At 36.2% G+C, this 65400-nt stretch overlaps 3 protein-coding genes and 1 long non-coding RNA gene across 5 annotated transcripts; 1 reads left to right on the top strand and 3 right to left on the bottom strand.

Annotated features, from left to right (window-relative positions):
- Positions 1-9749: 9749 nt before the first annotated feature.
- Positions 9750-14736, bottom strand: LOC125235707. 2 transcript variants are annotated; one of them, XM_048142272.1, is made up of 2 exons: positions 14511-14736; positions 9750-12849 (listed from the first exon to the last, which is right to left on the bottom strand). In XM_048142272.1, exon 2 carries the CDS (start codon positions 12689-12691, stop codon positions 10178-10180), a length of 2514 nt encoding a protein of 837 aa, XP_047998229.1. In that variant the 5' UTR covers positions 12692-12849; positions 14511-14736; the 3' UTR covers positions 9750-10177. The 2 variants fall into 2 exon arrangements, with proteins under 2 accessions (XP_047998229.1, XP_047998230.1); XM_048142273.1 differs by lacking the exon at positions 14511-14736 and adding an exon at positions 13379-13468.
- A 5923-nt stretch (positions 14737-20659) lies between these two features.
- LOC125235706 lies at positions 20660-41435 on the bottom strand. The gene is made up of 3 exons (XM_048142271.1): positions 41225-41435; positions 34871-35268; positions 20660-23255 (listed from the first exon to the last, which is right to left on the bottom strand). Exons 2-3 carry the CDS (start codon positions 35067-35069, stop codon positions 20794-20796), a joined length of 2661 nt encoding a protein of 886 aa, XP_047998228.1. The 5' UTR covers positions 35070-35268; positions 41225-41435; the 3' UTR covers positions 20660-20793.
- Positions 26576-30542, bottom strand: LOC125235708. Its single transcript, XR_007178121.1, has 4 exons — positions 29312-30542; positions 28987-29057; positions 28420-28515; positions 26576-26723 (listed from the first exon to the last, which is right to left on the bottom strand). It is a non-coding gene; the product is annotated as an uncharacterized LOC125235708 (long non-coding RNA).
- A 4698-nt stretch (positions 41436-46133) lies between the features above and the next one.
- LOC125235992 lies at positions 46134-46803 on the top strand. Its single transcript, XM_048142669.1, has one exon. It carries the CDS (start codon positions 46171-46173, stop codon positions 46744-46746), a length of 576 nt encoding a protein of 191 aa, XP_047998626.1. The 5' UTR covers positions 46134-46170; the 3' UTR covers positions 46747-46803.
- The last annotated feature ends 18597 nt before the right edge of the window (positions 46804-65400 follow it).

The following is a 65400-nucleotide window of genomic DNA, read 5'->3' as shown; positions in this document are numbered from 1 at the left end:
TATGTCTATCTTTTACGGATAACTTACAATCTCCATTTTTAGGGTTCCGTGGTCAACTAGGAACCCTTATAGTTTCGCCATGTCTGTCTGTCCGTCCGTCCGCGGATAATCTCAGTAACCGCCCCCCTCTAACTTTTGAACCATTATGTTTAAAAAATATGAAAAAAATCACAGAAGTAGAACTTTATAAATACTTTAGAAAATTTTAGGAAAATTGTTTTGAACTTGATAGGTTCAGTAGTTTTTGAGAAAAATACGGAAAACTACGGAACCCTACACTGAACGTGGCCCGACACGCTCTTGACCGGTTTTTTATGATTTAATCTCCGTCCGGAGCCGGGGTGGGCCGCTGGTACCTACTACCTACACAATAAAGTTAAGCTCTTAGTTATGGGGTGGTAGAAACTTATAGCATTTAAGACCGTCGCGAACGATGGGGGGCGTAGGGGTAAAGGTCTCCCCCTTATTAATTTTAATGAAGCATCCATAGTTCAACGTTCGTGGCATTATCGCCGAGAGCTGGTATATGAACTAAATTGGTCGATGGAAGTTAGCTAAATTGTGTATGGCTTAGCATTTATGTTTTATAAGGTCTTGAACTTAAGAAAAATGAACTTATATTTGTAATTCTAATAAATATGATCAGTTCAGTGACACTTCTTCGAAGAAAGACATTTTTGACACTAATATATCCGATCCATATCGTAATCAGAGCTAATATTTGACGTAGGTATAATCTTAAAGTGAATTGGGTCGAGACGCGAACGAGTCATTCTCTGTATCTCTAAGTCCGTTTTCACATTGTCAAATACAAAGAGTGTCTTAATGGCAACTTACATGAAAATTTTCTTATGAAAACTTCCAGTAGGTTAGTTACGGAAATTTTGAGAATGTTCTTGTATAATACAAACCTAAGCGAGTTGTTATTCCGTGTGAAGCCCTTGACAATGGTCTTTTCTCTGCATGTGCGAAAAGGGCGTGTTTTCCATTGTGTGGTCATTGAGAGCGCGTGAGTTATGGGAGCGGACCGCTGCACCTTGTATGACAATCGGTGTGAGACGAATGTAACAATGCCAGTTATATATTTACCTAATGTAGCGCAATGCGATTGGGTCAAAATATTCCGTATTTTATGTTTGTTACAAGGCCACTGGGATTACACTTTAGGCAAAATACTGAAACTAGTACCTACAAATCTACAACTTATAATTCTAGTTTCAGTCCTGGATTTTCGTTTAATTATAGATAATTTCGTGGAATTATGTTGATGATGACGATGATTATTGATTGTATGATATTTTTTTTACAATCATCCATGACATACAAAAATGCAAAAAATACACACATTCCTCTGTTCACTGTGGTCTTTCTTACATACCTAATAGGTAAACATAATATTCTTAACTTCAAGAAATGTTTGCTCGATGTTTTTCCGAATTTTCAGAGAACCAACACGAATATTCAGAATTATATTATCTTTCCTCGGGCCTGTAACTCAACTCTCTCATGTGTGAAGAGGTAATAATATTACTAAGTAGAAATAAATATCAATTATATATATTAGATTACCTATCCAATTGCTAAAAATGTTGCATCTAGGTCTTAGCCAGGCTGAAAGCTAAAAAGTTGCAAGATCAAGTGTCTGACCCCATCAACCCACAGCCAGCGAGCCTCCGAGACTTCAGTGAATGCAAAATAACGATCTCGGGCTCGCACCTCCATCGCGAGGTTATATATACGAGCCCGAGGACACCTCTCCTCAGTCCGACCGACCCTGCCCGCCGGAACGCACGCCCCGCGCTGCTCGTCGCCGGTAACCAAAACATCCAAGGCAAACAACGATTGTTATGTGAACTTGTGTCTCGTGGAACTCTAAACAGTGAAATGCCGACCGATATTATGTCAGTCTCGTGTCGCGCCGAGCGCTTCGGCCAAAGTTACATCAAGAAATCCTGCGACGCGGAGGTCAAGTCCGGCTTCGTGGTCCTATCAGGACTGGGAAGGATACGACAGGACGTCCGAGTGGTGGTGTACAGAACGTCTTTGGAGCACTTCGCAGTGATTTATCCTAGGAAACGATTGTCGAAGCCTATCGGTGTTGTGAACCTGAGGAATACGTCAGTCGAGCGCGCGGAGTCCGAGATGGGCTTAGTCGTGCGGCAAAAGGGTTACGACAATGCGATATCGGCGAAGTTTCTGTGTGCTGAAAGAGATGTGGACTCCTGGATAACGGCGCTCAGCGCACGAGTGTCGCCGTCGTGCCAGCAGCAGACTAGCCTGCCGGTGCTCGTGGAGGAGGATTCCTACGACAATTGAACATAACACTAAACTGTGTCGGTAATTTCATACCGCCGCGCCGGCGGACCGAATCGCGCCGTTGCATCATGACATCGATTATCCGGATATTTCGGATAATGTTTAGCACTACGCGAGAAACGAGGCTATGTTTGTTTTGCAAGATCGAAAGTGAAAGCTCGTTTTTTTGCGGGCGCAATGAAAGTGTTCTTAATCATCGCGCACTCGTGTCGCATGACTCACGGGTTGCATTGTGTCGATAAACAATCTCCGACGTTGTGAAACATGCTTAATGTGAGAATTCTCAGACTCTGGGAATATTCGTAACCTAAAAAAGTAACAAGTAACTAAAAGTGACTCAGAAGACCTCAACATCAGCAACATGGCATTCCTTGAAGTGCAATTTCCACTTAATTTAAAAAATTGTTATGCTGCTACATATCTGTAATAGTTATTCTTGTAAATTGTAGCATATTTATGAGTAAACGAAGTAATTGTATTCGTAGGTAGACTCTAAAACATAGTTTTCATTATAAAGAGCTTAAATGTTAAGGTAAATCTTTCAAACCAATGTAGTTTTGACTGGATGCCTGACTTCTTTTTTTATTAACGTTGTTAGGGTAATCATTATTGTTATAATTACTTGCCAAAGCTCATAAATATAGTCATTGTCATTAATTACCATTAAGGCATACGAATTACTTACCTACCTGTACTTTAATGCTTTGTATAATTTTCAAACCATTTGTTCATTTCTGAAATTGATACCTAAAGATAGTTAAGTGCATGGCCAACTTGTGAATGTACTTAACCGCAAATAAAAAAAACACAACACAATTGCCAAATAAAAATAAATACTGTCAATTCACAATTTGTAAGCCCTACTTGCAAGGGACCAATAGAAATAGACAAAATGAATATGTGAGCCTATTTAACTTTTAACATTAACTCCCTCTATCTCAAAGAACGGCTAGAAATAGACACAAGAAGCCTTTCAGTTTTTCTTAGTCTTAGTAGCCTTACAACCGTCAGGACAATGTCTGAAGGTACTTAATAAGCGTCAAACTAAGATACAATATTTTTGAACAGAATCATAATTGTGTCGTCATGATGTTTCTGAGTTGTACAATCGAGTTCATTCATGTGTACATTTTTTCACCTTCTTGCGACGAGTTAAACTGAAAAAATGTACACATGTTTATGAACTCGACTGTTCTACTCAGATTTTAATACAAAGTCATCAAAACCTCAATACTATCTGTGCGAAACCAATGATTTGAATAATTTTGTCACTAAACGATGACGAAATTGTCGTTTAACCGCGAAAATTAAAGTTCGTAAACTGCAGGCAAATTTCTCTGTCAATTTCGCAAAATTTTATGTTTGCGGTAGACCATTACGAGTACAGCCTGGCAAGAGGAGTAGAAATAAAACAATTGCAACATCGTAGTGCCATCCCTGCGAAATCAAATGTGAGAAATGTGAGAAAAAAGGATGACGACGAATTTTTAATTTCTTCTCTTTTTTGCCAGGAGGGCGATTTTTGAATCTCGCATACGGGATTTTGTCACTAAAATACCGGTTGAAAACGGTGACTTGCTTATTATTTTCAGTGACAATTTTCTGAATTCGAACGCGTGAGACTCAAAAATCGGCCCGCAGACTGCAAATATACTTACCTAAACTCGATCTCTAGGTACTAAAACTTTGGGCTGTGGTTCCCAATTTAATTGGTGTGAATAAACCTGTGAAGAAACCCATAAGGTTTGTGTTCCTAAAGGCCTTGAGCCCGTGAACCTGAAAGTGGCTTTAACCTTTGACCTCCGTCGGTCGCTGAAAGTCGTAAAATTAGTGACAAAGAGTCTCATTATGTTGTTCCAATTGGCGCTTTTAAACCGGACAAATGTGCGACACCAGTTGGGGATGAAATTAGTTTGAAGGTTTTATCCTTAAAATTTTCTTTGGCAATCTTAGCTCTAAGGTACTTACATTATTTCACGCTCTTAATTTTATAGCTTTATAGAGCATTATTTCCTTTATCAAAATAAGCGACGCTCGAACTTTAAGTTTTGCATGTAAAAAGTCTAAAAAAAAGTAAAAAAAATAATTAAGAATAGTGCTTGGAATTGGAATCAGCTTGAAATCAAATTTCTTTCATTAAAACACTTTCGTTGAATTTTCGTAACTCATTGGAAAAAGTACACGTCGAAATTGAGGAAAAGTTGTACAATATTCGCTGAATTTTATCATAATCTTAGAAAAACGACAACAAACAACAAATAAAAAAATACTCTACATTCTTATTTATCAGAAAATAATTTATTAAAAAAATCGTCTTCATAAATAATGAAAATTAAAAATAATATTGTCAGTATGTAATACAGACTCTTGGTGTTCTTAACTGGACAGACTAGCCAAAATAAAATACTCACTTTCTATGACACAATTATGACATGTAAAACTGTAAATATTCATTTATACCATAATTTAGTCATGTGTTCTTAAAGTCGAATTTATGTCTATATAATATAATAAGTGTTTATTTATTTAACTATGTTCCTGTAGCTAATGTCAATTCCTTCGGCCAAAACGGGTCATATACTCATGTGTTACGATTGTTACATAGGTATGTAGTTAGATATTGTCATTTGTTTTTCTATTTTTAAATAGAGAACATTAATGTGATACACAAATGTGTGATTGTTTTATACATATAGTATTATATATATAGTAGTATTTTAATAAATAATTAAATTTAGACATGTGTTTGATTTATTTTAATTAATTACCATACCCAGATAAGTATAAGTTGCAACCGTTAATCACCCTTGAATATATCAAAGGAACGAAGGTGATGGATCAAATTAATAATACAAAAATAATTGTAGGTATTTATTGGTAGCAAAGTAGATACATTATAAAATCGTATAAAATATATTTAATATGTGCACCAATCATGAGAGGATTAAAATAAAAGAATGGGACGAGTATGTCTAAGCTTATGGCTAATGAATAAGTACCAATCTATGTAGGTACAATAGGTGCCACTTACCGATAAAAATTAACTGTTTTATGAAAGATATACCTATACCTTACATACCTTTTTAATAGTATGTACATTAAGATACAAGTGCGTACAAATTTCCTTTTCGCGCGTGTATCCTACGACGTTTTTCAGTACTGACGGCCCTCGGAAGTTACGACCTGACAAGAAATGAACACTTCTCGCAGTAGTGCGTACAAAAAGCACCATCTGTACTGAAAAGGTATATCGCCACTCGTTTCGAACATACTTTTTTACGCATTTGTATCGTAATGTAGTGATATTTAGAACAAACTGACATAACAATAATATTATGAATTCCACTTATGTTGTATACAATGAACGGATACTAAAAAATATTACAAATAAACCTAGGAGCATGCAGGGTGTCCCAGAACTCCCAGAAGTACCACGCCAGTGACACCGGAGGTGCGGCAGCTCAAGACAACATAAATGACCTTAGTAGTTACTAAACCGTTTTGTATATGTATATAAAAAAAAAATTTTTTTTAATCCTCTTTCTTTTTATTGAAATCCTTAATCTCATTTATTTATTTATTCGTATGGCTTAATTGTTCAGTCATTTATAAAGGTATTCTAAGGTTCTGGATCCATTGGATTACGTCATTATCAATCAATCTCATTAATCCCATAGTTAAATTAAAAGTCAGATGTCTTATTTTATCAGTAAATGACTCATAATAAAATGTTACCCGCCCGTGAATGAACCATTTGCGCACTAGTGCGGGCAAAAAACATTGAGATTTTTTGGTTAGTAGCGAACACAACATTTTTGTGTTTGCTACACCGCGGGATAGAGAAACTATTAAGAAAACAATTTTTTTTTATTGCCAGCAGTCAATATGGCGAAATGCGGAAAAATTGAAGTAACAGAACACCCGATAGGAAAAACAAAGTATCAAGGCAGGTATGTCGATTTAAAACCCTCCGTTCGGTCGTGTTTTAATTGGCATACGCTCTGTGGCCCAATAATGGAGAAGATACTTATTACATATTGTTACTTTAAAATTTAAAAGAAAAGTTTGTTGAATATTATAAAAGCGATTTGGAAATTGCACCCACAAAGGCTAGGCTTTGAGAATAGTTTTTAAAGAAGTAACTTGGAAAGGGTGTTTTTTCATTTCATTCAGTAATGTACTACTTTACAATAGAAATTAGTTCAAAAAGTTTTACTTGAAATTGAAAAATAAATAAGAAACTATTACCCCTTTACCAGGCAACGGTCTCAATGGCCTCAATGAACGACTTTGCGCACTAGTGCGGACAAAAAACATTGAGGTTTTTTGGTTAGTAGCGAACACAATATGTTTGTGTTTGCTACACCGCGGGCTAGAGAAACTATTAAGAAAACGACTCAAGTATTTAGGAGATGGTACTTTTAAGGTAACTCCTCTACCGTTTTACCAACTCTATACGCTTCACACAGACCTGAGAAAATTTGACGACGAATTCAAGTAACGACAATAGGAACTTGACTGTAGTTAAAATAAAATATTTTATACCGTGCACGAAATAAAGCATCAGACAATTATAAGAAAAACATGGACAGAAGTTATTTTTAGATACAATTTCTCAATAAGTCAGGTAGAAATATATAAAGTAACTGAGTTGAGCGCAACGTCACTCAATTCGATTTCATATAAATTCCATATTAGCAAGTCGTTCAAATTCGTTTTGATAGTTCTTAAAAAGAAGCTGATTTGACTAGGAGGCAAAAGTAGCCTAAGTATGATTTGTTGCCGAATAAATTAGAAGATACGTACATGTTGTTATTTTCAATGTTAAAAGAAAGCTTCCACTCAATTTTAAATTTTATAAAAGCGATTTTGAAATTGCACCCACAGATGCTTTGAAACGAGTTTTAAAACAAGTAATTTGGAAAGGGTGTTTTTTTTTCTTTGCCAGCAGTCAATATGGCGAAATGCGGAAAAATGGAAGTAACAGAACACCCGATAGGAAAAACATAAGTATCAAGGCAGGTGTCGATTTAAAACACTCCGTTCGGTCGTGTTTTAACTGTCATAACATTGGCATAATAAAATGTTACCTGCCTGTGAAACGAACCACTGCGCACTAGTGCGGGCAAAAAACATTGAGATTTTTTGGTTAGTAGCGAACACAACATTTTTGTGTTTGCTACACCGCGACCTAGAGAAACTATTAAGAAAGCGACTTATTTAGGAGATGGTACTTTTAAGGTAACTCCTCTACCGTTTTACCAACTCTATACGCTCCACACAGACCTGAGTAAATTTGCCGACGAATTCAAGTACCGATAATAGGGAAATTTCTCAATAAGTCTGTAGTACCTTTGGAGTACGCTTTGTTGCCGAATAAATTAGAAGATACGTACATGTTGTTTTTTCAATTTTAAAAGAAAGCTTCCACTCAATATTAAACTTTATAAAAGCGATTTTGAAATTGCACCCACAGATTTGAAACAAATAATTTGGAAGGATGTTTTTTTGGTATTGTCGCAACTGGTCTAAAACGCAGAATGTCCAGGTAAGTATAGGTTGGTTAGATTCGTTACGTATCTTCAATTGGCCGATGGCCAAACTGCATGGGTCCATATTGGCTCATATAAAATTATTTGTTATAAAATTATTGTTTATACCGATTTGTGCTCCGAATGATCATTTCTCATAATTTTACTTATCATAATTTTATTTCATTATTATCAGTAGTACTACTATCACTGTTCGTAATAATCATTTAGCCGAAAAATTTTAATCATAAATTCTATACAAATATTTAATAACATTAATAATTTTGTGTCTAAGAAAATCATTCATCATAAAATTATTTAAAAAGTGTTGGGGAAGTTCTATGAAAAATTTTCATTAAAAAGTCGTTTCTGGTTTGCTCACGGTCAACCTAACACGCTCCTCCTCGCTACGCTCGTCGTCGCACCTAACTGGACTGACACATGTGATTTCTGTTCTGTTAACAATAATATAACCATAAATTATATTACTCGCAATCGTTATGATTAATAAGTATATAAACATTAACATTAGTATAAAATGTATTTATGATGAATGACATTATGAACATAAGTCATTCGAAGTTACGATAGTTATTAACATAAAATTGTTATAAATAATGATCGTTATAATGTAAAATTGTATGAGAAACATTTTCGGACTACCAATAATCTATATAATAATTTTATATGAACTTTGGCGCACCCAAACTGCATAGAATAGGAGCTCCGCATAAGCGGGGCTCCGTCGATATTGCTTTAATTAAAGTTGAGATAAAACGGAAAAAAACCATTTTCATATTGTGGATATTTTGCGTTTTGTACCAGTTGCTAATAACCCGTTTTTTTTCATTACCAGCAGTCAATATGGCGAAATGCGGAAAAGTAGAAGTAACAGAACACCCGATAGGAAAAACGTAAGTATCAAGGCAGGCAATCAAGGCACTAAATGGTGTAATGAATCAACTATATGTATGGTTCCAAACCAACGGTTTGGCCCTTAATAAGGAAAAAACGTCCTTCATGACCATCAAACTGAACGGCCATGCCAGCTCACCCCTGAGAGTGTGTGCGGGCGGTGCCCCTATACAGCAGGTGACCTGCACACGCCTCCTCGGGTTCCAGCTGGACAGTGCTTTAACATGGGAAGCACACGTTGACGAGCTGTGCGGCAAGCTTGGGCGAGCGTGTTTCGCGCTGCGCAGGCTTACGCACACCGCGGGAAAGTCCGCGGTAAGAGAGTGCTACTTTGCCACAGTGCACTCACTCCTTACATACGGCGTAGAATTGTGGGGCCGTGCAGCTGACTGGAAACGTGTGTTCTCCATGCAAAAAAGAGCAATTCGAGCTATGACAAACAAAGCAGCGGATACCCCGGCTCGTGATCTCTTTCGGGATATGAAGATCCTCCCCTTACCTTGTCTGTTTATACAACAAGTAGCACTATTCACGCGAGAAAATATTGCCAGGTACAAATGTAAAGGTGTTAACGAAAAGTATAACCTCCGCAGTAACAAACATAAAAATAGGCTGGTAGTCGAAACACACCGACTCGCCAAATCAGCAAAATTGACACAAATTTTGGGACCTTGTGTATATAATCGGTTGCCCGACACTATTAGAACTGCAGCTACCACCGCGGCGTTCAAAAACAAATTAAAGTTGTGGCTATTGACCCACTTGTTTTATACTCTTGAAGAGTTTTTGAACCTACCTATCCTGACATAATATTATAATGAAATTGTAATTTGTACTTAATTACTCTATAATAATCCTGATAAGTTTTAAAATTATTATTTATTATTTATATCAATAAATGTATACAAATCTTATACATAATGCCAACCTGACGTGTAACTTTGTTATTAATAAACTATTTCATTTCATTTCATTTCATTTCAGGTAGTCGATTTAAAACACTTCGTTCGGTCGTGTTTTAATTGTTATAACATTGGAATACGCTCTGTTGCCCAATAATTTAGAAGATACTTATTACATGTTAATACTTTAAATTTTAAAAGACTTTTCTTTTATTGTTGAATATTATAAAAGCGATTTGGAAATTGCACCCACAAAGGCTAGGCTTTGAGAATAGTTTTTAAAGAAGTAACTTGGAAAGGGTGTTTTTTCATTACCTATTTATTTCATTCAGTAATGTACTATTTTACTATAGAAATTTGTTCTAAAAGTTTTGAAATTTTAAAATAAATAAGTAACCCTTTTCTCAGGCAACTGGTCAATTTTTTTGTAAATATTTTTAGGATTAGATATAGAATGGCCATGAGGCCCGAATTGAAGTTTTTTATAGTTTCGCTGCGTATCACGGTTTTTACCTAAGTTTTGTTTTGATTCGGTCTCTTTATCCGTGGTTTGGGCCCGCACTTTTTCAAATTAACTTCACGTTCCTCACTAGAAATAAACTCTTCAATTTCTTTATCGTTACTGAATTTAATGATTCCTTCTTTTTTAACTCGTTGGATTCGACTTACATAAGTTTTGCAGACATTTATAAATTCATTAAAGTCGACTTTTGTTATAATATGCTGGTATAGCGAATACACTTCATCAATTTGCTTAATTACATTAGGTGGGAAAATATTTATCAAATCTCCGTGATATTTTTTTCTCTTTAAAATGTATTCGGTGTATTCATCCAAGGTGGGATATTTGTCGGAGTCTGTGACGCATTTAATAAACAGATTGTATAAGGACAAAAGTCTGTCAAACTCAAGCGAATCAATGGCATTGTAAGTTATATTTATTTTATCTGTATCGCTATCGTTATTTATAACTGCATTTTTTGTAACCTTAAATAATTCCGCGTAAAATGATTTGTTATTGTCAATTGTGAAAAAGGGTCGGAAGGTTTTTTCATTTATGCCCACTTTAGTGTCATCATGAATAAAATACAACAAGTGCACGTAGTCATTAAGATGAACAACTTCATCATCATTAAAAGCATCATCACCGATCATAGTTTTGTGATCCAAGTTTAAGTAAGTAAGTTTAATTATGTTACACGGGTTTTCAATCTCAGAAATTAGAAACCCATTTACTTTTTTGAATATTCTCTCTATTAAATAATACAGCTTTTCCCTGTCAGTTGGAATTCTTTTCAAAATCATTACATGCCTTATTACATCTTTACGTTTTTCAATACTCTCCATATCTAAATCGTAATCAAGATACTTTAATATTTCGATCATGTAATCCGCCACGCCGTAATACATCCTTAAGCGTTCGTGATTGAAATTTATAGGATCGTTTTTGAATAAGATTGATGATAATTCCACGCAGTACCACAAGGCAGTCGGTAGGGACGTTACATGTGTCGGGTCCAGTGGTAATCCTGATAGCCCTATTTTACACACAGTCCTACTAATACGCTTCATGGCATATTTCTTAAATTGTTCAACTACATTTCTATCCATCCATTCCTTATTCTCGCAATTTTTCCACAAAATGTAATAAAACAAACCGACATTGTAATTTATCTTTTTGAAATCAAGATATGTTGCCGCTAAAATATAATCGTTGTATTTATCAAATTCATCAGTGTCTATGAGTACTAGCCCGCCGTGGAACGGCCTCCGGGTACGCGGCTCTGTCTTATTAGTGTTTGTCAATAACTGCTTATAAACATTCAAAGTATAAAAGTATCCAATAGACTCACTTATATCTGAATCGTTTAACAAATATAACGGACAATCCATAACGGACTTAAATTTATTAAAACTAGCAGGCGATACTTGAGTTGAATCATTTGTTATGTGAAAGATAAGTTTGTTGAGCATGTTAAATTCTGTTAATAATATAACTGGTATACCTTTTTCGTCATCTAGGATAATATCGGGGAATTCTATTTCTTGTTCAGCAGGAAAGTTAACGTCTACGATCGGCTCTTCTTCAATCAGATTATCAAATTTAGTACCGAATTTCAATGCGTCAAACGAGTAAGATTTTTTTTCACTGACAATGTAATTAATCAAGGTTGTAATTGCTTTTTCAACCTCAACTTTCATATTATAAATCGTAGCATTGAGATTTTTATACCAATCCGTTTCAACGAATTCGCGCAAAAATATTTTTTTGTCTTTTGTATTGAGATTACGTTCATCACTATTGTGATGCGGTGATTTAGACGACAACTCTGCAAACAGGCGATTACGCAAATTCTTCAACTTTTCTATTTCTTCTAAAGCAAGCACATCGTGTTTGAATGTATTGATATATTTAATTTTGATATATGATTTTAAATTTTCTTTTTCAACCACGAAATTATCTAGGTTAACTTTACCATAGTCGTATTCTTCGGAAATATTTACATTATCCAAGAGTTCATAATTACGATATACCATACATTGGTTTTTCAAAAAAGACGCCGCTACAGAAAGGTCGATTCTATTTTCCCATATATTAAAAGCATGAAAAACTACTCTTTCATAATACATACTTTCATTTAGTTTAAAGCATCGCATTGCTTCATTTGGAAAAATCTGGCCATCAGTAACAATATACAGTAGCTTAATTTTATTATTTCCATCATTGATGTTGTGGTTGGTTTGGATCCATTCAACAATCGTTCCCGGATCAGTACCCATGTTCCCATCTTGCAGCTCTTCATATGCCTTAACAGTTGTGTTTTCGTCGACTTCGTAACATTTGCTTCCCCAATGTAAGTAAATAATTTTAGATTCAGGAGACTCCCCGGCAGCCGATAGTTCTTTTTCTATATTTTCTTTGTCACTTTTAAATTGGTTTAATGTTTTTAAACCATTGCTATGATAGTGCTTGTCTCCTCCAGTTGATCCCGAAAAGTCTTTTGCGTAAATGTAGTAATTAACCATTTTGAGGTGTGACAAGTGGGTATTTCAAGAGCAGCGTGACCAGGTTAAATCGATCTGGACAATATTGTAGCTATCCTTGGCGGGGCCAGCCTCTGCCGGCAACGACCGGCTGTCAAGTCGTCGAGACCTTATATCCAGCAGTGGCAAAAAGGGACCTCCTGGAAATAGAGAATGCACCTAAGTTATTTAAAGACAGCGCATCGTGGTAGAGGAGAGGGGGCCAGATGGAATAGCGGTTGACGATAGAACCGAGAACTGAGATTGCTGTAATGACTGCGCCTTCAAGTTGGTGTAGTGAGATTAGTGACCAGCCAGAAAAAAGTGTCGTCCACTATTTTATTCCAAAAATATACTTTTCGGCTACTTCCTAGTGATTTTTGAGTTTTATTTAGTTCATATTTGTCACAATACCACCTCAAATAAAAAAGATTATTCAAATGGTCCAACAAATGGTCCGAACAAACACGGTGAGCCAACCATACGTGCGAATGAAAAGTCCCATCGCTGTGTCTCACTATGGCCGCCGCTCACCGCTGTCGCGGACCAATGGTTTATAAATAAATAGATTGCTATTATTTTTGGATATTAGGTATTACCGATGAAATATAAGGAAGGAAAATATCAATATATTTTCATCATCCTGTCGGAAGTCTGTCAAACCCATGCTAGCTCCACGTTACCACTTACCACAGTTTTTTGCATAAAATAATATTTTATATTTATTGAAATCATTCGCTCGCTCAGCAGGGTTAGTATTAGCACATGATTGCCGCGAGAGTATATCGCCGCGAGATAGACTACCCGTCCTAATATGTCATTAATACTTTACACTTAGAATTAGAAGAAGACGTGTCAACTATCTCGCGGCGACATACTCATGTGCTAGGCCTACAGGAATCAAATAGGCAAGTGCGGTTAAACAACTTTGCTCACTTGTAAAACAAATAACTAGGTAAGTACTTATTATTTTTAATAATTTTTCAGGTTTGTAAAACCCAAAGGTTTGCTTGTCACGAGTTGATGCTATCTTGGATGGGTCACCAATATGCAAATATTTTTCGTTGCATGACACAGACGCTGATAACAGTTATCACTTCTGGCAATTTAATGCAAAATAACACCTAAGTACGTCTGCGCTAAATAATTGATAAAATAATCGACAAGAGCGAGTCGGAATAACCCCGAGTCGGAATAACCCATTTGGATTTTCGTATAAATATGACTTGTCGGACCGGTCTGGCCGAGTACATTTGGGTAATAACTTGTTTAATAAGGGTCTCCTGAAATCGGCTTTCGACGACCAAAAATCCGCATCTTAGTATATACATGCGTATGGCTGCGTTCAGTTCAGATTTACGACGCCTAGCGTCCTCATATTAACGAACGATTTTTGCTCGGCTAGACCCGATTTCGTACGATGGGTTTAGGGAAACTCTACATGATTCGTTTTTTTTTGCAAACCGATGGTCATTTCTTACATTGTGAACAGGGAATAAATATTAATCAATAAACCCTTGGTCCGGTCTATAAAGTGCATTTTAGGTACATGCCTAAAGCTTATTAAGAGGAAAATACGAGAAAAATTAGGTAAAAAATTCAAAATAATATAAAATAGCATGAAATTCCTGACAAGAAATATATGAATATGACTATTGTCAAGAGGGCGCTATTATTCTGATGTAAATAAATAAATAGGTATAAATAAATAACACAGTTTAGTATATTTATAATAATATGTAAAAATAGTTTTAATAAAATTCCGCAACTTAGCGCGTAGCTTCTCATATATTACTGGTATGAAACTTGAAGGTGAACTTACCAGTCAAAATAAAAATGTTTGCAAAGAATCACTGTCTTTTTAATTTAAAAAACAAATCGATCAACTCTCAACGCAGCCACTGGTACTAAATACTTGATAAGTCACTTGGAAGTAAACAAATAGCTATGCAAACACGATAAAGTTCTGTATTTATGCGTAAAATGTTTTTTATAATAAGACTTTGGTCTTGACACTGTGGCGGCTGACGCCACACTACTTAGAATGGGAATATGCTCCAGTCTGCTTTTATAACTCCCAATTTTTTTAATAATTATGCAATTTGCCTTATAGGATAAGGACTAAACAATAATGAAAAACACAGTTTGTATCAGAAAAATATAATAAATTTTAGTTATTTTTATTTATTGGTTTACTAACAATTGCTTACACCGTGATTGACATAAATAAAAACATTTTGATTATAAATGATCGCTAAGCGTAACAATTACTTAAACGTAAACACCACATGCATCAAATAAATTAATAAAAATATTTAATATGTCTGTTCATAATATAACTAGGTTTTAAATTCATAAGTTTCATAACGAACTGCTTTTGTAACTCCCAATTTTTTTAATAATTATGCAATACGTGCACAATTTTGTCTCAAAAGGCCTAAACAATAAAAAAAAACAGAGTTTTTAACTGAAAAAGATGTCCAAATCAAAAAACATACATTACTGAAGTTTACTGTTGATATTCTGTCCCGTTTTAATTTAATAATATGAGTGAAACTCGTGTTGGTTTAAATCAATATATCTAGTGTATTTGATTGTTATTATATAGGTACTAAGTGTTATATAGGTACTAATACTAAGTGAGTATATTATCTGGATATTGGGGGAAAATGCAGAGTAAAAAAAGGAATAGATTTTCTTTACTTAAAATAATGCGACCACATTGATGTAGTTTAAAATAGCGAGAAGTGAAGGAATATCTTCCTGACATAGACAGTTATATATATGACAATTTAAAAAAAACCAGCCAAGAGCGTGTCGGGCCACGCTCAGTGTTAGTTCCGTAGTTTTCCGTATTTTTCTCAAAAACTACAGAACCTATCAAGTTCAAAACAATTTTCCTAGAAAGTATTTATTCTACTTTTGTGATTTTTTTCATATTTTTTAAACATATGGTTCAAAAGTTAGAGAGGGGGGGGGACGCACTTTTTTTCCTTTAGAAGCGATTATTTCCGAAAATATTAATATTATCAAAAAACGATCTTAGTAAACCCTTATTCATTTTTAAATACCTATCCAACAATATATCACACGTTGGGGTTGGAATGAAAAAAAATATCAGCCCCCACTTTACATGTAGGGGGGGTACCCTAATAAAACATTTTTTTCCATTTTTTATTTTTGCACTTTGTAGGCGTGATTGATATACATATTGGTACCAAATTTCAGCTTTCTAGTGCTAACGGTTACTGAGATTATCCGCGGACGGACGGACGGACGGACAGACAGACATGGCGAAACTATAAGGGTTCCTAGTTGACTACGGAACCCTAAAAACCATGTTAGAGTGTTCGAAACACAAATACCACAATAGTAAAAAGGTTTAACAATATTAAGACTGAGTTGCATCATGCATGGGTCAATGGTCCCCATCACAATACTCAGCCGCTATTTTTGATTGACTCATTTTATTAATTTTTCAAAAATAGGTAGGTAAGGCTAATATTCTTTTTAAATAATAATAAACACAAAATTGAATAAGTAAACAATGATGAAATCGCAAAATATACTCAACATTGCATCATGCGTTCGATTATTGCGGGTTTTACCGTCTCCTACCTAACAGATACTCTTGTATCTATATATAAACGTGCGTGACAGGGAGGAAGGGGTCCAAAAATTTGAAATTTTGCGTGACGTAATATGTGGATGAGGATGCTTATTTAATTTTGGTGGCAAAATTTCGATTGCATTAATGAAAATAATATTAGGTATTTTGATTTTATTCATGATCATGTTTTAGAATTGTCTTTTTACTCCAAATACTGTTTTTATGCGTGATTTGTTATATATTAATTTAATTTAAGTGATTATTCCTTTTGTATAAATGAACATTTGACGATTGTATGTGTTTTGACGATAGTGTATAAATATTTACTGGTGTAGTTAAAAAATGTATTGTATATATAGATTAAGATCATCATTTGCATGTCACTTTGCGACGAGGTAGTTGATACTCACTTTATGTAAAACTAGGTAAACCTGCATGCACAATTGCACACTAAGTACATATCTTATGCAAATAAGGGCCACTTGCAACGAAAATGGTGGGTTAACCCACAATTTTCGTTGGTGCAAGTTTTATATGGAATTTGACAGATGACAGCCCACTAACCCCGAGTTAAATGTTTGGTGCAAGTGGGCCTAAATGAATTATGAACCCTTGCATTTGGCCGCACTAGTGCGCAAAATAGTTTATTTCATGTCAGGTCGAAACTTCAGAGAGCCATTTTTTATCTTCTATATGAGGTCTGTGGCACAATCGGAAGGCACAATTTGAATTACTTAATTGTGGCTGCGAGGCTACGGTACACGCACTACGCTCTTTTATTTCTAAGAAAGAGGGCGAAGTTGTTCTGAAAGTTGACGTCCGCAACGCCTTCAACTCTGTTGACCGAGGCGCCTTACTCATGCAAGTCAGAGAAAAGACACCTGAGCTTTATAATTTTGTTTGGCAATGCTACAGCACGCGTTCCAAATTACTTTTTAAAAATAACCTTTTATTTTCATCAGTGGGCTGCCAACAAGGTGACCCTTTGGGTCCTGCACTTTTTAGCCTTGCCATCCACCCTGTCCTGGTAAGTCTAAATTCTAAATTTAATGCTTGGTACCTCGACGATGGTACCCTCGGAGGTACCGCCGACGAGGTATTTGAAGATCTACGAAATCTCATTGAAAAATTTTCTGAAATTGGGCTCTCTTTAAATTTTTCAAAGTGCGAAATATTTTTTTCTGACCGCGGCATCAATTAATGATTCAGTTCTGTCAAAATTCTCTACCTTAGCTCCTGGGTGGCTAGCCGAATGGCACAATCGCTCACGAAACGCTCACGAAACGAAGCGCTAGTAGATATCTATCTCTATCGCGCTTGCGTATTGGCGCGACAGAGCCAGCGGCGTATCGCTTTCGTTTGGCGTCGGAGAAATGCCATTCGGCTACGGGGCCTGGCATTAAAGTTTTGGACAATAATTCACTTTACCTTCTAGGTTCGCCAATACTGGACGAAGCTTTCCCCGATTATATAAATAATCAACTTCAAAATTTTAAAAACTGTTCTGACCGTTTACTCCAAATCAACCCACATATGGCCTACACAATAATAAAATTCTGTTTGTTTGTTCCCAAACTCACTTACGTTCTGCGTTGCAGTCATTTTTGGAAATTTCCCAGCCTTTAGAAAAACTAGATTTAGAAATAAAATTAACAGTGACTTCCATTTTTAATATCGCTTTCGATACCCCACAGTGGTCCCAAGCCTCCCTGCCTATCAGGCACGGTGGTATTGGCATAAGACAAATCTCCGCGGTTGCTCTTCCGGCATTTATTTCTTCTGGTCATAAAATTGAAAATCTGTTCAAGAAAATTCTTAGAGCTGACTCGGTCGTCCCTTTCTTGCAGGAAGCGATGACGAGCTGGAAAACAGCCTGCCCAAATGCAGACCTTCCCATCATTCGCCATTCGCAGCACCAATGGGACGAGCCGCTCTGTCGGCTGGTACGGGATAATCTCATTGAAACGTCTACCAGCACCACAGAGCGCGCTCGTCTCCTTGCTGCTGCAAGTTGGGAATCCGGCTCCTGGCTGCAAGCCCTGCAGTCTAAGAACCTAGGCACCTTGCTGTCAACGAACACCCTTAGATTTTCTTTATGTTTGCGTTTGGGTGTTGCTTGCGTGGCCCCTCACCAATGCCAGTGTGGCACAAGCGTCTCGCGGTTTGGTCTCCATGGCCTATCCTGTTCCAGGAGCGTCGGCCGTCTTTCACGTCACGCGAGCCTGAACGACATTCTCCGCCGAGCTCTCGTTACGGCGGGCGCCCCAGCGGTTCTAGAACCGCCTGGATTGGCTCGCGACGACGGAAAGAGGCCGGACGGCATGACCCTCGTGCCTTGGAAGATGGGACGCCCTTTAGTTTGGGATGCCACATGTGTGGATACCCTTGCGGCGTCCCATCTCCCAGGGACTTCAAACAGAGCTGGTGCTGCCGCCAACTCCGCGGAACACCTCAAATGGCGCAAATATGCAGCAATTGATTCCAGTTTCATGTTTGAGCCGTTTGGGGTGGAAACGCTTGGGCCGTGGGGTTCAGGTGCTCACAGTATCTTTAAGGAGCTTGCCAAGCGCCTCGTCGACGCGACAGGAGACAAGAAGGCTGGCACTTACCTAGCACAACGCATAGGCATTGCCGTTCAACGTGGCAATGCCGCCAGCCTTCTTGGCACCTTACCACAGGGAACCGATTTAGAGCCGATTTTTTATTTATAAAGTATTTATTATATTATTTTTATAGTTACTTAATAGGTTAGTATAGTTTTTAAGTTAGTTTTATGTCATCATGGTATTTTTAGCTTTTATTGAAATTGATAAATTTATATTTAATTTGCAAAATTGTAATATTGTAAGTTGACGTTAATGCTATAATTACATCAAACGTAACTTTATAATTTTATATTCAATATCCACAATACATGATCACAAATCAGTCGCTGTCAAAAGAGTGGTTGATTTGAAGTCTCAGATTCTACACAATACACATAGACAATCTGAGCTTCCAAATTTAAAACTTAGTCAAGCATGAGTCGATTGCATATTCAACCTTCACAATAACATCATTTGTACGATACACGTGCAAAGTGCAAAAATATACCACACGTTGGGGTTGGAATGAAAAAAAAAATCAGTCCCCACTTTACATGTAGGGGGGGTACCCTAACAAAAAAAAAATCCACTTTTTATTTTACCACTTTGTCGGCGTGATTGATATACATATTGGTACCAAATTTCAGCTTTCTAGTGCTAACGGTTAATTACTGAGATTATACGCGGACGGACGGACGGACGGACAGACAGACATGGCGAAACTATAAGGGTTCCTAGTTGACTACGGAACCCTAAAAATGTTGTCAAACACTTGAAGTTTTTTGGCAGACATTCTGTAAGATAGTAATTTAAGCGCAGACCAGTCTGGCGCAGTCGGTAGGGACCCTGCCTGCTGCGCCGCGGTCCCGGGTTCGAATCCTGGTAAGGGCATTTATTTGTGTGATGAGCACAGATATTTGTTCCTGAGTCATGGATGTTTTCTATGTATAGTATTTACAAATTATATATATTGTTGTAACACAAGCCTTCTTGAGCTTACCGTGGGCCTCAGTCAATCTGTGTAACAATGTCCTATAATATTTATTTATTTAAGCATGTACCTATTTCACAGCTGCCTTTTTTCCCATTTATTTCGGACCAATACAAACAGTAAGCCACATTAATTTGGTAAACGGGCTTCATCATCATCGTCCTTGCGTTATCCCGGCATTTTGCCACGGCTCATGGGAGCCTGGGGTCCGCTTTGACAACTAATCCCAAGATTTGGCGTAGGCACTAGTTTTACGAAAGCGACAGCCATCTGACCTTCCAACCCAAAGGGTAACTAGACCTTATTGGAATTGGTCCGGTTTCCTCACGATGTTTTCCTTCACCGAAAAGCAACTGGCAAATATCAAATGACATTTCGCACATAAGTTCCGAAAAACCCATTGGTGCGACCCGGGGTTCGAACCCGCGACCTCCGGAACGAAAGTCGCACGCACTTACCGCTAGGCTACCAGCGCTTAACGGGCTTCATAAATGGTAAAATTATACAATACAAGCTTTCGCACACTTTCATCATCGAAGGTATCTGAACAACAGCTTGTAGGTAAACAGTAATGGACATGAGAGTTGTATCGGACATCGGTGTTTGTTTTAGCTTCTTCTGTCTCTTTTGCCTCAGAGCTTACATTTTTTCTATATAAATGAGCTTGAAATTCAGATTTCAAAGGTATTTTTGCGTCAGCGTTTGTTTTGTTATGTTTGCAGCACACATTGATTAAAACTTTAGGAACAAGATGGAATGTGGGAGGAAAATAATAATGCAAAATATAAAGAAAAGATTAATTTAATAACATGGCACAATCACAAAATATCAAATAGTATATCCTAAATAACCAGTCTTACAGTTTATTAGTTGGTATAATTACGAAAACAAAAATCGGCCAAGACATTTATGCACTGGCTTAAATCAAGTCAAGGCTTTTGTGTACTCCGCACAAAACGTCTTCTGTTATTAAAAGGCCGCCGCCTTCCTCTAATGTGCCGCGGTGGGCCCTTTTGTTGGCTTGTTTGTTCTGTTTTAGGGACTTTCTTCCTGTTTGGAGGACCCTTACGCGAGTTTTGACCGACTTGTGTTCTTGGCTGATTTTTTTCAATTTAACTTTACGTTCTTCACTGACAAGAAATTCTAAAATTTCCTTATCGCTATTAAATGCCATTCTACCTTCTACTTTAACACGTTCAATTCGACTTACGTAACTTTTACATATGTGTATAAAGTCTTTAACATCGACATCTTTCACAATATCCTGGTAACGCGAGTACACTTCATTTATCATGTAAATGACGTTTGATGGAAATATTGTCACTAAATCTTCTTGATATTTCTTCTTCTTTAAAATGTATTCGATGTATTCATCTAAGGTGGGATATTTCTCAGAATCTTTGACACAGTTAATATATAGATTGTATACAGACAAAATTCTATCAAACTCCATTGCATCAATTTCATCGTAAGTAACATTTACTCTACCTTTGTCACTGTCGTTGTTGATAACTACTTTTTTAGAAATCTCTTTTAATTCTGCATAAAATGATTTGTTATTCTCAATAATAAAGAATGGACGGAATGTTTTGTCACATATTTCAAACATACCTCTATCATCTTTTGATTTCTTTTCAGCATTCATAAAGTACATTAAGTGCACGTAGTCATTAAGATTAACAACTGCTCCATCATTAATATCATCATCGCCGAACATGCCTTTGTGATCCAACTTTAGGTATCTGAGTTTGCTTATGTTAAAAGGTTTTTCAATTTTAGATACGAGAAATCCATTAACATTTTTAAATATCCTTTCTATCAAATAATACACTCTTTCTCCATATGTTGGAATCTTTTTCAAAATCATAACATGCCTAATTACGTCTCTACGTTTCTCAATAGCCTCTAAATCTAAATTGTAATCTAGGCTCTTTAATATTTCGATCATACAATGTGCTACCCCATAATACATTCTCAAACGTTCTTGTGTAAAATTTTGCGGATCATTTCTAAATAAGCATGATGATAATTCTACACAGTACCACAAAGCAGTTGGCAAAGACGTAACATGAGGAGGGTCTAGTGGCAATCCCGACAACCCTATTTTACACTTGTATCCACTAATGCGACGCATTACATACTTTTTAAACTGTTTAACCACATTTTTATCCATCCATTCTTTATTTTCGCAATTTTTCCACAAGATGTAATAAAACAAACCAATATTGTAATTTATCTTTTTGAAATCCAAATACGTTGCCGCTAAAATGTAATCATTGTATTTATCAAATTCATCTGTGTCGATTAGCACGAGACCTCCATGGTATGGTCTTCGAGTACGCGGCTCTGTCTTATCCGTTTTTGTTAATAATTGTTTATATACATTTAAAGTATAAAAATATCCAATAGACTCACTTAAATCTGCATCGTTCAACAAAAATAACGGACAATCCATCGTTGACTTAAATTTATTAAAACTAGCAGGTGATACTTCGGTCGATTCGGTTGTTCTGTGGAAGATAAGTTTTTCTAACATATTAAATTCTGTTAATAATATAACAGGTATTCCTTTATCGTCATCGAGAATAATATCAGGGAATTCTATTTCTTGTTCAGCTGGAAAGTTAACGTCAACTATAGGCTCTTCTTCAATTGGATTATCAAATTTTGTCTCGAATTTCAATGCGTCAAACGAGTAAGATTTTGTGTCACTGACAATGTAATTAATCAACGTGGAAATTGCTTTCTCAACTTCAACCTTCAAACCGTGAGATTCAGTGTTGAGATTAATATACCAATCGGTTTTAACGAATTCAGCCAAAAATACATTTTTATCTTTTGTGTTGAGAATAGATTCACTCTTTTGTGATTTGGATGACAATTCTGCAAACAACCTATTCCGAAGTTTCTTTAATTTATCTATTTCTTGCAACGCAAGGGCATCGTGTTTGAATTTATTTATATATTTCAATTTAATGTATGACTTTAAATTTTCCTTTTCATCTGAAAAATTATCCAGGTTTATTTTATCGTAGTCATATTCCTCTGAAATATTCACGTTATCAAGGAGTTTATAATTACGATAGACAACGCATTCACATTTCAAAAAAGACGCGACTACGGAGAGATCTATGTCATATTCACGTTGGTTAAAGGCATGGAAAACTACCTTTTCGTATTGCATGTCTGCATTTAGCTGAAAACATCTCATCGCATCGCCATGGTTAATTAAACCATCAGTTATAATATAAAGCAACTTAATATTATTATTTTCATTACAGATATCACTTTTGCTTTTAATCCATTTAATAATTGTTCCTGGATCTGTACCCATATCTCCACATTGCTCATTATATGCTACAACAGTTGTGTCTTCATCAACTTGTAACAGAACAAGCGTCTATGACGAGGAAATGGACTCGTTATTACATATAAAACTTACGGTGAATCAACTTTTTCTTGACCAACTTTTTGGTGCATATTTCCTTCGGGATTTCATTGAATATTTTAACAAATAATATCTTTGATGTTTAATCACATGTATAGTCACGTCTTCACTCATAAAATTCACTATTATTTAATGTAAAACAGGTTGGAAAAACGTATTTATCAACAAACTACGTTCACATGGACGAAATACTGACACTGACAGTTGTCAACTGCATAGCGTTCCGATATTATGTCTTGGTTCCAATTACAAGTCAGAGTAATAATGACTAATATTGATCTATACTCCTGAATATATCATTCAACGTAACAATTAAGTAACAAATGAGATCTTTCATTGCGAAGTTACTTACTAAATTGATTTAAACAATCTTTCACAAAATAATATTTACGTAAAAATATTTACGGAACACTCCACTATTGGACTACATAGGTATCAATACCAATAGCTCTGTCTCTCTCTAAAACAGCTGCAATCTGCACGTGTTAATAAGCAAACATCCGCGTGATGATCGTGAACTTTATTGCGTAGAGCGTATGAGTGTAAACAAAGCACTTGTGATCTTTTTCTTATGTGCGCAAGTTAATGGCTTTCTGTCGATGTTATGTCGATACTGTGTCGATAGTCGATAGTATGTCGATGTTATGTCTATACTGTGTCGATAGTCGATGTTGTGTCGATGTTATGTCGATGTTATGTCGATACTGTGTCGATAGTCGATGGTATGTCGATAGTATGTCGATGTTATGTCGATTGTGTGTCGATACTGTGTCGATAGTCGACGGTATGTCGATGGTACGTCGATAGTCGACGGTATGTCACGATTAAGATCTATAAAAGGGTCGGAGCGAGCCGACGCGCGTCATTCTTAAAATATCCACAAGACTAACAGTGTCTCTGGCTTTTGTGTGTTACTGGTGAGTGAAGTTGTTCTGCTATTATTTCTCTGTTTGTTTTTACTTGGAAATTATTCTAAGTGATTGTAAACTTTGAAATTGTGTCTTTGTTTGATTGTGCGGGGACAATATCGTCGTACAGTTGAACTTAGACCTGTGGTGGAATTGCTTTACCGTCAGTTGTGGGGTTATTTTAGTGTTCTATTTATAGTGTAGTGTTACATTTAAATTGATGTGTATAGTGAAGTTTTCTGTGCTTTGTTTCATGAGTGCCGTCAAGCAATACAAAGACTGGGTCGATGTATGGCTGGTGCTTGGAGATAAGTCTGTGTTTGGTTTTGTAGGAAGTAATTCTTGCAAAACTAAGCTTAGATTATAGCACGTAAAGGAAACTTCACTCGTTTGTTTAGTTGGTCAGTAAAATTGAATTTAGTAATTTTCTATGGGGTTATTTTGTGAAAGTTATAAGCCAGATCATTGTTTGTGACAGACTGTTGTCCGGCTAAGCGCTTTATACCTTGCGGCTGTTAAACATAAGGCGTTTAGGAGTCTTTTTGTTCCAAGTGGAGGGCTTGGGCGTCTTTATTTACTTACAAAAGGCGTACTTTCTCACCGGTCTCAAAGAGTCCAACTGTTAGATGGAAGTGAGGACTTTCACGATTGACGAAAGACATTAGGAGTAATCCTTGCTCACTGAAGTCGGCAGTATTTGAGGCTGGGGTCCTATATATATTTATATTTATTTACTCGGTGCTCTAGTCCATGCTGGCGTTGGTCGCTGGGGATTTAGGTTGTGATCGATCCACATCTAAGTAAAGTTGATCGCAGCTGGGTTTCCCATGTGGCTGGTACTGGTGTGTCCTAGAATACTGGATATATACACGGATAGGGCGATCTACTCTCTGCTACCCTAGCCCGCGGGCAAGAGCAGAGGGGGGGATCAGAACACAAGCCTATAGGTTGCCTATCTCAGCTTCGCTGGCTGAACTGTACAGTTCTAGTAGGGATACACTTGTACATATTCTGAACACAAGATCTATGGTAAGTGAGGGTCTGTGTTTCAGATATGTTAGAGTAGGGAAAACGATAGGATTAGGGTAGAGTCACACACTATTTCTATGAAAGTAGAGTTCTTTTATGATTGGTTTTGGAATATAATTGGTCAACGTGTATTGTGGAGAAATAATTTAACTACTACTATTTATATGGTTTAAATGGACTTTAAATGTGGTGTTTACTATCTTAAAATATGTGGTAAAACTGGTAATTTATAAAATCTCTTATTACTTAATTTATTTGAGTGAAATTAATAATTGTGGTAGCAATTTCTGATCTTTCGGTGTGGCTGCGGGACACTTAGTGTTGCTAACTGGTTTTTCAAGGTAAATTCTATCAAGTTGGTTAGGGAAACAAACTATTCTTTGGAATAAAAAGCATAGGTTTGTTATAGGGCCCAGTGGCATGCGAGCGCCGTCCACTGATGGAAAGTCAAAAGCTTAGAAAAGTTAGTAGACTTAGTTCTTATAAAAGTTAGCAACTGCTCGGTGTTTCGATAAAACATTAGAAAGATCGAGAAGTTATGGTCTATTAGCAGTATTGGGGAAAGGGGGTTTAGCTAGGGAAAAAGGAACAAAACAAAAAGGGGTTAGTTCGTAGATAGATAGCCCTTCAGGCTTACTTGCTTAGGATCCTGATAAAGTGGTTTGATCAGGTCAGGGGTCCCATACCGTATCGCAAGCCCTTGCCCAAGCCGGGACCACTAATAAGGCGTAGCGGATGATTACCAAAATATTTTTTAATATTTATTTCATGTATGTTTCACTCACTAACTTTTATTTTAAAATTTCTTCATTACGTCATTAATTTTCTCACATATAACTTTCTAGGCCTAAATCTGATAAAATACTCTTCTATAACACTATATTATTATGCTACAATAACCTTTATTCTTCTTTAAAATATAAATAAATAAAATTTTAAATATTAGTCAAAAATACAGCTGATACTCATTAAAGGATCTAGGTTATCGCGGATCACATCGAAGGGTTCTACTTATTCACGCTAGACGATCACAAGGCCAAATTTACGGGGTATATTTAAAGGGGGGTTAGCTATACTGTTGGTTAGTCAAGTAAGTAAGTAAATAAGTAAGGTGAGCGGAGGTTTAGTTACATTTGGTTCCGTGCCCAAGGGATCTAAGATGTGCTCTGTAGAACACATCTTGGATACCAAGGTTTATAAATAAATAATAGGAATTAGCCTTACCAGGCTACATTTGTTGTTGTGAAAACGAGTGGGTGTGCTGTATTTCTTGACTTATTTCATCTCTAAATAAAACTCATATACCTAATATTTTTATTCAATCGCTATTTCATAAAAACTAAAATAACTTTATTGTTAATAAACACGTCTGTAGTATTTTCTTCCATTGTTAATTCTTGCCGCGTTCCGAGCGAAGTTATGCATCAGTACAGAATCAATTATATTTTCGTCTTCCTCTGGTATCTGTAAAAATAAAATAATAAAATTAAAGTAGCGTAGTAAACTTAGACAAAATCTATTTCTAGGAAATTAGCTCATAATCGCAGTGGTTGAATTAAATATTGTCCCGATTAGGCAATTTTAGCACCATTCGGGTTGCATTGCTACGTAGCAATTGTTGGCATTGGCACATCTTGACGTTCCTTTGCGCCTGTGCGTAGTACTATTATTTATTCTGTGTCTTAATGTATGTTTTTATGGCTGTTGTATAGGCGGGGCAAGTACTGGAAATACTAGGTACTTATATAGAAAAATACCCATGTATCTAAAATAATAGGAAGCGCGGAACTGTAGCACTTTAGAAGAGTTTGCCACCTAGTGACCGGAATTGGAAACATAAGTGTGTGAACTATGTACAATAGCAATAGAATTCCATGTTAAAACAAATAGTTCTCTATATGTCTAGTACATTTTCATAGCAGGTTCTGCCATCTTCAGGGCTATTTTGAAAGCTATACATCACGTTTGCGCTTTACATTGGAGATCGGATAGCTTCGATGCTGTCTTATATAGTCCATGAACACTCTCTGATGTTATGTATGTTCCTGGAAGACGTCTGTTATACAGAATTTCATTTATAGGCAGGATAACTACTAGTTAGGACAGTAAGTAGGTCGTTATCATAATCTAGGTGTAAGACTATATTATCTCAGATAACCTAGGATACCTAAGCCCTAGATTTAAGACCTAGTAATACAAGAAGATAGGCTCTAGTCTAATGGCTATGGGGGCGCGATTATTCATTGTCGCGCTGAAGTACAATATTATATGGGGCGTCCCGCCATTTTTCTATGAATACTGAATAGCTACACGCATGTGGTACTATGACAAGTACATCCTTCGATGGATGGTTTGTTTGCATTTCAGTTGTAACTCTATAATCTAAAATTTGGCTGACAGGATTTCATACATCATACAATAATTTGGCATATTGTTTGTACGGTTTGTACCAAATATTGTCACTGTAATGCAGCCATGAGAAGAACAGGTTTCTGTCTGTTAAGATATAGGTATTAATAATATTAGGACTAATTTAGTTCATTAGCTTATAAGTCATCATATATTTTCATATTACATCCGTGGTAAACAGGCATACGTCCCTCTTGATGGTGAGAGGTCACCGTAGCCTATATCTGCCAATTATTTCAATAAATTAAATCCACTGTACGAATTTCAACTTTCTATACGTATATATTTTTACTGTAGTAATACAAATAAGTATGTATGTATAAATAAGATTTTTAATAGCTTCATATGACATGAGTTCGTTATCTCACATGATAAGCTGTAGGCTAGTCTAAAATAGTAAGTGTAAAACCATACAATCATTATGTTCGGTAGATTGTGTACACAGCTTTTATACAATATTACACAAGTCAGGAGTATGCCAACATACTGTACTTCATTACAACCATGTCAAACATATCCTACGAAATATTAGCATTACCAGCATCTGGGAGGTCGTACCTCGCCATACCTAACTCCACCACTGCTTGATCATTGTCACAATTGCTTAATAATTTCATGAAAATTGATTGAAATTTGTAATATTCCTGTTAAGTAGGCATAGATAATAAGCACCTATTACTACTATAAAACCATATTTTACTGAGGTTCAGAAATAGTATGTATGTGGTACGCAGTAGGTATGTAAACTTACCTAACGTGACCGGGTCCAGTCTGATTGTCGGATTACTTTGTTGTTCAGTAACGTTGAACATGAGCTGGTAGTGCAGATCAGCGAGTCCTTAGTACACTGAAAGGAAATAGTCAGACATTAGAAATATTCATATATTATAAGAGTAAGAAAAGGGTTTAGTTTTAGAGTTAGGTTCTGCCAAATTGGGTTCAATATTATTTCATTTATCTATTCACGGGGGCGCGTCGCTTAATTTTGGAACTAAGACACGCCCTGAGAAATATTGTGTCAGAAAAAACAATGCATACAGCAAAATTTACAAAAAGGAAATTAGAAATAAAAAAGTTTGAGAACCCCTGTCTTGCAGTGCATATCTACACGAGTTAGGACATAAATGAGTTAGTAATAAGTTTGCTTAGCCAATAAAATGATGATGAGTCAGTTAAGTTTGATTTTTATCCGGTCGCTCATGCCTCGCCGTTTTGCTCTACGCTTCATTTCAATTTTCTAGATAAAATATTGATGCCATGAGCTGTTCACTTTTAAATTTAATAATTAGAACGTGTTATTATAATAAAACATAAGTACCTTTCATTTATATGAAGTCAGTAGATATATGGAAGACGGTCCAACCTGAAGCATGGCCTCTCGGGTAAAACCTGAAATTGTATATATGAAAAAAATTAGTTAAAAAAGGGTGTATGTATGTTTAAGGAATCTTATTTATAAATACGTATCATTAAGATTGTTTATATTTATCTAGGCCATTCATGGTTAAGAAAAAAAAAAGAAGATCAACCATACTCATTTTTCTAAGTCATGTAAGATTTCCTGCCGAGTCGTTTTACTCACTAAGTAGAGTTAATTAAGTTTAAAAAGTAGCTGTTTAGTGGCAATGATTTTTTGTACTTACTTGAGGATAGTGCTAAGACGGAGTACAGTCCATAAAGGACACGCCGGAAAATTGTCCCGTTCAGCTTGCAACTAGTTGGAATTGTTTAGGTGTTGATTACCGATTAGATATACTGAAAATTAATACATACATTGTTTAAACCCATTGTAACAAGAACAATATTTATATTAAGTCTAGATTTTCAGTCTACATAATTTTATTTAAGTGTCCAATCCAACGTCAATCTTTATCTCTGAAAAATACAAAGTTTGTACAAGACTCAATGCTCATTTTTAAATGCCATAACATTTATTTGAAGGCCTACAAATATTACTTTCCATAATCAATAAGCTATTGCCTCAGAAAAATAATTAAGTCATTTCATTGTTTGGAACCGCAAAAATTTTATAAATTCCAAGTACAGTTAGGTAGCCTAGGTCAAGTAAATTAATCGAATATATATTTTTGATGTTTACTCTTTAAACGAGGTGTGTTCAGGAGTTTCGTGTTTCATGACAGATTGAAGAGTAAAAACAAAAGCTTACCTTTGCTGTAAAGTTAAGGATCCAGTTTATTTACGTCCATTGCACTAGGCTAGATTTTACTAGGTCTACTGTACACCTAACACTTATTGCAATGAATTAAAATAACGCGTTTTCGCCTGATTTCCTAACGAATTTATAGGTTATAAAAATTAAAACTGACTTAGTGACACAAACATATTTTACATTGATCTGAAAGTTTATTCTTCGGACCACATTTGAAATTTTAAATGGAAAACATTTGTTTTAAGTTATTACAGATTCATGTTGTAGGCAGTATAGCGCTAAAATGGTCCATACATAAATAGATCTGTCATTCTTTCGCGGACAAAGCGGTTTCGCGGTAAACAAGATAGATTGATAGATTAAAGAAAATAATTTAGCCACAGATAACATATATATACGCTTTTCCCCGCCAAAAGGTGTTCTATTGGCGACAATACTCAGCCTGTCATTGTTCTTAAGTTGGTATGGTTGATCGTCATACAATTTTGTAGCAGATGAGATTATGATCAAGGTGTCACATGTTGTCCAATGGTTTGCGGTTAGTAAATACTTTAAATAGTAATTACTTTATAAATGATGAATGTAGGACCTCTTATAAATAAAATAAAATTTTCTTTGTCTTCGAGCCAGGGTAGAGTAGGGTAAAATGGGATAGGTAAACTTTTAAAATTATTATCTAGTTTCTATTTCTATTTTTATTCTTTATTTTGATTACTTTTAAAAGCGCTGGCTTTCTGTAAACAATCGAGTGAAAGCGTAATTGAGGAGGAATGAACGAGTGTATGTGTATTGTGTATAAGTTAGAGGTGATGAATGCTTATAGATGTATGTTTGATAGATTGAATGGCTGGATATGACGGATGTAAGATATGAAAGTGTGTCTCGAATGTTTTATTTTATGGAATGAGTGGATTGATACAGACAGACAGCGCTGGAAAGTAGTCAAAACTAGTTTGGTCGGAATTTGAGGGGAACAAACAAGGGGGGGATTTTGGGAACACATTAGTCATAAAATTCTTATTGGTTAGGTTAAAATCCAATGGATTCGACCCATTTCAAGGGTAGTTTTTTGTGACTACTAACTACACAAGGTAATAAGACCCATACGAAAACCACACACCTCATCTTGAATGGGATGTATTTGACAATCGACATATTTAAGGGCCGATATCGTCTAGTGAGAACGAGGCTCTTTTCAATATTTGTTTCCTTGTTATGTGTTCAAAGATGTGAAGTTCTAGTATCATCAAATCATTTCTTCATTTGATCATGATATGGTACCGAGTTGAGGTACATGCTTATGTCATTTAAGGTTTGTTTTATAAAAAAAAAAAAAAACACTCAAACAAACTTTAAGTCAGTATATTTTATTCAAGTATGAGACATGCGCCAAAACATGTGGCTGAGAGTGATTAGTAGAGAAATTGGTTTGAGTTCCGACAATGGAGATTGAAGGCTCTGGACTTACAATGAGAGCTCTAAAGGTTTCTTCGTAATTGCGTGGGAAGTTATTGTGAACTCGTTGAAATTATTACGATAATTATTCCGGTCCAACAGTGTGGATGGAATGAATATTCGCCGCGACCGGGGAACGAGCTAGCAAGAACGGGTTAATAGGACCTATCAGATTCACAACCTGATATCCCTGGCGGTGCGTGGACTCTGAGAAAGGAGTTATCATGGTTCATTGTCGAGATTCTGATGAGCTGATTTCAAAACTGAGTCGCTAGCAGTTGCATAGTATTGGAATACACACCACACGATTAGAAATGGGGGATATTTCCGACTGATCTAGAGATATTTTTCTTTTATTCAATTTTATTGCTTCTTTTGCTAAGATGAGATTGGATTTTTTACAAACCACTTTGTATTTTATAAAAGAAATCAATCGGGGGCGAGTTGTAACAGAACAAGCGTCTATGACGAGGAAATGGACTCGTTATTACATATAAAACTTACGGCGAATCAACTTTTCCTTGACCAACTTTTTGGTGCATATTTCCTTCGGGATTTCATTGAATATTTTAACAAATAATATCTTTGATGGTTAATCACATGTTTAGTTACGTCTTCACTGATAAAATTCACTATTATTAAATGTAAAACAGGTTGGAAAAACGTATTTATCAACAAACTACGTTCACATGGACGAAATACTGACACTGACAGTTGTCAACTGCATAGCGTTCCGATATTATGTCTTGGTTCCAATTACGAGTCAGAGAGGTAATAATGACTAATATTGATTATTATACTTCCTGAATATATCATTCAATGTAACAATTAAGAACAAATGTGATCTTTCATTGCGAAGTTACTTACTAAATTGATTTAAACAATCTTTCACAAAATAATATTTACGTAAAAATATTTACGGAACACTCCACTATTGGACTACATAGGTATCAATACCAATAGCTCTGTCTCTCTCTAAAACAGCTGCAATCTGCACGTGTTAATAAGCAAACATCCGCGTGATGATCGTGAACTTTATTGCGTAGAGCGTATGAGTGTAAACAAAGCACTTGTGATCTTTTTCTTATGTGCGCAAGTTAATGGCTTTCTGTCGATGTGTCGATGTCGATACTGTGTCGATAGTCGATAGTATGTCGATGTTATGTCGATACTGTGTCGATAGTCGATGTTGTGTCGATGTTATGTCGATGTTATGTCGATACTGTGTCGATAGTCGATGGTATGTCGATAGTATGTCGATTGTGTGTCGATACTGTGTCGATAGTCGACGGTATGTCGATGGTACGTCGATAGTCGACGGTATGTCACGATTAAGATCTATAAAAGGGTCGGAGCGAGCCGACGCGCGTCATTCTTAAAATATCCACAAGACTAACAGTGTCTCTGGCTTTCGTGTGTTATACTGGTGAGTGAAGTTGTTCTGCTATTATTTCTCTGTTTGTTTTTACTTGGAAATTATTCTAAGTGATTGTAAACTTTGAAATTGTGTCTTTGTTTGATTGTGCGGGGACAATATCGTCGTACAGTTGAACTTAGACCTGTGGTGGAATTGCTTTACCGTCAGTTGTGGGGTTATTTTAGTGTTCTATTTTATAGTGTAGTGTTACATTTAAATTGATGTGTATAGTGAAGTTTTCTGTGCTTTGTTTCATGAGTGCCGTCAAGCAATACAAAGACTGGGTCGATGTATGGCTGGTGCTTGGAGATAAGTCTGTGTTTGGTTTTGTAGGGAGTAATTCTTGCAAAGCTAGGCTTAGATTATAGCACGTAAAGGAAACTTCACTCGTTTGTTTAGTTGGTTAGTAAAATTGAATTTAGTAATTTTCTATGGGGTTATTTTGTGAAAGTTATAAGCCAGATCATTGTTTGTGACAGACTGTTGTCCGGCTAAGCGCTTTATACCTTGCGGCTGTTAAACATAAGGCGTTTAGGAGTCTTTTTGTTCCAAGTGGAGGCTTGGGCGTCTTTATTTACTTACAAAAGGCGTACTTTCTCACCGGTCTCAAAGAGTCCAACTGTTAGATGGAAGTGAGGACTTTCACGATTGACGAAAGACATTAGGAGTAATCCTTGCTCACTGAAGTCGGCAGTATTTGAGGCTGGGGTCCTATATATATTTATATTTATTTACTCGGTGCTCTAGTCCATGCTGGCGTTGGTCGCTGGGGATTTAGGTTGTGATCGATCCACATCTAAGTAAAGTTGATCGCAGCTGGGTTTCCCATGTGGCTGGTACTGGTGTGTCCTAGAATACTGGATATATACACGGATAGGGCGATCTACTCTCTGCTACCCTAGCCCGCGGGCAAGAGCAGAGGGGGGGATCAGAACACAAGCCTATAGGTTGCCTATCTCAGCTTCGCTGGCTGAACTGTACAGTTCTAGTAGGGATACACTTGTACATATTCTGAACACAAGATCTATGGTAAGTGAGGGTCTGTGTTTCAGATATGTTAGAGTAGGGAAAACGATAGGATTAGGGTAGAGTCACACACTATTTCTATGAAAGTAGAGTTCTTTTATGATTGGTTTTGGAATATAATTGGTCAACGTGTATTGTGGAGAAATAATTTAACTACTACTATTTATATGGTTTAAATGGACTTTAAATGTGGTGTTTACTATCTTAAAATATGTGGTAAAACTGGTAATTTATAAAATCTCTTATTAATTAATTTTTTTGAGTGAAATTAATAATTGTGGTAGCAATTTCTGATCTTTCGGTGTGGCTGCGGGACACTTAGTGTTGCTAACTGTTTTTCAAGGTAAATTCTATCAAGTTGGTTAGGGAAACAAACTATTCTTTGGAATAAAAAGCATAGGTTTGTTATAGGGCCCAGTGGCATGCGAGCGCCGTCCACTGATGGAAAGTCAAAAGCTTAGAAAAGTTAGTAGACTTAGTTCTTATAAAAGTTAGCAACTGCTCGGTGTTTCGATAAAACATTAGAAAGATCGAGAAGTTATGGTCTATTAGCAGTATTGGGGAACGGGGGGTTTAGCTAGGGAAAAAGGAACAAAACAAAAAAGGGGTTAGTTCGTAGATAGATAGCCCTTCAGGCTTACTTGCTTAGGATCCTGATAAAGTGGTTTGATCAGGTCAGGGGTCCCATACCGTATCGCAAGCCCTTGCCCAAGCCGGGACCACTAATAAGGCGTAGCGGATGATTACCAAAATATTTTTTAATATTTATTTCATGTATGTTTCACTCACTAACTTTTATTTTAAAATTTCTTCATTACGTCATTAATTTTCTCACATATAACTTTCTAGGCCTAAATCTGATAAAATACTCTTCTATAACACTATATTATTATGCTACAATAACCTTTATTCTTCTTTAAAATATAAATAAATAAAATTTTAAATATTAGTCAAAAATACAGCTGATACTCATTAAAGGATCTAGGTTATCGCGGATCACATCGAAGGGTTCTACTTATTCACGCTAGACGATCACAAGGCCAAATTTACGGGGTGTATTTAAGGGGGGGTTAGCCATACCGTTGGTTAGTCAAGTAAGTAAATAAGTAAGGTGAGCGGAGGTTTAGTTACAAACTTCATAACATTTGTGTCCCCAATGTAAGTAAACTATTTTAGATTTTACTGAAGGCTCACCGGCGTCCAGAAGTTCCTTTTCAAATTTTTCTACATCACTTTTAAATTCGTATAAGGTTTTCAAACCATTGGTATGAAAATAACTTTCTCCCTGCGTAGACCCGGAAAAATCTTTTGCGTAAATGAAATAGTTAACCATCTTGACTGTGATTAAACTACACTGAAGAGTTTTTAGTGGCGATCCGGTACAGAATGAGGCAGCTAAGTCCTTTAAAAGGTGGACTTATCTAGTTGTTAAGTCGATATGGCCGTAAGATGTATCCATCGACCAGCAGCGACCGGTTGCCAAGCCAGCAGTTGTGTTGATCCTCGCTTCAGAAGATGCAAGGAGAGAGTTCCTGAAAATAAAGGGAGAATACGTTAGAATTTTATTTATACTTAAATTAGACTAACCTATAGGATTACGTGATTAAATTGTTTATTTATACGAATTTAAATTGTATTTTTCTACTTGTCAACTGTAATCTGTCAATTAGGGCACCACAGACTAAACTATAAGTGCTAACTTTTCAGTGTTGGATACTCTATGGCAGTTCCGACTCAATTATATATAAGCTCATTATAGTTGACTTTAGTTAACTGTAATAATTTCAAAAATAGAACTTCATACAATTTCTATACTAATTTGCGATACCTGGCAAATTTTCCTGCATCTGAAACACATTTTTTTTATTTGTCGCGTTATCGGCCAATCAAAGACGGTTATTTATTACAAACAATTGGTTGCTAGGTAATTCGATGTTGATTATCGCTATTAGGCCATTTCTCAAAATTTTGGCACCGATAGGTGAAAGATTTGTGTTTTTTTAAATGTCGCATTTTAAATTTTTTTTTGTAGGTATCGTTTGAATGCGTCTCAAACATTTCAAAAATGTCAAAGGCACCGATATCAATTAATTATTTTAGAAGTTATGATCGATTAAAATTCAGGTGAACGACATCATGATCAGGTGAAGGATAAATATACACAGGTTATCGACAACAGCAGCAGGTTAACGACAAATTGGTACAAATTTGTATGACACATGACACATTTGACAAGTTAACGACAAGCGTCGCTAACCTGCGTCCGTAGTCGATCACCTGTAGTTTGGTGGTCATTTACCTGATATGGACGTCATTCACCTGCCCATCAGCATTATAATAGTTTTTAACAGCCGCCCAAATCTCAAGGAAGGGGGTTCTCTATTCGTCAGTTTTTTTTTTTTTTTTTTATGTTTGTTACTCGATATCTCCGTCGTTGCTGGACCGATTTGGAATTTTTTTTTATTGAATGTATATTTTATATTTATAAAAATTAATATTTATTATGCACGTCAAAAAAAAAAACACTATTCAGGCCCATAAGTATATATATACAGATTGGTCCCATTTTTATCAGAACCCAGTTCTGATGGGATTCTGAAAAGGGAACTCCTCAAATCTTAAAGGCATACATATAATGATTTTTATTTTTTTATACATTTTAATTTTTTTTAATTTCACCATTTTTACAGATTATCACGAAAATTGAGGATATATATTGGAAACAAAATTACGTTAGTATTAAAGAAGAATATAATTTTTTTTATAAAAAAAAATTGATTAGTTAAAATAACAAAATTTTTAATAATCAAATAAAAATTGGCCGAACCCTCAAATTGCCGAGGGTGCTGCTTAATTGGTGTATTTAAAGCTACAAGTGACATACCTCATATTGAAGGCAATATAAGGGCCATTAATATTTTATAACCGACCTTTAAATAAAATTGTAATATAATAGCTACTCTGAAGTATAATGAAGTGACTTCACTTCAAGCAAGCACTTGCTTACTGACATGGTATTTAGATTATAATTAAGATTTCATGTTTTAAAGGGGGCAAAAACAAATGAAAAATTAAAATATGTAAATAGATCACAGAAGAGTTACTTTTAATTATAAAAATATAAGGATACTCATATTCTAGATTATGTTTTAATACTCATTATCATTACTTATTGATCCGATTGATCGCCCCTCGTAATGGTTCATCTGGCTTAATGACAAGTGATCGACGTGTCGGTTTCCTGTCACTGAGTCGTTCACCAGGCTTTATCGCACAGGTGAAGGACACACACCGCAAAAAAAGCAACAATCCTTTGAGAAATGCAGCCTAAACCGATATAACAGTAATACTTTTCTCATTTAACGCACAAAACAAATATTGAAGGTGTAAAAAAGTATTATTACGATTGGTAAATTTATCATTATTGTCGTCACCCTGTCCAAAAATGTCGTTCACTTGCCTATTTTAGCCAGGTGAACGATGCACAGGTGACCGACAAAACGCCAGTTATTTCGCCAAAACTCAAAAAGTATTAGCCGAACGAACTAAATATTTAGGTGCCTAAAAATTAAGCTACAAAATACGAAACATATGTTACAGTTAATGCAGTATCTCAAACAATAACGAAATTATGATTGACAGAATAACGACTACTTACCCGTTACAAACTCCCGTTCGAGGTAATTAAAATTTTCTATTTTCTAATCAAGGAGTAGTGAGCACTTGCCGTTGCTTGCAGGTGATGGCCGATATTGGCGGCTTCGATTCATGCGGGGTGGGGTGGCAGAGGTGGAGTAGTAATATTATTATCAGATAGTCTAGTTTTAAAAGTTAAGGATATATGCAAATAAAATACAGCAATAAAGGTAAGTAAAGTTAATAATTTGTGTACTTTTAACAACTCGAAACATGAGTACTCCGCGTTGGGACACGGAAGGTGAACGACAAAACTTAGTTACAATTATTATTTATTTCATTAATATAAAATAAATCGATTTCAAAGCATCAGGCCTCTATGTAAAAACTGTCTTTTAATATGTATTGATAATTTATTTATGAAGATATTGTATACTAAAAAAAAAGTTCCAACATAAACATACTGACAGGTGGGGGTGGCAAAATTTTGAGAAATGACCATTAACATTAATTTTAACTTGCATGAATGATATATTTCCGTCCATTGATGATGAAGATGATGACTCGTAGAATAAGTATTGTATACAATAGTGATATAATTAAGCTTTTCACTCTCGTACCGTACTATTAGGCCACTCAGCAAGCTTCGTGGCCTAAACATGGTACTCGACTGAAAAGCTTTGTATTATATCACGATTGTATAAAATACTATTTTAATTTCAACTGCAAAATTACTATTATTTTCTGACTTAGGATTATCTACAACACAAGCTTTCTTACTATGGGACTCTGTCAATCTGTGTAAGAATTTCCTATAGTATTTATTTATTTGAGTGGCACTGAAGCTTTAGTATGTATTTTCATGTGCTCTGCCTACCTCTTTATGGGATACAGGCGTGATTGTATGTATGTATGTATTTATTTATATTTTATTTACCTACTTTAAAATTTAAACAACATTTCAATCGAAAAAAAAACATGAATTTTATGTAGAGTATGTTAAATTAACGAAAACCATGTACTGAAACCCGTTGTTCAGGTAATACTGAGTAACTTTTACTGTTGGATCGACATCGAAATCACGAAATGATCTCTGACAGTTTCATAGTTGGATGCTGATACGCAATAAGTAATGTGTTATTTTATTTTCCACATGAGTTTTGCAACAAAATGTCAACTATAATCGTCAAATTTTTGAGTTGACATCTTATTGCAAAATGCATGTGGGATAACACATTATTGAGTATCAGCATCCAGTTAGTTAGGTCGATATTTCCAGTAGGAGCCTAGAGTAGGTACATTTTTATTTCGCGCTTTGGGAGTTGGTGCCATAGTAACAGTTGCTCAATGTGACAGTGTGGCCTAAATGTTAAGACGATACGGTAGGGGCCAATTCTCCATACAAACGCTCTCGACTATTTCCTCCCTGGTTTTTGAAGATAGAGCAATGATTTTTTCAACACAGATTGTTATTATTTTTATCTGTGTCGGACCGTTTTGATTTTTTTGATATTCTGCTTTTGAAAGATTCTAGAGCCAATCAAAAATTTCCAAAAACGGCCTTTTTCATTGTGGCGCAAAAAAAGGTGTGATACTCAAGATTGGTAACAATTAACCAAAAAAAGCTAAACGGTCCGACATAGATTATTTCATTATGATTTAGATTCTCAAATTTCGTTCCGATTGATTAAGTTTTGAAGGAGGAAAGAGTCGAGAGCGGAACCTCGATTTTAAAGATTTTTTGAAATATCTTTTGACTGAACTGTTCTTAATGGACAATTTTTTTTCGATAAATCTAGTTAATAACACTTGTATATTTAACTAAAATTCCCAAGTTGAAAGGGGGGCTCCTTTCTATTTTAGCATTTTCGCTACCGTATCCTCTTAACGTCTTCCAGTAAATGGTTTCGGGCAGTCAGGGGGGCCTTCCTGAGCTGTCCAGAGTGGAGACAGATCTCCGAGAACTCGGCGTCAACGAGGGCTGGCGAGAGGTCGCTCTGGACCGCGTAAAGAGGCTCTTGTGTTGGAGGCCAAGACTCACTTTGGGTCGTCGCGCCAAAAAAGTAAGTATAAGTAAGGTAGGTTTTCGTTGATTTTTATACTGTATGTGTTATTGGCCAGTAATTGCAACCTTTCCTGTTATAGAAACCCCTGTGTTGCTGTGTCCCTAAGTATACACTGTTCGACGCCTCCAGTGGCGAATTAGCTCGCGACGCGATATTGTTTTGGTTTTTTTTATGACTCACAGTTAACCTTGAGACACGCCGCGCCGCTCTCAGTAACACCGTTTTGTGAGTCACAGTGCTATCAAAACAACTCGTCCGTCGCGTCGTGTTGATAAGAATGCTAACGATGTCTACAAATATTTATAACGAAAGTTATCAATTAGAGTGATTGTTTAATCCTTTGCTACTTAAATATTTTGTAATGATAAGTATTCAACCGTGTTAAAAACTTTTTATAATTTAAAAATGTAGCCATATTTTTTCTCCACTAAGTAAATCCTAATAAATTAAGCTAATCCTACTGGTTTATTATTAGGTAATTTGAAGCCCAAAATAACTAATATAATTATTACCTTCTTAAAGATCAAGAGCACTAGAAAGACGTAATTAATGGCTATATTTAGGTATTCGACTTTGAAACCACGCACGATAGATTGTGTGATACTATACAGCACGACCACGGATGATTTTATTAATTCTGATGCGGTACAAATTCACGAAAAAAAATGTACTGACGTTTAAAAAAAATGTACCCTTATGATTTTGGAGTTTCGACATAGGGCCCGTGGTCGTGCTAGGTAGGTACTCCCTGGCACGACCACACTATATTTAATGAGATTTTAAATTTCTGTTGCAGTACAAATTCACGAAAAAAAATGTACTTTTTTGTACTTACCTTTTAAAAAAAATACCCTCATGGTTTCAGAGTTTTGACATGGGGTGTGGTCGTGCTAGATAGGTGGTACTTCCTGGCACGACCACACTATATTTAATGATTTTTTTCATTTCTGTAGTGGTACAAATTCACGAAAAAAAATGTACTTTTCTGTACTTACCTTTTTATAAAAAGTACCCTCATGGTTTCGGAGTTTCGACATGGGTTGTGGTCGTGCTCGATAGGTACTCCCTGGCACGACCGCACTAAGTTTTTGAAGTAATTTACATAGTACAATTTCAAAACACTTGTTTAGTATTCATTTGACCATCAAATTAAACATAAATATAGTGTGGTCGTGCCAGGAAGTACCACCTATCTAGCACGACCACACCCCATGTCAAAACTCCGAAACCATGAGGGTATTTTTTTTAAAAGGTAAGTACAAAAAAGTACATTTTTTTTTCGTGAATTTGTACTGCAACAGAAATTTAAAATCTCATTAAATATAGTGTGGTCGTGCCAGGGAGTACCTACCTAGCACGACCCCGGGCCCTATGTCGAAACTCCAAAATCATAAGGGTACATTTTTTTTAAACGTCAGTACAAAAAAGTACATTTTTTTTCGTGAATTTGTACCGCATCAGAATTAATAAAATCATCCGTGGTCGTGCTGTATAGTATCACACGATAGATTAGCTACCCCTTACAGACTTTTAAGCCTTAATAATCTCAACTTATCTCAGTTTTATTTTATGGAAAACCCACGAATTTAAAATAATAAACAAAATTTCGCAAGTCTTTTACCAGTTCATTGTATGCAACCAAGGAATGCCACACATTAACATGTTTGTTCATAAACAATGTCTCGCATTGTACCTGCATTTGTGAGAAGCTTGGTTACCTTACCTAAGTTTAAAGTGAACATGTTGCCTTTATTTTTAAAAATAGTGGAAAAGTATTGTTACTTACCGGTAATATAATATAATGTTGTGTAGAAACGCGTTGTCAAAAAGATGCCTGTTGTCAGGACCAATACAGACTCAACACTACACAACAAGGTACCTATTTCATTAAATAGGTACCTTTATTGAACACTAAGTCCCGTTACAAAATTCTAGATTATTAGGCGTATAGGTCCATATGCTTTCACTGCTGATGCCAGACTGAAGAACAACGGGTGCGCCAGTGAGCCTTTATAGATCGCCAGGATTTTAAAATATTATGCAATATTTGCACTTGTGTCTTTATATTGAATGGGATACGTACATATAACGTAATATTAAATTTAGTGTTTACGAATACATGTACATCATCACTAAGTTTTAAATTAAGGAAAAAACATTTGAAAATGATAAGCAACTGTTGCAAAATAATATGCAATATTGACTCAATACTATTTTGAAATTGATCTCTCCATATAATTTGGAGAAAGATTTCAATAAATAAAACTTAACTTTAGAAGAAAGCACATAAGTGGCATAAGTATGCATATTGAGTTTTCACGTCAAATTTTGTCAAGCTCGATTTCTTATAATCGAATATCGGGTTCATGAGGAATTGAGGAAACTCCTCAAACCTTAGCGGTATACGTATTTGTACGGGTGTGTTTGTTGGGGTACGTATTTGTGCTTCCATCAAATAATCAAAGATTTAGGTACATTAAAAGCAGTTTTAAAAAATACCTATAACACATTTCTACATAATCCAACATTCGCAAGTACCTTTCATCAGAACCCCAAAAGCGGCGGTTTTTTTTTCCAAACAAATATTTTCTTAAAAATTATTTAGCTGTGAAGTTAAATTGAAATTAAACTGTCTCACTTAATAAAAAATATTTCGCTCATACCGTCGCTACCATTCAAGAACAATCATGAAAGGTCAAAGTCCGTTAACTGTTGATTTTTTTAACTCCCTAATTAGGAAAATATTTGCTGGCCACACGTCAATACTCAACCCACATATATGTATATTATGTAGACATATACAAGTACAAAAACAATCTATTTCGTAACAACCATATCATTCAGCTATTGTAGATAAATATGACAGAATAAAGAATATTTAACCCTTCACAAAAACGGATAAAAAATAGAAAAAAAAAACAAATAAGTAATTTACCTAAATGTAGAAGATAAATTGATAAGTGGTACCCATTGCTAACTATTATGCAACACCGTAAAATTTATTTAATTTAATCTAAAGGCATTCTCTACCAGTCAAATATAGGGCTAAATCTGGATATAAGAGGAAAATGCAGAGGTAAAAGGAAAAGATTTATTTACATAAAATAATGCGACTACATTGAACTAGTTTATATCGAGAAGTGAAGGAAGATAATATGACAGTTATGAAAAACATATTGTTAGTGTTCAAAATACAAATAGTAAAAAAGTTTAACACTAAACAGAGATGTACCTATTGTTGAATTTAGTTTCAACTATTAAATACAAACTGAAATTCTTTTCTTTTCTTTCTACTACGCGAAACGAAAACGAAACGTCATCTACGAGCGTTTCGTTTCGTGAGCGTTTCATGAGTGTTTGTGTATTCCGCTATGCACGTATCCTAAACATACATGTTATGACGTTGTGCAATACTTATTAAAAGCTGAAGCTGTTTGGCCAACAATGTGCAATGTCAGTTATTTTTATAGCTGATTACATTTCATAATTGTGATTTAATAATTACAAAACTTAATATCTTTTAGCTAAATGGGCCATTTTTTTCAAAGTTGTCCACCCCACTTTTTTTTAGATTTGGCAATTTTTATGTGTCTCGGAATCGCGAGCTATTTCAATCCTAATACTTAGGAGAAAAAAAGTGTCCCAAGGTTTTTTCCCATTCCGTTACCACTTTTTCATACATTTTGTATGGCGGTAACGGAATGGAAGGTTCGAAAAAATGTAATGGAAATCTTGGGACATTTTTTTTCTCCTATCAGGATCGAAAGAGCTCTCGATTCTGAGTATGAATCGCGTAAAAAATACCCATGCTACAAAAAAGTGGGGTGGACAACTTTAAAAAAAATGGCCCAAATACATTTTCATAATTATTTTTTTCAGGTCACTCTACCATTAATAGACTAAATGTTTCGTTACTTGAAATACATATGCATTAACTGGTCCATACACTCCATACTATCGGCAACATACTGTTTAGGGTCCAAAGTTACATATAATCAATAGATTTATTTTTAGTATGGGTTAAGTTGCTATTTTTTGCGATAGGTGGTAAACGAGCAAACAGGTCGCCTGATGGTAAGGAATGACTGCAGCACCAAATAGACGTCCGAAATACCAGAATGGTTGGAGGTGCGTTTGCATATGCATAATTATGGCCTTTAAAGCAATAAATTTAAACGCGTGCGGCATTGCGGCTAGGCAGAAGAATCCAGTCACCGATTCTTCATGCGTTCCCGGTGTGGTACTCCAATTACTCCATGTATTTACGTTCAAATATGAAGCGAAAAATGTTTTGCGTTTTAGAGTCGTTAAGATATCGGCAGAAGGCTTAACCTGTATGAATGGTTATTTTTATTTTTTTATTTTATTTTATTTCAAATACGTTACACAGTATGACAGTAAAAACCAAAGCACTGAGTAAATAAAAATACATGAAAGCTTAACAAATCAACACAATATAGCTATAAAAGTAAGAAAAAAAATCAACACATCACAAATTATCTCGATTTAGGTGACCTGTGTGGTGACGGGTTAAGAATTTCACCACCCCCTTTCTTCCCGTGGGTGTCGTAGAAGGCGACTATGGGATATGGGTTAAATTGTGGCGTAGGCGAGAGGCTGGCAACCAGTCACTACAATGTCACAGTTTCGTTTTCTTTCAACCCCTTATTTGCCAAGAGTGGCACTGAAGCTTTAGTAGTTTCATGTGTTCTGCCTACCCCTTTATGGGATACAGGCGTGGTTGTATGTTGTTAGGTGACAACATAACGTCAAGGCTTCGTTGAGTCGTCTGTCCGGGCGTAGAATTCGGCAGGATGCCCCGGAACCGCCGAAAGACTACACCCTTCGGCCAGAAGACTGCACTCGTGATGGTGTCCTGCAGCGGCCGTAGCACGCGCACAACAAACGAGCTGAAGTGCATATTATGTATGTTTTGCTCAAAGTTTGTTTGAATTTGTAATTATTGTTATTTAGATGATATGAACGAAACTATTTTCGGATCTTTTGAGCTTAATGCATGGAGTTCCATCTGTGTTTTCTAACAAACTATTGATTAGAGATATTTTTATTTTTTGCCCTAAATGCAAACACCAACCATTATATCATATATTTTTTTACGTGAAAAAAAGATTGGATGTAGGGTTAATGCCTGTTTTCAAAGTAGTAGATATATTTATTTACCCCTTTTGGGCTGTTTATTCCATATTTCCTCGTGCATATCTATCTGCATTATATTTTTTTGTCTTCTCCGGGAACCGTAGGGTATTCCGGACCTTTGGGAGGCATGCGCGGAGCCGAAGCTCTTTTGACAATTTAATGAAATGTATGAGGTGTACCGAGACGATGGTGCCCTTAATCGAGTCATGGGACACACGCAAAGACAGCATCCACCAGCGTGTACGGACTATTTCCACTTCATAACAAATTCAGTAAAGTACCTTGGTATTATAATAGATCAAAATCTTAATTTCAAAGAGCACATTTCTACAGTCTCGAATCGGGTCCGAAAGCTAATATATACAATAAAGTTACTACGGGATTCAGCCGATTTTTCACTGCTGAAAACTATTTATCTAGCTCTTGGACAATCAATAATTAATTACTGCATTCTTGCATGGGGAGGTTTAACTTCATCTATTATTTTGAAACTTGAAAGAGCACAAAGGGCGGTTCTAAAGGTAGCTTTGAAGAAACCAGTTAGGTACCCTACGAGTGATCTATATAATGACACTCTTGTTCTCAGCGTTCGAAAGCTTTACCTATTAAGAGTGGTGTTGTACGTACATAAAAAAGTAATAAGCTCAGCTGACTATAATGCATTACTTCAAAATCGTATATTTCAAATTCCCGTCACAACTGCAAAAACCACATTTGCTCGTCATTTCTCGCCCTTCTTATATCCCCGAATTTATAACCGACTGGTTAAGATTTACGACTTTAAAAAACACTCTGTTCACGAGGCAAAAAGGCTTTTATCAAAGAAATTAATGCATGTATCATATAAAGACACAGAAAATCTTATCAAGATACTATATTAAAAAAAAAAAATTTTATTAAAAAGTAAACTCACAATAAACACAGAGAAACACACACACACACACACACACACAACACACACACACACACACACACACACACACACACACACACACACACACACACACACACACACACACACACACACACACACACACACACACACACCCACACACATACACACACACAGACACACACACAACATAAACTATATATATACAAGTATATGGGGAAAACAACCTGTTATGTTATTTAAAGTCAAATTTTATTCCAAAGAAGAAAAATATTACTTTCCTTATTATAAGTACTTACCTAATTATAAAATAATTGCGATCTCTTTTTATTTTGTTTCTAAATATTTTCGCCTTTTTGGTACCTCTGTAAACTGCACCGTTGAATCTGAATTACTTACAATTTCGTTTATTTATCTACGCAAAACACTTAATTGTTTCTGCTCTTTCGTATTTTTACCTGTAAGAATCTTGTTTTTATTTTGTTTTCAATTATAAACTCTGTTTATGTTTTATGTCCACCACAGGACAGGCTGTGCCTAGTGTGGGGACCAGAATAACATGTAACACTTTGTTATTTTAATAAACGTTTCTTTCTTTCTTTCTTCTTTCTATTTTACACACAATGAACAAAAGCATGCAGCGAAGCAGAGCGAAACGACCGATTTTGACCCACGACACGAAAATGCGAAATACTTTCACGAGTTTCGTCACAATCATTGCATTTTTGATAGCGAGCATCCTATGCTTCCAGCCTATGTCTAAAGAAGAACACGTAGAACAGTTTAAGAAGATGGGTGCAGAGGTAGAACCTTTCAGAAAGAATTTGACCGAATGCGCGCGGCAAGTTAAAGCTTCTATGACAGACGTTGAAACATTCCTTAAAAGAATACCTCAGTCGACCCTTCAAGGGAAGTGCTTCGTGGCCTGTATTTTAAAGCGTAATTCTATCATCGTGAAGAACAAGATAGTCCCAAGGAATCTTCTGGAAGCGAATAAAGCGGTATATGGGGAAGATAGTGAAGTGTTAGCGCGTCTAAGAAGCGCTATTAAAGAATGTTTGAAAGCCGTGGAGGGTATATTTGAGATTTGTGAATACGCTTCGGTGTTTAATGACTGTATGCATATGAAGATGGAGCATATCCTGGACAGAGTGACGATGGATAGAAGGATGGAGGCGCTGGGACAGATGACGTCGAACCCTGATGTGTGGACGGAGGAAGATGATGAACTATTGAAACTCGTCAAAGACGAGCTTTAGTGAGAATACGCGTGAGTGGAACTAAGTATTAGTACCTAATAAAGTGTATTGCGTGCAGTGAGGTTTTACTTAATCGAAACCAAGTCGATAAGCCGATACCGCAATAGCTTCAATGTAATCGAATACGACAGAAATTCTATTCATTATATTAGTTATGCGGTTATAAATAGTACGTGGGACATATTTTTCAAAGTTGTCGTCCCCCCATTTTATTTTTTAATTTTAAGTCCACTCAGAATCGCGATATTTTTCAATTCTAATAGAAAAAAAAAGTGGTTTCAATTCTAATAGAATGGAAGATTTGAAAAATGTAACATAAAAATCTTGGGACATTTGGAATTCTAAGTATGAATCGCGTAAAAAATACCCATGTTACAAAAAAGTGGGGTGGACAACTTTGAAAAAATGGCCCAAGTAGGTAGGTAGGTACAACTTAATGATATTCAGTTGTCTTCTGACAATATTTTCTGCGTGTTGATAAATGTAAAATTTTGCGAATAACAAAAGCTTTGTCACCAAAATTTAAAGCTTGCAATAGTGATTGCCATGCCCTCTGTCGCCAGCGGATAACGAAACGGAGGCAAATGTAACGCCTATCGAGACTTCAGAGCAAAGCGTTACTTATACAAGTTCTGCCGACCGTTCATAGATGGCTCTAAAGCTTGTAGCGTTGAATAGTGATTATTTTCTACGTAAATGTACAAATAACCCGCAAAGTTACCCATCGAATATATTTCAAGTATTTCAACCTATAGCAATTCGAGATATTTTACTTCAAAGAATACAAGAAGCAGCCGAGGATATGCGAGCTACTAAAGTCAATTTAAATCATCAGAATACGCACACGATTGAATGTTTGTTCAGAGCAAGAAAGCGACCATTTTGAAAATAATTTACATAAAACTACATGAATAGACTTTAATCAAATTATTAATTAATTGTGTGCGAATTTGCCTGGCGAAAATTATTAAATTTAATCGATTTTGTAATAATAACAGTTTTTAAAGATCATAAACAACCACAAAAACGCAGACGTGTCGAATTGAACGGAAATAAATAGAACACGGTGTATACGTATATTAGGACTTTTGGCCCTTTGGACCACCTAAGCGTGACCTAAGCCATCCTGCATCGATTACGTAAGACTTTAAGGGTGTTTTCTACTTTTTAGGGACGAAATTTTTGAAAATTAAACACTAAAACAGAGTTAAAATAATAGCATTTTTACATACCAACTACATAGGGAGGGCGGGGGGGGGGGGGGTCGATCTATCTTATACTCCCTTATATATAACTAGCTTCTGCCCGCGGCTTCGCTCGCGTTAGAAAGAGACAAAAAGTAGCCTATGTCACTCTCCATCCCTTCAACTATCTCCACTTAAAAAATCACGACAATTCGTCGCTCCGTTTTGCCGTGATCGACGGCCAAACAAACAGACACACACTCTTTCCCATTTATAATATTAATATGGATTTATTGGCAAAATACGTAAGGTACAACAGGGCAAATCTTGACTGGGGGGCAAACGTAATTGGTCCATTTTTTCCGCTGTACAGTAGGCTGGGTCGATTTTATATGGAAAATTTTTTTTTGTAATAAATCGTATCTGGGGGGGTCTAAAAAATTGCTATTATGTTTAACCTCTTAGATTTAGTATAAATAATGTTAATCCGTTATATGATTTAGCCCTCTACAGATGTTCAAAGATTTGACTTTTTTAAATATTTTGTGTAATTTTCGTGTATGTTTATATTGATTTTTTTATATTACTAAATAATTAAAAAACGCACGTATAATATAAAACATAGTGTAATTAGTATTAGAAAAAGCAATTCGTCACAATGTAGAAGTATAATCTCGAAAATGTAAGTGTTGAAGAACTTGTACTTTAACGACGTTAGCAGTTGTATTGTGCCTTATTATCAAAAGATGGCATTACAGATCTGGATTTCAGTTTGGTCCGAATAATTCCATCTCGTGCATTTTTTGAAGCCACCGTGATCGATGCTTCCGTCACAAGTTTTATGCAACGTTCTACAGCCTGCATGTGACATGGAAATTTAGAGAAAATTACATCTCGAGACGGTGAGACGTTGTCTATCATCTTCTGCAAATCCTCTTCAGACAAATGGCTCACTATTGGCGGAGGTGTAACTTGACACTCAGCCCAGATTATCATGTCTATATAATCAGTTGCAAGAAAATTGAGCTGAGGCAATTTAAACACCCTGACAGAATTACTGGTTGGCTGACGTCTTGCTTGTAAAAATTTTCTAAGAGCAAGTTCTTTCACAACTTTCCTCTCATCCGATACCATAGCGACCAGTATGTTTTCAGGTGAGCGAAAAAAGCATTCCTTTGTATCACAGGATCAATTATAGATCTGACTTTGTTATCGAAGGATCTAGTTAAACGTATTAAATTAAATACATGGTGGGCACCAAAAATACAGGAGGATTTTTGCTTTATTTCGAACCAGACCGGAGCGTACACTTTAACAATATACTCTGTTAGAGTTTTCAATTTATTCGACGGTTTCTGACATCCAATATAGTATCGTAATATTCGATTTGCTGTGGTAAGCCAACGAGAATGAGCCATCTTTCCAGGTTGTCTATTTGCGAGTTCTGCACTACAAGTGCCTGTTGACACAGCACAACACATTTCGTACAAATACTTTTGGTCCGTACTTAAAGATTTTATTACACTTTGGTCTATATTACGAATACCGCTAGTAATCGCTGCGTACTTTTTTACACGCAATTTATCACAGGTTTCGAGAGCTTTTCCTATGGGCCCCGAGTATTCTCTAGGTCCACTTGTGCCTCCATCCAGTTGACAAAATAAGTGTCGTAAAGGCAACTCATTCGCATGGAGTTGGCATATAAGCCACTGTAATGGTTTTTGCAACTTCAACTCAGTTAATAACTCCTGATTTATAACCAGTGTTAGTGGCAGTCCCATCACAACCTATACATTTTAAATCATTTAAGTCGATTTTGTGGCTTTGACAGTATTCAACGATTGAATTGCAAATTTCTTTACCAGTTCCTGTTCGTGGTCTGCCGTGTCACGCCTATCTCATGTAACTCGAAAAACATAGTTTTGAGTAAAATCAGTTTAAAGTTTTTTTTGGTAATTCGATCTGCATTCAATACTGGTGTGGAAATATAAAGAAAAAACTACACAGTTACATTGTAGTAAGTGTAATGCTGATGTAGATGCACAAAAAAAACATATTTTTTGGATATATTTAAAATTATAGGCTATATAGTAGTTAGGCACGACAGGGTCCCCATACAAAGTCTGTTTTGCGACGTCTTGTAACTCAAGTTACAGTAGTTGGGCACGACACGTTAACTAAAATATTTTTCTCAGTTGGCTTAGATACAAGTTTATTGTTGTAGTAATGTTGTAATTCAATCAATTAATAATTATACATCGTGTTTTTTTCGTTTCCCGTTAAATTCAACACATAGTTAGGCCCATTAACAGAAAACACGCAGTATATAAAAAATAAATTCTTTTTCGTTTTCGTACATAATAAATTAATTAATTCGTTTTAATTGTCTGACGGCACATGTCAAAACAAATAACATTAGAAAGTGGTAAATGTTGAACCACGTGTGTTCAGTAATTTTTTTTTTTTAATAAGAGTTTAACACAGCAGTTTCTTAATAGTTATTTGTTATACAAGGGGGCAAAGTTGTATTTTAACGCCGAGTGTGGAATTGAAAAACGAGCAAGTGAAAGGATTCTATAGTTGAACCACGAGCAAAGCGAGTGGTTCGAGAATAGAATCCTGAACTTGCGAGTTTTTTAACACACGAGAAGTAAAATACATTTGCACCGAGTGTAACACAAAACTTTTCCCCTCATTATAGCGAGGAAACTACAACGCAAAAAATGCGTTTATCACTGCTTCTAGTAGTTCCACAGGTGGTAAATCATCTTTATTACTAGATTCACCTACTTTTATTAATTTTAAAACAACTAATTTGACTTTATTTAAGGTCAAATTACTTTACCCACTAGTGGATAAAATGAGTTTTTACCCGCTGGTATTAAAGGACAAAACACGTGTTTCCTAGCTAGTGAGGGGAAAAAAAATTTATTTGACCTAATAAACAAACCTTCCCTTAAAGTTGTCGGAATTCAATAAAAGCACGTTGTATATAGTATTTGAATGTTTGATCAGATAACTATATAGGTATGTAATCTAGATCACATCTAGATCTAGCCTTAATATGATGTTAAATTTATATTTATTACGTTCTTATAAATTACGGCATAAACTTAACAAGGGATTGTACTACTGTCCTAAATTGTAGATAAACAATGCACCTTTTTTGTTAGCAGGTTGACCCAAATCTTTTGTTATCTATCCGTACTATTGTTTAGCGAAATATGGGTCAGTGACCTCCTTATTACTACTGGCCTAGTAACCCACATTCAACAATACAATGGGATGGATAGATAATAAAGAAAGGAGCAATGACTTGTAAGCTGTTGCGTTTTTTGTCCTGTTCCAGTTTTTGTTTGCATGTTCTGGTATAGTATGATTTTTTTGAGATGTTGTTTTGGTTTTTGCCGTAATCTGTTAAACAAAAGCCTTTGTTTCTATTATTCACGTGGCTAAGTCCCTTTTAAACGGCACGCGCTAAAGTCTCAGTGTAGTTAAAAAACAACTACCGTATAGCAATAAGGTTCAAATTTATGGAACAGTTCGCAGTATGCAGGTAACTTTTTTCGAAGATGATGACAAAACGTGTTATCTCCGAAATGACTTTTTATGGATTTGAACCTTATTACTATCATGATAGTTGCCTTTTAACCCCCGACGCAAAAACTAATGTATGTATGTCTGTCTGTCTGTCTGTCTGTTTGTCTGTGTGTGTGTCTGTATGTGGCATCGTAGCGCTCGAACGGATGAACCGATTTTGATTTAGTTTTTTTTTTGTCTGAAAGCTGAGTTAGTCGGGAGTGTTCTTAGCCACGTTTCATGAAAATCGGTCCACTAGGTCACGGTCGGGGGTTTTTTCAAAATTTTAATTTTGTGGTTAGATTATTAACTACACTGAAACTAAGACCGCGTGCCGTTTACGGTAGCTAGCTTCTTATCATATCGATAATATATTTGTCAATATTTAATTTTTTCAATCACTTTATTTTGCCACAAAAACTTCTATGTCTGCCTATAATATAAGGCAGAGTCTTCTATGACTGCCTATAATATAAGACTAAGTCTGTCGTGCCTAAGTACTGTAACTGAGTTCCAAATTGCTCGATGCGTAAAAGGCGTGTCGTGGCTATCTACTGTAACTGTTAGTTACGGGAGATAGCCACAGCTCACTAGGGCAAAAACGGAGTTACACGAGTTTAGTGACAAGCTCGTATGAGGAATTGGTAAGAGATTTATGATTTTTTTTTCACTTGGTAGGTAAAGACTTTCATAAAAACACGAATAAAACTTGTTACGCGTATATCATGTAACTCAAGTTACATGACATAGGTATGACACGGCAGTGGTGTCGTGTGTCCTAAATATACGGAGCCAGATTCACTTATAAGCGATATATGCTCTTCCACAGTAAGTCTACGATAAGAACGACCGTCTGAATTTTCTATAAGCAAGGTTTTGTCCTTTCTGCCGTCAAAATAAATCGCTTCCAATTGATTATAAGATACATTCTCCTGCAAGTTAAGTTTTTCGTTATGTCGAGCCCGTTGTAGCTTGCTTTTATCCACTACTAAGTTTTTGTCATCGTGAGATATAAGCCCTACGTCTTGTAGCACTTTTTCCACTCGATTAAATAGTTTTTTACATAAAAACCACCAAATAAAACTAAGTAATTATGAGAACTCTTACTTGAAGTTTTTATGAACAAATTGGCGGCAAACGCGTAAATTGAGTTGACAGTTTTGACGCAAGTACGCTTACCATTGTCTATGATGTAAAAAAAAGTATCTGTAATGTACGTTCTGATACTCGCAATTAATGAATAAACTTAAAAAATCTTACGAAACGCTTTATAACACATTTTAAAAATAAAATTAAAAACGTCGGAAAATTTTTTTTTAATATTCAAGCTATGGTAGAGAGCTAAAAGTTATATCAGATTTTTTTTTAATTATTTTTCTTATGCTAAATAGACCAAAACGCAACTTTTTAAACATACCCAGCATCAAAAAAAATTTTTTTTCAAAATCGACCCAGCCTACTGTACAGTCAGTCAAGAAAGCGGTTTACCACTTTTCGACTCTATTTAAAACACATAAGGTCGAAAAGTGGTAAACCACTTTTTTGGCTGACTGTACCTTATACCTACATAGACTGCCGTCATACGCGAACGGCGCCTAATATTTATGATGATCACACAAATAACTGTAAGAACTGGAACTCGATACTCCATGTTTCTAATTACTATCACGTTTTAGTCAGCATAGAAATAGGGTTGGGAAAGACTCTGATCTGAAGTTGATTTTTAAGAATTACTTTTAGAGTCTAATAATTAAGTAAACTCTAGTGATGTTTTAGAAATATTAAACAAAGAAGAAGAATAAAACTTAGTTCCAAACCCGTGGTGGAGCACGACTAAAACTACAGACTAACCATAAATTAAATATAGATTATAACATCTCATACATTAAAATAAAATGCGACCGCCTAAGAACGTGCAAAAACCAGATGGCGCCACTAAAAATACATTTTTAGGGTTCCGTAGTCAACTAGGAACCCTTATAGTTTCGCCATGTCTGTCTGTCCGTCCGTCCGTCCGTCCGTCCGTCCGTCCGTCCGTCCGTCCGTCCGTCCGTCCGCGGATAATCTCAGTAACCGTTAGCACTAGACAGCTGAAATTTGGTACCAATATGTATATCAATCACGCCAACAAAGTGCAAAAATAAAAAATGGAAAAAAAATGTTTTATTGGGGTACCCCCCCTACATGTAAAGTGGGGGCTGATTTTTTTTTTATTCCAACCCCAACGTGTGATATATTGTTGGATAGGTATTTAAAAATGAATAAGGGTTTACTAAGATCGTTTTTTGATAATATTAATATTTTCGGAAATAATCGCTCCTAAAGGAAAAAAAAGTGCGTCCCCCCCCTCTAACTTTTGAACCATATGTTTAAAAAATATGAAAAAAATCACAAAAGTAGAACTTTATTAAGACTTTCTAGGAAAATTGTTTTGAACTTGATAGGTTCAATAGTTTTTGAGAAAAATACGGAAAACTACGGAACCCTACACTGAGCGTGGCCCGACACGCTCTTGGCCGGTTTTTTAAGAATTACTTTTAGAGTCTAATAATTAAGTAAACTCTAGTGATGTTTTAGAAATATTAAACAAAGAAGAAGTATAAAACTTAGTTTTTTGCCATTGATTACTCTATGTCGAAAGTAACACTTAACGCCATCTACAAACTGGCAGCAAGGCATTTTTTTTAGTGGCGCCATCTAGTTTTTGCACGTTCTTAGGCGGTCGCAGTTTAATGTATGAAATGGTATTACACACACACATACTACAATTTTTTAGTGGTTTCGCCATCTAGTTTTGTGACATTGCGTTCTTAGGCGGTCGCATTTTACGACACCCACGGGAAGAAAGGGGGTGGTGAAATTCTTAACCCATCACCACACGGGAAATGGTATAATCTTCATATATTTAATTTATGGACTAAGTAAATATTCATGGGTCGGTGACCGACACCGACATTGTATTTATAAATGAATAATAAATAAATATTGGGGGACACCGTACACAGATCAACCTAAACTAAACCTTTACTAAGCAAAGCTTGTAATATGGGTGCTAGGCGACGATATACATAAGATAACTATACTCACTCAGGACTCAATATCTGTGTTCATCACAAATAAATGCCCTTGCCGGGAATTGAACCCAGGACCATCGGTTTAGGAGGCAGGGTCACTAAGTACCAACTACGCTATTCTAGGGTACGCTGCTATACTACACTAGATTGGTCGTCAATGTCCACAAACGTGTAATTCGGTAAAAATTACTTATTACGCTAGTTATATTTTTTATACCAACAACTATGGCCGCTTCATATCGAGTTCTCATTTGAATACGATTTGACGCGTCGCTAATGGACTCAGTGTCATATAGAAGGCGAATCAATGAGACTCGAGACATTACGACTTAAAAAAGGAAGTTCGAAAATGGCGACAAATTAAAACACGACCGAAGGGAGTGTTTTAAATCGACACGAAAAAACGACGTTTTTTACAGATGGCCATCCGAAATTTCAACCTGACCTATAATGAACCACTACTCGCACTAGTGCGTAAAAAAACACCATCTGTACTGAAAATATTTTTTCCCTTTTTTATTTTTATAAAACTCCTAATACTTCGATGGTCACATCTCTAATGAAGTGTAACAATGCAATTCTGTAAATGTAAGTTTGCATTTTGCTGCCCCCTTCCACTTGGCCTTTACAGCCGACCGGTGCAGTCCACTCTAGCTATTAGCACTTACCAAATAATACCTAAGTTACCATCTCCTCACAGTGATCGTCAACTGTTTTTTTAAGGGAAAAGTATTTCTAATCGGATTCGTTTATTTTCCTTGTTTTTTTAAAGAGTCAAATAATGAGCGATTTATATTTTTTGGAGATTTTCATCTCTTGCACAACGAGTCTTAGTCTTATTTCTAATTTAACACATGTTGTTGGGTTCACTCGAGTGTTTTCGTTCCGAAAAATACAAATTATTATAAAAATGGGATTGTAAAGTAATTTCCAGAATTGTTGAAAAAATAATCAAAATTTAAAACTGTCTGAAAGGGGAACCAAAGTTGAGATGCTAATGAGCGTCAACTGTTTCTTTTTAAGGGAAAAGTATTTGTAATCGGAATCGCTTGTTTTTTTTTACCGCTACCGTGAAGAGTCAAATAATGAGTGATTTATATTTTTTGGAGATTTTCATCTCTTCCACGAGTCTTAGTCTTATTTGTAATTTATGGATGTTGTTTGGTTCACTCGAGTGTTTTCGTTCTGAAAAATACAAATTATTATAAAAATGGGATTGTAAAGTGATTTCCGGAATTGTTAAAAAAGTAATCATAATTTAAAACTGTTGAAAAGGGAACCAAAGTTGAGTTGCTAATTTCGTTATACATATGTGTTGTTTCACTGTCCTTTGATATCTAGTCATTTGTTGTTAGGGTTATTTGTCTTTTCTATTTTTTTTCTAATTCAGCAATAAAAAAGCTCTTTTGTGTGGTGTTGTTTTATCTTCGATAGAAATTATGTTGTTCTTGTCTGTCCTGTTGTTTAATAAGTAGTTTGTTTGTTTTGATCGTCGTTACCAATTTAATATTTTTTATTTATGTAAGTATTATGTCTTATTGGCTCTTTGTATTTGGAACCAGACTTTATATTAAAAAAAACATACTTAAGTAAAATAATTCTGTTGCCTTGCACGATAAATCGATTTTAACCACTCAGTACCAACTATTTATTCCACTGTAGGTAGTTGATTTCCACATTTTTTTCTCGTCTTTCTTGTGGTCCATGCATTGTATATTTTGATATAATGGCAGTTTGCTGCTAGATGCATATGCATAAAAACATATAATCACGTCTATAATAAAGGGGTAGTAATAAAAGGGGTAGGCAGAGCACATGAACTACGAAGTTTCAGTGCCACTCTAAGGCAGAAAGCGCCACAATTTAACCCATATCCAACAGTCGACTTCTACGACACCCACGGGAAGAAAGGGTATAATAATATAAAATTCTAAAAGATATCTAATAATAATACATTAGGTAATATTATTATTAATCATGCATAAGTGACTTATTTGCTGATCCTTGCTACGTGAGTCCGTGCCAATTGCTCATACAATCGCTTACTTAGGTTTAAGTAGGTCTTGGGTAGGTATACCTAGGTATGGTATGTATTCACTGGAATGAATATGTTGAAATTTACTCTTTTCTTTTTTTGTTGACGGCTTCGTCGAGTTCAGCGTTTAATAAAATGCATAATATAATCGAATAAATAATAAATCTTTTTTTTCGTCCGTTCTGAGGAAATGTATATTATTGCTATAATTATTGTAATATATGTACTTTATAATGTGTCTATCTAGTATCTAACGTAAGGGGATCCACAATTTCACATTTGTATATAAGAGGCACATCTCATACTAGTATTTTTTTATGGAAAATGTTTCTTTTGCTTTCTTAGTACTTATATATTCTGCGCTCGGTAAAAATCAAAAATGATCAAAACCTAATTTAATTTTTAAAAATTACAATTTAAGAGATGACGATAGTTCGATGGGTCAACGTAAAGTGACTCTAATTAGAGATGGGCCGAATATTCCGTAAATATTCGGTATTCGGCATATTCGGCAAGTTTTTCAATGTTTGTATTCGGCCGAATAGTTCCGTTATATTGCCGAATATTTACCGAATAAACAAAGTAAATAAATTTCCATTGTTTTGATTTTACTATTGAAATCGTAGCACCGCTCACAGTCCCTCTGCTTAGCCTTGAGGTTGACTGGTAGAGAATGCCTTAAAGTAACATTAAGTCAAAACCAAATTTTTCTTATGTACTGCAAGATTTTTCTTTTGTGCAATAAAGATTAAATAAATAAATAATGTTCGGCCGAATATTCGTATTCAGCAAAGTCCGTATTCGGCCAAGAAAATTAATTCTTTTTAGCGCATTTATATACACTCAGGCAGTTCTTTTAACACTAATCCTTCCATAATAGCCTTCCATGTGTCCAAGGAGTCTTTACGATCGGTACTCGACCGAATCATGAGCAGACCTCCAAGGATTCCCTACCTGTCTTGTGTCCTGGCGTACCCTTGCTAATACCTAGTCGCTCTCGGACGCCTCTGGGGCCACCGAAGACATGACAGCTTCATATTCATTTATATTAGTCACTCACATTCCACCTTCCGTACAATAAAATAAAACATTCAAAATTCAATCAAAAGTAGGCGTCCGTTATTTGCCTCGTACATATGTATGCCAGGGCCGACGGAATGGCATGACCTCTGGCATCGGGATGTCTACATGCGGGTACGTGGTCGGTCGAAGGTGTCGGTGATACGCCCTCACGAGCGGCGTGCTATATTACGGTGGTGGCTGGTTGGGCGTTCCCGCGTCGACAGGGCTCGCTACTGCGGCTACCGGTTCCTGCGGTGGCTGGACTGCTGTTGGCGGCATCGCCCTTGGCGTTGGCGATACCTTGGCGGTTGGCTTTGGCGATACCTTGGTGGTTGTTTCTGGTGCATCTTCGGCGTTCTGGATCGTTGTTTCTTCGCTCGTTGTGATGCACGGGACATCAGCTGGCATGGGGATGTTAATTTCGATTGTAGCTTTCAACATCATTGTGACCTTCCTTCGTCCGTCGCTTCCAATGGTGACGCTCATCGTTTTCACATATGTCACAGGCCCGTTGAGATACATCGTCGCCCTCGATGTTGATGTTGGTGGTGTTGTCTGCCATTTTTCTTCTGTTGTTATGCGGTAAGTTTGTCAACACGTGGAAGGAGTTTCTGGAGCTGCTCGATGTGCTTCTCGGCGGCGGCTACTTTGTATTATTTAATTAACGTACTTCCTCACGTACGTCATAAAACTTTACATTGACATTACGCAGTCCGTCTGACCTAGAAAATTATGCATCCATTTTTGTTGCTTACTCGAACTACATCAGTCCTCGACCTTGCTGACTCGCACGTTGATAGTAGTTTGAGTACGCACAAAATGAACACATAATATTTATTTATAGAACGATACTGCTGTTTTTTATTTTAATCTAGGAAAACGTAATTTTAACTCAACATGTTTCACCCACAATTCATTCTATACCCTTAATATTACATACCTTTAAATACTATTAATTACCATTCCAGGTAATATCTATAATAAATTACAGTAAAATTAAATTAACAGACAAAATACACCATAAAAATCCTAACTATTAATACAAGTACTTAGGGCCGTAAAAAAATACCATACATTAAAACTTCACCTATTTGCCGCTCGCGCTGGAAGTGCTGTACTCGCCGAGTCGCCTGCCTGGTGCCTGGCGCCGACTCCAATCCAGTACCAAATTCCGCAGTCATCTTCAGTACGCTCCATGGTCATAACCAATCTCGCAGTGATAAAAGCACTGGTTGGTACACGGAGAATAACTTGGAAGTCCATTTTCACCAAAAATTACCCGTCGTTGGTGCTCGACACATCCAGCTGTCCGAATCGTCCTCTGCGTCCTCGTCGTCCATGCTTCAAAATGTTGCTTGCAGCAGCGCGTAGAGGCTACGTCACGGTCGGTGTCACCAAGCCACGGTCGCCATGAAATAGGCAGAGTGCCTGGGAGGTGGTTGAAGTAAACACTGTAGTCAGTTGTGGTCCATAGGTTTAATATCTCCAACCTATCTCCTAACACCCTCTCCAATACTAAGGTACAGCTTCTTATATATGATTAACCTACGTTCTGAGACAATCCCTTATCGTATGGAGAGGTGGTTTATCTGTATTCAATCACTCCTACGTTGTCTACGTGACGTGATCAACGTGTAGGAATGTCTACTAGCCTATCACAATGCTATTTTGGGAATGAACCTGCGGCGGGTTAAACTTGAAAGGTTGAGGCGCAAGCGATACTGGTTCCTGTGCAGCCTGAGCTTGCCATTGGGATATTTGAGCTGGATGATTCGGACGTAAACCAAACTGCCCTACTTGCGGGGATTGCGGGGTGATGGGTCTGCTGAATCCTAGGAGGGGCAACACTCTGTTGCAAATACATCGCATTTAACTGTTCCTGAACGTACTTCAAGGCCTTTTCTAAGGTCTCGCCTGAGTTGCCACTTTCTTAAATAAGGATCGTTTAGCCTCTATAGTCGTAGATATCGACTCATGTAAAGTAACATACGTCATCATAGTACGTCATCATAGTACTGACAATGTTCGTAATACTCCTGCGGGGTATTACTACCCTGTCGAGCTACTGAGAGGTCACTATAGAGGGCGGTTTCATCCCTTTGATCTGAGAAACCATTAATAAGAGCTGTACGAATACCTAGCCAATTATCGGAGATTTTTTTTTAAATCTATTTTTATTTTTTTATTTTGGAGCATTGGTCCATGGGACTATGCCGGCTCCGTTAGACCACTTCATATTATCAACAATAAATATACAAACTCATAAAAAATAAGTCAAAACAAAAGTAGGTAAAAAACAAACCGAATTTGTATATTTATCTATACAAGAAACTACAATATATGACAAATTCAGCAGCAGGAGTTCCGCGAGAATTGATTGGAACACCCCTATGTCGGTGATCGTGTATCCGTGGACCTCAAAGATCTGCATTCTTTTCGCTCGAGTCCGGACACACTCCATAAGGAAGTGATGCACATCCTCAACAGTTATCGGGGATGCCATTTATTACATATTACGGATTATAAACGATATTTAAGCCAATAGTAAAGTAATATGAAATTTCGAACGCACATTTAGTTTGTTTTGTTTTTTTTTAATAATGACAAGTGAGTCATAGATTTTGCCGCGGTTTTTGAAGAGGCGTGACACTGACAGTTGTTGACAATGTTGACGCGACAGGTTTTGGTTTGGAAACAAAAACGCCGGTTGTGTTACAGAGATTTTGTTGCTAAATATTGTTAAACCTATGTTATACCTACTTTTGTTCAATAAATATTGATTATTAAAACAGTGTGTTTTCCATATCTTCTATTACATTTGAGTTAATAGTACAGGATGTTGTACCAGTAACCTTATTTAAAATTCCGTTAATCACGCACAGATTGGCTAACTTTCTACCCGCCTTATCACTTACGAAAGTGTTAATGAGTTGGTAACAAATACTAATGAACCTAGTGAGAACATTAGGGTTCCCGTCCAACTCCGGAACCATACGAAGGGACTTATAGATAGTCTCACATAACATATTATGTTATCCTGAGCCATGGTTTCTATTTCTAATGGACTATTTAAATTTAGAACTAAATCAGAGTCTTCTAAGTTTCTAAATAAGTCTAATCTATCGCGGCGAGCCTGACACGATGCAGGATCCCGACTTCCCGAGTTTCTGGGATGAAAAATGTTAGAATATGTTAATGTGAACTAAAGGTAAAGGGAGCAAGCAACACAAGAGCGATTCAAGTGTACTTACATGAGTTCCATCTCTGGTCTTCTTCTTGAATCGATTTCTGGATTCGACTTGAAATAGGCTGAGAGCCTGGGAGTTGGTTGATGGAAACACTGTAGTCAGTTCTGGTCCATAGGTATTGCGATGTGGGGAGCTTCGGGACAAATGAAACACTCTGAGGTCGAGTATATACTGGCTTTATTTTAGGGTTATAATCTTGTATATATACTTATGCTATTAGTCACCTCTACCTGGGGGGCTACACGTGTCGGGTATCGGGTGACAACTATATCTAATTTCAAAGGCTTACCTTATATGGTACACAATGGGTTGGTTACATGACCCCTGAATATGATACCATTAATTTTAAGTACCTACTTATCTATACCTACACTACATCTCTTCCCTTGAAGGAAAAAAAAAGTTATATTTTAACACTTTTTTTTTTACTACTCGTGGAACAACTTCGTTCTATTCTTATGTATAAGCTTAATTTTTCCATTATCTAAGATTTCTACATTGGGGCTTGCGTCCCTTACAACTATGTATGGTCCAGAAAATATACTTGACATTTTATTTCTGTTTTCATTCTTTACTAATACTTTATCATTTGGTTTATAAAGTACTGGGTTGATGCTCATGTCATATTTGGCTTTTCTTCTTTCTTTACTTTTCACTAGGTTTTCTCTTGCTTCTTTTTGAGAAGTTTGGAGTCTATACTTTAGTTCTAGTGGGTAACTGTCTGAATTATACAAGGGGTCGACATGGGATGTCAAATTACTAGGCAAATTGCATTTTTTCCCGAACACTAATTCGAATGGTGTAAATTTTGTTTCTGTATGTACTGATGTATTGAATGCGAAACACCAATATGGTACCCATTTACTCCAATGTTGTGTGTGGTTATCAGTCTGTATTCGCAAATATGCACCTAAACTCTTATGAGAGTTTTCCAGAGCTCCGATGCTTTGATGATTATAAGCAGTTGAAGTGAGATTATTGATACCCAGTAGTTTACTTACCTCTTTAAACGTTGTGAAAGTGAATTCCGTTCCCCTGTCTGTGGCTATGATATCAGGTATTCCATAGCGAAGGATAAAGTTCCTTACGAATGTTTCAGCTACTTCCTTTGCGCTTTTACTTACCATTGGATATGCTTCGACGTACTTTGTTAGTTCGCATTGAATAGTTAATATGTATGAGTAGTTTTCGTCATCCCTATCTAATGGTCCTACGATATCCATGAATATCTTTTGTAAAGCTGTTTTAGATGTTGTGGTTACCGTCATTGGTTCTTTTGTGTTAATTGAAAACTTTTCTTTTTGGCATTTATCACATTTCTTTACGTAATTTTTAATATCCTCCTCTAATCCTATCCAAAAATATCGTCGTTTTATATTGTTATACATTTTCCTAATTCCTGCATGTCCACTTGTTGGTAGTATGTGGAAATCGTTCAATATTATTCTTTTTTCATCTTTATCTTCTATTCGTATTACATCTTTCAATATACATAAACGTGGACCGGTCCAATCCTTTGTGTTATTTATCTCATGAGATAGTTTTTCGATAAAAATGTCATTGGTTTTATTCTTTATAATTATTATTTCATTTATTTTCCATTCTTTACATTTTGAACCAAGCTCCTTGACAAAGGCGGCTCGCGTCATTTGCCCTGGGGAGTATGGTTTTATGTATATTCTATCTTCGTCAACTGCATAAATTAATGTCTTTGATTCTTTATTCACATTATTATTTATTTTTACGAGCTCGTTGCAGTCCATAAACTTTAGTTCTACACATTGTTTTATTTTGGTATTTACTTCTACTACTTTCGGTTGATCAGGCCGATCGTTAATAGATACCTTAGATGTGTTTGTAGTTTTATTTTGTTCCTCCTCTCGTTTCTTCATTGCTCTTGTCATGATGTTGATACACTTGTTCATTTCTTTTAATTCTTCAGATGTTATGTTGGTCCTTGATAATGTGTCTGCTACTGTATTTTCTTTACCTCTTACATACTCTACGGTGTAGTCGTATTCCTCGAGTGCTAGTCGAAATTTAATTAGTCTACTTGACGGATTCTTCATATTAAACAAGTATATTAATGGTTTGTGGTCGGTTTTTATTTTAAAACGTCGTCCATAGATATACGGTCTAAAGTATTTCGTAGCCCAAACGATGGCGAGTAGTTCTTTTTCAATTGTGGCGTAATTAGTCTCTGCTTTGTTAAGACTTCTACTCGCATATGCTATTGGTTTCCCATTGCTGTTTGATAACACAGCTCCTAATGCGAATCCTGATGCATCTGTATGTAATACGAATTCATTTGATTTATCGAAATCTGGATATTGTAGAATGGGTGGTGTGGTCATTGCTTCTTTTAAGATTTCAAATGATTGCTGGCAGTTTGTATCCCATTTAAACGGTACATTTTTCTTACTTAATTTGTTTAAATAATGAGTTTTATGTGCAAAATTTGGAATAAATTTCCTGTAGTAATTTGCTAAGGCTACGAAACTTTTAACTTCTTTTGCATTACTAGGTGTAGGAAAATTTTTTATTGCTTTGATTTTGTCCGGGTCTGGTAATACTCCTGTGGAAGATACGACATGACCTAAATACAATACTTCTTTTTTTAAAAATTCGCATTTTTTTGGATTTAGTCTAAGGTTTACAGAACGTAATCTTTCAAAAATTTCTATCAGATGCTTATTATACGTTTCTAAATTCCTCCCGAAAACAACTATATCGTCTAAGTACATTTTTCATGTGTTAGTCCTGACAAAGCTAGTGTTATCATCCTACTAAATGCGCTTGGGCTTATTTTGAGTCCCATTGGTAATCGTGTCATCTGATATTGACCCGAATTGAATGCAGTATATTTTCTTGATTCTGGTTCTACTTCTTGTTGGTAGTAACCTGAAAACAAGTCTAAATGACTGAAGTATATGGCTCCCGATAATGAATCCAATATTTCAGTTATATTCGGTAGTAACAAATTCTTAAAGCGTTCTTATTATATAAATGAATTATAACTAATCTACAAATTAGTCATATCACAAAACCTACATATATTAACAAATTCAGTATATACCTACTTTACTAAAGTTAACAACAACAAAATATTTTAAAGATGTCATAGCTGCTATTACAGTTTATTCAAATCATTTAGTCAAAACCATTATTCCCAATTCCCGATCGGTATTGTATGTCCATGTCCTTTTTTTTATGACTATCTAGGTAAATAAATCCATTTTGGTCTCTTGCGCGCGTAAAGTCCTTTATAAAAAATTATTACATTCATAACATATTATGTACGTCATCGGCCTCAAAGTCTATAACAGACCATAGAAGCAGTGTCAAGAGGGGCGACATCGTTTTTCATGACTATGTAAGCCAATACGGGAGCGACAAACACGACCACAACTCGGGCAGGTGAAGTGTGCACTCGACGAACACGTATCGCGCTGATGACGCTTGGCGCGCTTACTTGCGAGTGTCGCAAACCAAGAGTTGTCGTGGATTTTGCGTCCGTCGAATACCAGTTTTCGCCATTTGTCCCTGTCCTCGGCAAGCTTTTCCCCTGTGTGGACCGGGATGCCAAATGCTTGCATGTCACGTTTGGTGCAATCTTTATAACGTAACATTGGCCGACCAACGTTCCTTTTGGCATCAGCTATGGCACCAAGCATGACACGCCGTGGCAAACGAGCAGGTTGCATTCGATGCACATGCCCCAGCCAGCGCAAGCGTCTCTGCTTTAGCAGCGCATAGAGGCTGGGCAGCTGAGCAATCTCAAGCACCCTCTCGTTCGTGACCTTGTCTTTCCAATTTATGCCCAAAATATTCCGGATGCAGCGCATGTGGAATGCGTTGAGTCGACGCTCGTGCTTGGCGTACGATATCCAAGTCTCAGCCCCGTACAAGAGTATGCTTAGGATGCAGGTTTGATAGACTATTGTCTTGGTTTTCCTTGTTAGGTGTTTATTTTGCCATACTCTTGCACTCAACTTCCCAAACATCGTCGCGGCTTTTCCGATTCGAACGTCGATTTCTACATCCGGAGAAAGGTTATTAGTTATTGTCGACCCGAGGTAACAAAACTTGTCGACTGACTCCAGCGGAGCGCCATCCAACATTATCATCGGTGTTTCCGCGCACCCTTGAGCCAGCACAACAGTTTTCCGGGGATTGATGGACATAGAGAACAGGGCACAGGCACGAGAAAACTTATCCATAATACTCTGGAGCTCTGCCTGCGATGTGGCGACGAAGGCTGCGTCGTCGGCAAACAGCAAACTGTCAACGAATAAGTCGTCTCGCTTTCGTTTAGATTTTAGCAAGGAAACGTTGTACAGTTTACCGTCAGCTCTTGTATGCAGATGGATACCCTGTTGGTTGTCGCCAAAAGCAGTTTTGAGCAGCAACGAGAAGAATATACCAAACAGGGTAGGTGCAAGGACACAGCCTTGCCGAACACCTCGACGCAC

Source organism: Leguminivora glycinivorella, chromosome 18 (genome assembly GCF_023078275.1).
Source record: "Leguminivora glycinivorella isolate SPB_JAAS2020 chromosome 18, LegGlyc_1.1, whole genome shotgun sequence".
NCBI classification, from domain to species: Eukaryota; Metazoa; Arthropoda; class Insecta; order Lepidoptera; family Tortricidae; genus Leguminivora; species Leguminivora glycinivorella.
This window is presented reverse-complemented; position numbering and strand designations above follow the sequence as displayed.

What these genes read in the sequence shown, in the direction of transcription:
- LOC125235992 (XM_048142669.1), top strand. Translation starts at nt 46,171, where the DNA reads ATGCGAAATACTTTCACGAGTTTCGTCACAATCATTGCATTTTTGATA.
- LOC125235706 (XM_048142271.1), bottom strand. Translation starts at nt 35,069, where the DNA reads ATGGTTAACTATTTCATTTACGCAAAAGATTTTTCCGGGTCTACGCAG. An exon ending in GGGACACAAATGTTATGAAG is followed by an intron (nt 23,256 to 34,870) that starts TTTGTAACTAAA and finishes TTCTGTTACAAG; the next exon opens with TTGATGAAGACACAACTGTT.
- LOC125235707 (XM_048142272.1), bottom strand. Translation starts at nt 12,691, where the DNA reads ATGGTTAATTACTACATTTACGCAAAAGACTTTTCGGGATCAACTGGA.